The 72,089-nt window shown below is 37.7% G+C and overlaps 4 protein-coding genes and 3 long non-coding RNA genes across 8 annotated transcripts in view; 6 read left to right on the top strand and 1 right to left on the bottom strand.

The window, feature by feature from the left end:
* Window positions 1-3,221, top strand: part of LOC310725859 — a 6,017-nt gene extending 2,796 nt beyond the window's left edge. The window contains exons 2-3 of the long non-coding RNA XR_014533531.1: window positions 2,426-2,521; window positions 3,091-3,221. This is a non-coding gene — a long non-coding RNA (uncharacterized lncRNA). The remainder of the gene's footprint in view (window positions 1-2,425; window positions 2,522-3,090) is intronic.
* The window catches only part of tnn (tenascin N), an 18,471-nt gene extending 11,749 nt beyond the window's left edge, over window positions 1-6,722 (bottom strand). Inside the window, exons 1-4 of the mRNA XM_083540947.1 lie at window positions 6,586-6,722; window positions 3,657-4,029; window positions 2,987-3,361; window positions 475-738 (exon numbers count right to left, since the gene is read on the bottom strand). Coding sequence (XP_083397073.1) covers window positions 475-738; window positions 2,987-3,361; window positions 3,657-4,029; window positions 6,586-6,588 — 1,015 coding nt within the window. The 5' untranslated portion in view covers window positions 6,589-6,722. The remainder of the gene's footprint in view (window positions 1-474; window positions 739-2,986; window positions 3,362-3,656; window positions 4,030-6,585) is intronic.
* LOC310725858 lies at window positions 3,232-3,967 on the top strand. Its single transcript, XR_014533530.1, has 3 exons — window positions 3,232-3,364; window positions 3,574-3,699; window positions 3,835-3,967. It is a non-coding gene; the product is annotated as an uncharacterized lncRNA (long non-coding RNA).
* A 27,405-nt stretch (window positions 6,723-34,127) lies between the features above and the next one.
* mrps14 (mitochondrial ribosomal protein S14) lies at window positions 34,128-39,494 on the top strand. The gene is made up of 3 exons (XM_083541308.1): window positions 34,128-34,282; window positions 36,855-37,019; window positions 39,091-39,494. The coding sequence occupies exons 1-3, from the start codon at window positions 34,217-34,219 to the stop codon at window positions 39,271-39,273; spliced, it is 414 nt and encodes a 137-aa protein (XP_083397434.1). The 5' UTR covers window positions 34,128-34,216; the 3' UTR covers window positions 39,274-39,494.
* A 961-nt stretch (window positions 39,495-40,455) lies between these two features.
* Window positions 40,456-48,304, top strand: cacybp (calcyclin binding protein). Its single transcript, XM_083541884.1, has 6 exons — window positions 40,456-40,640; window positions 42,914-43,127; window positions 43,240-43,336; window positions 44,436-44,535; window positions 44,662-44,756; window positions 47,692-48,304. The coding sequence occupies exons 1-6, from the start codon at window positions 40,623-40,625 to the stop codon at window positions 47,849-47,851; spliced, it is 684 nt and encodes a 227-aa protein (XP_083398010.1). The 5' UTR covers window positions 40,456-40,622; the 3' UTR covers window positions 47,852-48,304.
* A 1,748-nt stretch (window positions 48,305-50,052) lies between these two features.
* Window positions 50,053-55,581, top strand: plk3 (polo-like kinase 3). 2 transcript variants are annotated; one of them, XM_083541740.1, is made up of 15 exons: window positions 50,053-50,359; window positions 50,926-51,033; window positions 51,121-51,237; window positions 51,336-51,465; window positions 51,581-51,668; window positions 51,758-51,853; window positions 51,981-52,179; window positions 52,302-52,428; window positions 52,538-52,644; window positions 53,093-53,210; window positions 53,397-53,480; window positions 53,586-53,748; window positions 53,909-54,038; window positions 54,167-54,280; window positions 54,482-55,581. In XM_083541740.1, exons 1-15 carry the CDS (start codon window positions 50,150-50,152, stop codon window positions 54,674-54,676), a joined length of 1,986 nt encoding a protein of 661 aa, XP_083397866.1. In that variant the 5' UTR covers window positions 50,053-50,149; the 3' UTR covers window positions 54,677-55,581. The 2 variants fall into 2 exon arrangements, with proteins under 2 accessions (XP_083397866.1, XP_083397865.1); XM_083541739.1 differs by having other exon boundaries at window positions 52,535-52,644.
* Window positions 55,582-63,927: 8,346 nt separating this feature from the next.
* LOC310727019 lies at window positions 63,928-65,259 on the top strand. Its single transcript, XR_014533914.1, has 2 exons — window positions 63,928-64,030; window positions 64,225-65,259. It is a non-coding gene; the product is annotated as an uncharacterized lncRNA (long non-coding RNA).
* Window positions 65,260-72,089: the final 6,830 nt, after the last annotated feature.

The following is a 72,089-nucleotide window of genomic DNA, read 5'->3' as shown; positions in this document are numbered from 1 at the left end:
CAATCCATTCAAAACACATAAAACACTCAAATATCCATATTTATTGTACATACACAGTACATTGTATACATGCAGTATTAAATAAAAAATGCTAGCATATGTGATATTACTCTATCATTAACAGAATAGAGACCACCTCTGTTGGATTTTGAGATATGTTTGTTCTTGTTGCAAACCTTTTGTAAATGTGGCCATAGAGTAAAATATTTTCTTCATCTGTCCACAGTATGTGTTTCCCAAAAGCCTCTGACTTATCTAAATATTTTGCAGACATTAGATGTGGTTGTAGATAACCATGAAACTCACGCACAGGCAGTTTGTGCAGGCAGTGCTGCAGAACTGAACAATGCACCATCACTCCTGTGTCAGCTAATCCTTTCTACAGTTTGCATTTTATTTTCATAAATTTTGCATACAGCTGTATGACACTAAACGCAAAAACATCAGAGTAAACAAGTTTTAAGCACTCTTTACCTGTTGTGGCGTTGATGTGGTCTGATTCACTCCTGATGCCCTTGATGACAGCCAAAACTTGCACGATATATTTAACCCCTGGTTTGAGTCTGGTGATCAGGTAGGAATTTTCAGTGTTTGGAAGACGGATCTCCTGAATTGCCCCCTCATTTCCATAAGGATAGTAGGAGAGCAGGTAATACTCGACTTTCTTTACATGTTCCCACTCCACAAGCAGAGACACATCAGTCACTGTGATCACACGCAGTCCTTTTGTGCCCAGTACTGTGGATACACACAGTTTTTCATATTTAATGTTAGTTTTACTAGTATGTTATATCAATGATGCAAATTAAACTCCCTTAGGGTTCATTTAAAAAAGCCATTAAGAAAAAATAATATAATAAATTACTTATTAATCTGGTAATATATCAGAAAATGTGAAGGGGCAGAAAATTCCAGAAAATTCAATAATGCTTATTGAATACATGAAGAGGGAATGAGAGAGGATTATATAGATGCTCAAAAGACCACATTAACCGGAAAAGAATTTATGGCAGGTTGGGACATTGTTCCACATGGTAAAAGGTCAGGGAGTCAATGTTTTCCTTTGGTTTAGCAAGAGCCTTTCATTTTGTGGCAGTTAATACTCCTGCCTCATTCCAGAGTCTGCCAGAAACAATTTCACCTTTAAATAATAACCCACAAACTGCCGCTGGGATAAAGAAATTACCATCTAATGACTTTGGAAGAAGCATGATGCAAGAAATTGTGCAGCACATTCTTACAAATGAATAACGAAGCATAAAAATAATTATCTAAGGTACTTAAAATTTAATTAAACAAAACCAAAAGAAATATAAATGATATTCAGAATGATTTCTGATCACTGCAAAAGATTCTCTAATTCTGATCACTTTTTGAAAAGAAGACACATCATTCTTATTATGGTACCCCTAGTGCTCTTCCTTACAAAAAAAAATGTCACTCTTTGAAGTAAGGACTTTTTTACACAGCCACAGTATGTATGAGTTGAAAGTGATCTAAAGTCTGCACATCTGTACACTTCTGATCTAGCACAAATAAATGCCAGCATGACTTCCAAATAAAGCTCCTATCTCATTCCTCTTTTGGTGAAGAATACAAATTTAATTTAATTTATTTCCACCCCCAGGGCATGTTTGCATTAAGGGATTTAAATTCCATGCAGATCTGAAATTGTTAGTGCCTTTAGCTGGCTTGAGTGCTGCTGCAGAATTTTAACAATTTGGTAAAAATTAATTTTAATCTACAAAATAATTTAGCATGAAACAGATAATTTATAAATACTAAAATTATCAAAGTGATTTATGCCATGTATATAGTGTGCTACTATGCTGCAGTACTGAAAGATAAAAACGACTGACAAATGATTGACAGGTTTTACCATCACATACCATTCTAGCTCCATTAGTGTCATGTGCTTGAAGTTATAATTCGTCTAGCAGCTCAGCTGGTGCCGCATTGCTTCAGGGTATGCTTGCTCTTCACTCATATGGACTCAATTATGATGTCTTACACCCAAAAGTGTTAACATGGACAGTATATCCTTTTCTAAGATTCATGCCATTCCCAATATAATTTTTTGAGGCTCACATATCAATGCATTCCTACCCTGAGTCACTCTATCCTTGTGAAGGTAAATGTTGTAACCATAGAGCAGGAGGACAATCCAGACCTGCTACTGAAAGCTGCGTTTAATATTCATGAAGGTACTGGAAATCAATAATACTGCAGAATTACCTCAACATCAATAGGATGACAGGGGTCCATAATTCAACACTGGCAATTGTGGTGTACCATGAGCACACGTTTTATCACTGATTCCACAACATCCATGATAGATTACCTTTTCATCAAAATTTCTGTCAAGCTGCTTTGTGACTATTTATTATTAAAAATTATATAAATGAATGAATTTATTTATCTTCAGTAACTGATATATCCTGGTCAGGAGAACATTGGGTGCAATGAGGGAAAATTCATCCCAGATGGGAAACCAGTCCATCAAAAGTCATCACAACACAGTGTATGTATTGTCTTTTGACAGTTTTTTCTTTTCAGGTAGTAAAAATCTATGCATTTATTATGTTTTCCAATGTAAAATATCACTTTTTCTAACAAAATCTATGTTTTATAGCAGTTTCATTTTATTGTTATTGAGAATTTTGTTTTCTCACCCATGATCCAAATGTTTTTTTCATTTTTTTATATTAAAAGTGTTTGTACAGTACAAAATAAAATCCTTACTGAGTGATTTCATGTTATGCTCTCATGCTATGCTATGACATACATTTGTATTATGTATTATGTATTATTGCTTATTTTGTCCTAAATCTACTCATTCTACTTTTGTTACATTTCAAAGTATTAGCATTATTGACTTCTACATTTAAAATACATACATGCTTCTAATAACAGATACAACATTATTAGGTAAGATTTATTTGATATGTTAAATTCCCACCTTAAAGTATTCTTGAAAAAATCTTACCTGTAGAGCAGTCATTTCCGAAAAAGCCCTCATCACAGACACATTGTCCATTGATGCAGCGTCCATTATCTTTGCAATCATTTAAGCATTTCTGCATGCTACAGGTATCTCCAGAGAAGCCCTCAAAGCACATACACTTGCCATCCACACAGTGGCCCTTGTCATTGCATTCATCAGGACATGTGAGCAGGCCACAGTCATGGCCAGTGTAACCAGCATGACAATTGCATTGTCCATCTACACAGTATCCATTATCATTACAATTATCCGGACAGGTGGACATGGAGCAGTCTGGACCCTCCCAGCCTGCATCACATTTACAGCTGCAGGTGTTGTGCTGGTATACACCATGGCCACTACAGCTTGTGTCCACATCTAGTAAGGGCAGATCACTTGCATGAAATCTGGACATTAGCTAGCACAATATAAAATGTTAGTGAATATTAATTATATTTAATTGCAGTGTCAAATGTATTATATATACTCCCTTAATAGCAATGATAAACATGTTTATTTAATAAAATAGAAAAGTAGAATAAACACCAAATACTTAATAAAAAAGTAACACAACAATTTTGTCTTTTCAGGTGCTTGTAAAAGTAAATCTCCTGAATCAGCAGAACATTTGGCAAACTAAATACCTGAACAAGGGACCATTTGAAACTAATACCTGAACTTCCTCTGCAGCAGCCTTGAGCACACTGGGACTTCAGGTAGGTGACCTCTTCTTCCAAACCATTGACACGGTATAACAGGGCCTTAAATTCTTCTGAATCAGCACAGTTGCAGGTAGATAATGGAAGCTTAATGTTGTGCTTGAATACAATGTCTTTCTCCCCATCCACCAGCATGGCCTGACCCTCTGTTGCTTGGTCCTTTGAAGGTAAAACTGCCTGCAAGTCCTGCTTACAACCAGAGTCAATTCTGTACACATGGCTAAATGTGACTGCTTTCTCAGACTCTTCTGCCTGTGTAGCAAGTGTGACCAAGCCCAGCATCCCAAAAAGGAGCAAAGAAAGCCAATTTAGCCTGGGAATCATGGCCTGTAAATAAAACACATGAACAATTTTCAATGCACATCCATGTGGAAATTCACATGGACGTCTCACTTGGCTAGCATATTCCATCTTAAACTTTAATTATACAATGCATCTGCATGGAACCTTTTCTAATTTATTCTAATGATTTCATAAAAAAATAGTTTTTTTTGCATAGTGCTGCATTAACTGCTCACCACAGAATAACATTATGTAATTATGAACAGTAGTAGTCCAGTTTGCCAGTAAAACTACAGAACATGTCCTTGAGAGCCTATGGGACCCTGTTGCAAGAGTATATAAGTAAATGCCAATGAGAAACAAATTTTACAAGTATAATAATAACAAAGACTTGTATTAGTATTAGTATTATAGCAGTGTACAGCATACAACTCAACAGCAAATAACCTTTCCATTAATAATTGCACAACTTGTTTTAATCATTATAAATGTTTTGGGAAATATTTGCATCAAAATGTGGTGCAAAAAGCTGAAAACATTTGCCATTGAATTTGCTATAGACAGACGAAACATCAGCACTGGCTTTAAATAGGTAAGATCAAATTTAAAATGGAAATTGATATTAATAATATTATATATATATATATATATATATATATATATATATATATATATATATATATATATATATATATATATATATATATATATATATAATGATTTTCAAAAAGATTTCACTGTAATTTCTAGCATATTTTCCTTAATTTTTCTCAGGATTAATGAATATTCAAACTATTTGGAGACAATGTTCACCAATATGACAATTCCACATCAAACATTAAATCTCTCTGTATTTGAAATAAAGAAAGGTCTCTAGTACTGTTTCAAATTACTACAGCTGGAATTGAGAATGGAGTGGAGGTGTACACAACTGAGTAGATTGAATTGCATAGAGTGTAGTCTGGAGTTTTTGCATCCTCATCTGCACAACGGAACTCACAAAGTCCAATCAACATAATTGCTTTTTGTTTACTCTCTGTAGCAAACCAGCCCACCTTAAAAAAAATTCTACAAAAGGACCACAGAAGATCTACCAGTTTCTCTCAGTCTCCACTGATCGACAAAAGATTAGCTGAGATTCATTGGCAACGACTAGCCCAAAAGCTGTTCATGATCTTTCTAAAAATAGTCTTAAAATGGTCTAAAAATCATAATAGAAACAGTTGCCTATACTCAGGTCACTATACTGGCACCCTCAGTTGTAATTTACTTATTTTGTCTTCTACGCTGACTGAGGGCACTAAGGACACAGAGCATGAGTTCAGCAAAGCTGGATACATTTCTTTTGAGAAAGGTTGCTTTGTTGGTGCCTGCACTTTTAATTTGCCCACAATGGTCTTAGGCTTCTTTCAGGGCCAGAGCCACTGGAGAGCTGCATATAGACCACATTCCGGCCCTGAATAATTACACTTCAGTCTCACACATGTCAACAAGCTGTGAAATATGAAACCCTATGTAAGACAAAGTCAGTGTGCAAGTTAACACCTACTAGACAAGGTCAGTGGTGATATCAGATAATTAAATGTCCAGAGACTCTATTTTGATGTGACTCTACACAGCACAAACTCTCATAGAATAAAAGATTAAAATCACCACCAGAGTAGACTTTGATAAGTCTAAGGGTGGATCAAGAGCAATAATCAGCAGAAGAGATGAGAGTCGGAAACCTATTATGTGTCCCTTGTCCCTTGTCACTTGAAATATGTAAAGCATCAAACAGACTTTTGCTTTTTAAACAGACCTAGTCCTACAAACAGTCCTTCTGTTCAGCAAGATAGGGGTCTTGGTGGTCTGGGAAAATGCTGCTTGGCCTTTTAAAAGCAGCAGAAACTTTTTTACACTGGTGCATTTCCTCTCCGGTCTGTGGCAAGAGCTGAAAGCAATTTTGCTAGTGTATGAGTTGCTACATCATATTCCCTTTAAAGGGACCTAACCACAAAATTCTGTGATGAAGTTACAGAACCCCAAATCATGCAGTTAGCTTAACACTATAGTGCTCTATTAGAATTTCCTCAGAGCTGAGAATATGATATTGCATTCTTGATTCTTACCACAATTAGATTTAGCCTTTTTATTTATTTGTTTGTTTATTTATTTAGCAACCAGAAAGGAAATTAACTGGTGTAAACTCAGACCGCCTCATGCTAAACCAACAAGCTAATATTCTGCATCTAGCAGAATATTCTACAGAACAAAAAAAAAAAAAAAAGATTTAAGTGAAAGTTTCTTTAGTTGGTGTTAAAAAATCTTTTAAATACAGCATAACTATAAAATGATTTGGGTCATATTTAAATGTAGTACAAATTATTTTAGATGGAATCTAATTTAGCAAAAGAACATAAATTAGCTTTCAACAAATCACAATGTCATATACATTTTGATAAATAGCATGTAAACAGTGTAAAGCATATAAAGCATATTATTCATGCATTCACATTTGTACTGAAAATTTTGGCTGGTGCCAAAATAATTGCATCATTAATAAAGTAATTTCCCCATGCACTGTAGCAAAAATCTATTGTAAAAAAAAAAATGCCATACCATTGTAGTTATTTCTCTAAATCTGAATGTCCTTTCAGTCTGCTTGAGTACAAGAATCACTTACTGTCACTCAAAGTGCCTTGCAGTGAGCACCTGTCAAGCAGCTCTGACTTGGTGCTCCTGAGCAGTGCTGCAGTGAGCCCTCCAACTCCAAAAAACCTTCACACAGTATAAATGAGCAGCCCAGAGCCAATAGGCATGCTGGGCGTTCCTCTCTGAGTAGCTCAGGGATCAGAGATGAAGATAATGGGAGGCATTCCACAACTCAACATTGTCTGGAACGAATCGTTTCTTCAAACAGTACTTTACTCTTCTACCTGCAGGTCATTTTTCATACACATCATTTTTCGAGTTGGTTGATGTACAGTAGCCGCAAACTATAATCTTCTTCATTCCAGACACTGCAGTATGTAAGGAAACCCAAAAGAAACACAGCCAAAATCAACAGCACCTTAAGTTGAAGTCTGAACTCACCACTGAGTTAAGCATTAATTAGAAGGTGGCTATATTTCTACACATCATGCAGAAAAAGTACATGTAATGTTAGTCACCTTTCTAAATGTGTTTATGTGCAGTGGTTATAGTAGTTCTGTGGTCTTTAAGGGCTAATCCTCAAAAGGCTGCTCAAAATCATCTTCAATAAATGACAAATTCACAATGCATGGTGAAACACTAAAGTGTATTTCAGATCATGCAGAACATCACAGCATTAAAAGACAATCTTAATCAATGAAATGTCAATCAAATATAAAAAATGTATTAAATATTTTGTTTATTAATATTGTCAAATCTAAAAAATGTATATATATATATATATATATATATATATATATATATATATATATATATATATATATATATATATATATATATATATATATATATATATTTTTTTTTTTTTTTTTTTTTTTTTTTTTTTGTAAATGTTATGTCCATGTGTTGTTTTTATGCTCATTTATGGTGTTTGTCTCTAGAAACCCTAGGTGTTAAGTTACACAGACCAAGGTCACAGATGGAATTGTTGTAACCTGAGAGCAGACAAGGTGTGAGGGTTTATCATGTTTAAAAGGAAAATCAGTCACATTCACAAAAAGATTTCTCTGATGAAATTATTATCAAGTATAAATATAGATTCATATTGCTTTCTATACTTTTTTCAATGTTTTAATGCTTCATTACTAAAGAATAAAAACATAAGAAGAGAAGAAAGAATAAAATTACTGATGCTGAAAAAAAGAATGGAATAAAACAGCTATTCTCTCATAAAAAAAATTTAATACAACCTTAACTGCAGAAGCTCAGTTTAGGTCTTCAAGGCTCTTGCTAGTTTCAATGCTACTTACTCTGCCAATCCACAGTCAGACGGTGTTCCACTCACACTTAACTGACTGACATCTGCAAAAAAAATAGGTGTTAAAGTTCATTCTAAAAAATTTGTTTTTTTATGCACAATATTTATATAAAATTTATATAACTCTTAATATAAATCCTCTTCCACGCCTCCATAATGACATCACAGAGCTGCTGAATGTTAGACACATGGCACTTCTCCACCTTTTGCTTATGGATGCCCCACAGGTGCTTAATAGGGTTCAGGTCTGGAGACATACCTGGCCACTTTATCACCTTCAGCTTTCTCGAGGTAGTTGTCAATTTGGCCGTTCGGTCCAGTTTCTGAAGGTAGGGCATCATGTTCTGCTTCAGAATGTCACAGTACACGTTGCAATCAATACATGTACAGTACATGTTTCCCTCAATGAACCACAGCTCCCAGTACCAGCAGCACTTATGCAGCCCCAGACCATGATGCTACCACCACCATGCTTGACTGTAGAGGCAAGGTGCAATTTTCTTAGTACTTCTCACTAGGGCATCACTACACATGCTGGACAACAGGACATTGTTCCGGTAAGTCATGCACTTGGACAGGTTGTCTTCAGCAAACTGTTTTTGAGCTTTCTTCTGGGACGATGGACATGAAAACCAACTTGTTGCAGTGTGCGTATTGCCTGAGCTCTGACAAGTGAACTTTCTGCTTCTGGTATACACAAATACACAAAAGATACACGAATTTGTATGGTCCTTTCAAGTAGACAAAAAAATAAACCTCATAAATAAGACATGTGGCTTTGCATGGTTAAGCGACATACAGCTGTTATCACTTAGGGTGTACTCACTTTGTTGCCAGCTATTTAGACAATAGTGGCTGTATGTTGACTTTCAGAGGACAGTAAATCTGTACTGCTATACAAGCTGCACACTGACTACTCTAAAATATATATCCAAGTTTCATTTCTATAGTATTGTCCCTTCAGAAGATACTGTATATTCTAAAATGGATGCTGAAATATGAGGGGTGTACTCACTTTTGTAAGACACTCTATATGTAAATATAAAAAAAATATATAAGAGAGGCAAAACCTTCAAAGCACACACATTTATTCACAATGTCCAATGCACCAAAATTCGACATGATGTACACACCCGGCAATTAAAGCCATCTGTGTGGAAACATAGCAAAAGTTATTTTTTGTGTCCTGATGATTTACGTAATTTTAAACACCATAATTACTTTAAAACATTTACAAGAATATTTTCTCATCATGCACTCAACATAAATGCTGACTATTGTTTCACTAATAATAAATATAGATAGCATCCATATTTTTCCATGCCCATGTTGATTAGATTATTACAAACTTGAAAATAGTATAAGTTGCCAGTATCAGCGTGACACTAAAACAGGTAGTGATGGCTAGTTCTTAATTAAGTACCTGGCAGAGACCAAACTTCTTTACTTTAACTCAAGTTAAAAGGTATAGTCAGTACTTCAACTTTTACTAGAGTATTTTAAAACATGATTTTCTATACTTCTAATTAATGCGCATGCAATGTACGCATGTGTGTACTTTTGCCACCTCTGGCCAAGGCTCATTAATGTACGTGGAGTCATTGGCCCGTGTGAAAAAGGTGCCAACACAATATTAGGTGTTATACAGGTGATCGTAATGTTATGCCTGATCGGTGTGTTTTTCAATTAAATATGATTCAGGTAAAAATTACTAAATGGAAAGATGTACATTTGCAAAAATCTCAATTTTAGAAGTAGTATTTTTACTACACTCTAACTGCTTCTACAAAAAGTACACCACATATTTATTAAATCACATATATATTACAAGTATGTGGGGATCATGAAGCAGAAATGTATCATAGCATAAACCAGACTTGTGACTTCTTTAACTGGTTCTTAGGTCGAAGGCTCAGCTTGCACTTGCAGAGTAAATAGTATATTGAAAAAATGAACCTGCAGGAAATCCCAACCAGAGGGGGTGTGAGGGACTTTTTTTATATTTGCAGAACTGATACCATCTTTAAAACATTTCTTTGAGCTGCTGTTTACCACAAACTTCAAAAGTCCCTGAAACTTCAAAGTGCTGTTTCCAGTCTGATGGAAATGAAACACAGAAACTCTACTTCCAAAGCCCCTTTTTCGTGAAGAAAAAACACACAGTATACTGTTAGTGTGAAGTTCTTTCATCAGCAGACTCATTTGATTTCGTCCTAAGATAAACACTACTACAGAACATTATATGGAAAGATACCAGACTTGATTAGTCCTGTATCAGAGGTCAAGCCCTCAGCATGGAGCAAAGACAGGCATTATATTTTCAAGGTGCTATCAAAACCCCAGTTTTCTATCAGATATTCTGTTCAGTTATCTATATAGATGATTCCAGAGCACTATTTACAATGGACATTGTCTCAAAGCAGCTATACAAAATGTATGAATTATAGAACAAAATATGTTAATATAAGGGAATTAAGTGTGTCAATCTCTGATGAGCAGCCTGTGGCAAGGAAAAACTGGTATGAGAAAAAAACCTTGAGGAATCAGACTCAAATGGGGAACCCATCCTCATTTGGGTGATAGCAAGAGTGTGATTATGAACTTATATAGGGATATGTATCCAGTGTGATGGTTAAAAGCAAAAAAAAGAAACTTGTGCTATGACTGGATCGGTATGGGGTAATTTTTACATTCAGAATAAAAACATTCCACACATTCATGCCATCCGAGCCACTCAGGCTTCTAAGGCTCCACTGACTATTCATTTCTGCATGGGACTGGGATAGTGTTTTCTGTTGTATATGACTGTATTTGTTTTATTTACTAAGATACTTAAAACATTAAATGAAAAAATAATCGATCATATATAACGTTCTTTCTTTCGGCTCCCATTAGAGGTCGCCACAGCAAATCATCCGTATTCATGATCCGCATGTTTGATTTGGCACATGTTTTTATGCAACCCTCCCCATTTATCCGGGCTTGGGACCGGCACTAAGGCTAAGTTTGATTCCGTTTGTGCAACTCTAATGGCTGGGATCATATATCAGGCTAAAAATCAAGACCTTTAATTAAAAAGTCAGACAGTTTAATATTAACCCTGTGGATACAACTGTCAGATCAGCAATTTTTTCCCCTCCCATTCAAGAAATGACCTGCTACTGGCCTCCTTACTTGTGTTCTTTGACCTTAAAGCAGCCTTTGTCACCACTGTTCATATTATTGTCTTTGAAAGGCTAGATTAGCCCAGAATGCAGCAAAAAGAGTGCTTACGAGAACAAGAAGACATGACCACATTATACCCATTTTATCCTCTACACATTGGCTCACAATCCAATGTCACATTGATTATTAAATATTCCTGCTGACAGATAAAGCACTGCAGGAGGAGGCAGCACTTTCTCTTACAGGACACAGTTATAGCACTTTTAACAATAAACATTGTCTTAAAGCAGCTTTACACAGATAATGTGGTGATTAAAAGTAAATATGTTCTTTGTAAGTAAGTTTGTCCCTGATAAGCAACTGTGGCGAGGAAAAACTCCCCGAGATGGCATAAGGAAGAAACCTTGAGAGGAACCAGACTCAAGAGGGAACCCATCCTCATCTGGGTTGCACCGAATGTCCATTTGAAGCAGATATACGATGTTGCAGTGTACAGTGATGATGATCAGAAGCGAACTGCATTCCTGAGTCAGTGTAGGAGACTGTTGACATTAACTACAGTCCAATCCATCCTCAAAGCGGCAGTTCATTTCATGGAACCACCCAAGGCGTTGATGAGAAACCGTCCCAAGCTGCACACAGTGGCCTCCAGTCGAAGAGAACACTATCCAGAGGCAGGCCTGGACGAAGTGGGAAGATCCACGGAGGGGAGAGGGACAGGAACAGTAGTCACTGGAGCCTCAGGAGCATGTTTAACTCGACCGAGAGAAGAGAGAGAGAGAGAGAGAGAGAGAGAGAGAGAGAGAGAGAGAGAGAGAGAGAGAGAGAGAGAGAGAGAGAGAAGAGGGTTGACAGGAAGAGAAGGATATTGTTGTGTATCTGTTTTATATACCTCGTTTATCTTATTAACTTAGTCACTCACACACCAATCGGGATTCTGAACATCATCTTTACTCGTGTTCTCCAGCACACTACACATATTTAACATCCCGCTCCCAGTATGCATTGCACTTTCATTTCTTAAAGATACAAAACATCATTCCAGTACATGACATCCCCCCCAAAGTCGGATATAGACTTATAACACTTTAACCTTAACACTTTAAGACAAACTGTTGTCTCTATATCGGCAAACAAACAACATACCATTTTTAAACTTTCACATATAACATTTTTTTTAGCCTGTTTTAAACTTGCTTACTAATTCTCAAACCATGAACATGTAAATAGCATTATTTGCATTTACCCGTTTAAGAAAATCAACCAATTACAAAGTCAGCAAATTTCTGAGGCAATTTCTTTTGTCTCTGGGGCTTAGCATATGCCACATTTTGGTTACACACAGTATTAGGTGCAAGCCTCTCTGAGTCCTCTGACATTGTCTGTTGCTCTGCATTCAAAGCACCATCATCACAATCCACTTTCTTACTGTCCTGCTTGTTTTCTGCTTCTCTCTCTACATATTTTTTTAAGAATGTTGTGTTGCGAGTATATTGGGCTCCAGTAGGTGATTCAACAGTTATTTGGTTTCTAGCTTTTCTGACCACTGTGTGAGGTGTTGCATTAAATGGAGTGGTAAACTTGTCAATCTTGTCCTGTCTCAGAAGAACTCGGTCTCCAACTGCTACATTTGAGTATTCTGCCTTGCGACGTTCATCCGCATACAGCTTATATTTCCCCTTTTTCTCTGCATCGTAGTCGTGAACTTCAAGATCAGTATCCACAGATGTAGGATCAGGTAGCTTGCCTCTCATCTTTCTTTTAAACAGAAGCTCAGCTGGACTTTTGCCGGTGGTAGTATGCACAATTCCTCTGTACACTGTGACATACTTCCTGAGTTCTTTTTGCCAGTCAAGTCCTTCTGACTGCTTTCATGATTGAAGCATTTTGGCGCTCAACTTCGCCATTTGCTTGTGCCCATTTAGGCGTCGTTTTCAGGTGTTTGATTCTGTTTGCCACACAGAATTCCTTGAATTCATCTGATCTGAATTGAGGTCCGTTGTCGGACTTTAGTGTGAGTGGAAGTCCATGTCGGCTCAATATATCCTCAAGATATATTTTTTTGCGGTGGTTCAGAGTTAGCCCACTCTCTCTTAAACGCTTCATGACGGCATGTAGACGTTGCATATGTGCTTCCTGGTCAGCTGCATGAACAATCACATCGTCTGAGATGTTTTCAACTCCCTCTATTCCAGCAAGGGCAGACGATATCTCATGTTGGTATTGTTAACTTGCAGACAATACTCCAAAGATGAGCCGTTTGTATCTGTATACCCCATTGTGGACTGCAAATGTTGTAATCTGACGAGACTGTGGTGTCAACTACAGTTGGTGGTATCCCCATTTGAGATCTAGCTTGCTAAAGAACATGGATCCGTTCATGCTTTGTAAGAGCTCATCGACAGTGGGGATGGGGTATCGCTCTATGATGATTGCTCGATTAGCTTGCTGATGTCAAGACATAGTCTGATTTCAGAATTGGCTTTTGGCACTATTACAACTGGATTAACCCATGGTGTAGGTCCGTTCACTTCTTCTATGATGTCCATTTTTAAAACTTCTTTGATCTTCTTTCAGGACCCCTCAAATTAAATGGTATTCCTCTTAGAGGCTGTGCCACTGGCTGAACATTTTGGTCAATATAAGCTGATTTGTTTGGTTTTCATCTTACCAACTCCTTGGAAAACATCTGGGTATTGTGAATGAAGTATTTGTTTGAGGTCCGTTATTGCTGCAATGTTTGTGCCTATCTTCAGCACTCCAAGTCTCATAGCAGTATCTCTCCCCAGTAACGGTTCTCCAGTCCCTTTGATGACAATGAACTCTGCAGATACCATCCGGTTGTCTATTCTAGCTTCACACTCAAAAGCTCCCTTTATTGGCAAAGGTTTATCAGATGAGTAAGAGAACAATTTCCTCTCTGTTTCTGGTATGTATGAATGGCATTTGATATTCATTGATTATTGACAGTCTTTCCCACGTACTTTCGTCAATGATATTGCTGGTTGCACCTGAGTCTACAAGCATTTTTAAATTGACGTTTCCCAAGCAAACATTTAGTCTATCGTCCATGTTATTATCTTGGATGACAAATGCATATTCAGGTTGACCTTCAATTTGGTTTACGGTTTGCTGTTTCACATTTTTAGTCTTGCACATTTTTGAGAAATGGTCTCGTCCTTTACATTTATGGCATCTCTGACCTCTCGTGGGACATTTTAAATCTCTCCCTAAGTGATCAGAATTACCACATTGATAGGACGGTTTATTCACCTTACTGCATTCTGCACATTGTTTTCCCTTGAATTTCCCTTTCATTTGCTTTCCTCCTTTGTTCCAGACGCGATTCACAGACTCTTTATCAGGTGTAGATGTCTCACTAATCGATGATGCACCCATCTGTTCCTCTTTCCGTTCACAGAGCGCAGCAACCTCAAATGCGCAATCTAGTGTAAGGTTAGGTCCCTCCTCCAAAAGTTTGCGACGCACATATGTTGACGCACATTTGCCTACTATGGCATCCCGAATCTGATTATTCATGTCATCCGCAAATGCACAGTCTCTTGCTGCCTGTCTGAGATGCGTTGTAAACTGCTGAACAGTCTCTCCGGAGTTTTGGGAAAGTTTATAAAATGATTGCCTTGCATACGCATTATTTACGCGTGGAACGAAGTATGCATTCAAAGCTGTAACGGCCTCGTTATAATCAACAGCCTCTCCAGTGTTCGGCAAGGTTGAGAAAATATCCTGAACATCAGGTCCAGCATGATGCAGAAGTGCTCTGCGTCTCTGACGAACTGCCGCTGTTGCGTCCTCAGCGATTATCAGCCCTTTTCCGTCCGCGTAAAGTTCAAATGATGTCAGCCACCTTGTCCATCTTGGACCAAGAGTTGCGGGACCTTTGTAGAACTCAAACGTAGGAATACCTGACTTTTCCATCGTGTATAATCAGTACTAATATCCACACGGCTGCATCCTCGTCGCCAATGTTGTGTATCTGTTTTATATACCTTGTTTATCTTATTAACTTAGTCACTCACACACCAATCGGGATTCTGAACATCATCTTTACTCGTGTTCTCCAGCACACTACACATATTTAACATCCCGCTCCCAGTATGCATTGCACTTTTATTTCTTAAAGATACAGAGTATCATTCCAGTACATGACAGATATGGATTATTAAGTGTCCTTATTATTGTATGAAAGTTAATGTCACTGTGCAGTTTGGACTCCGGCAAGACTCGCTATGGCAGCATAACTAAAAGGGAAAACCAGAAGGTAACACAGACATGAGGGATCTCTGGGATAAGAGACGACCCACCACACCACCTTCAACAAACCTGAGTGAACATGTGAGAGTGAGGGGACGACAGCATACAAATATCCCAGTTCACCAAACAGTCTATATCCATGTTCCCTCCAGATCTGAGCCTTTACCTAAGAAGAAAATCTACTGATCAAGGGCTTGACTGAATAAATACGTTTTCAACCTCAACTTGAACACTGAGACTGTGTCTGAGTCCCGAACACTGGTTGGAAGGCTGTTCCATAATTGTGGGGCTTTATAAGAGAAAGATCTGCCCCCTGCTGTAGTCTTCATTATTTGAGGAACCAACAGATAGCCTGCACCTTTTGATCTAAGTAGGCGTGGAGGATCATACTGGTACAGAAGTTCACTCAGATACTGCGGTGCGAGACCGTTAAGTGCTTTATACGTCTGTAGTAGCATTTTATAATCAATGCGAGATTTAATTGGGAGACAGTGTAGACTGATTAAAACAGGGGTGATGTGGTCATATTTCCTAGATCTAGTGAGGACTCTTGCTGCTGCATTCTGAACTAACTGAAGCTTATTGATGCACTTATTTGCACACCCAGACAGTAAAGCGTAAAACAGTGTAATCTAGATTTAACACATGCATGAATCGGAAAGTTTACTTCTAACTGCATGTGGTCCTAGTAAAAGTACTTCCGTCTTATCTTAGTTGAGCAGAAGAAAGTTATCAAACATCCACTGTCTAATGTCCTTTACACACTTCTCAACATTGTTAAGCTGATCTCTCTCATCTGGCTTTGCTGAAATATACAGCTGTGTATCATCAGCATAGCAATGGAAGCGAATTCCATGTTTATGAATAATTTCACCAAGAGGCAGCATATGTAAAGAGAAAAGCAGAGGGCCTAAGACAGATCTTTGAGGAACACCAAACTTTACCTCATAGAGTGTGGAGAACTCACCATTTACATCAACAAACTGATAGCGATCAGCCAAATAAGACCTGAGCCAAGAGAGAGCTGTTCCCTTTATTCCAACAACGTTCTCAAGTCTAGCAAGTAGTATAGTGTGATCAATGGTGTCAAAAGCTGCACTAAGGTCGAGCAAAACAAGTAAGGAGACATAACCCTGATCAGAGGCCAATAACAGGTCATTTACCACCTTAACTAGCACCGTCTCTGTGCTATGATGAGGCCGAAATCCTGACTGATACATTTCAAAAATGTTATTTATAAGTAGGTGTGAGCATAACTGCTGTGCTACAACCTTTTCTAAAATTTTGGATATAAAGGGGAAATTTGATATTGGTCTGTAGTCGGACAGCTGACATGGGTCAAGGTCAGGTTTCTTAATAAGGGGGTGGATAACTGCCAGTTTAAAGGATTTTGGTACATAACCAGTGCTAATGGAAGAGTTTATTATTTTTAAAACAGGTTCAATTACCTCGGGAGTTATCTTTTTAAAGAAACTTGTAGGCAAGGGGTCGAGGTTGCAGGTTGATGATTTTGATGAGGAAATAATGAAATTAAGTCATTCTCATGAATAGGAGTGAAGCTTTGTAGTTGATTGTCTGCTATAATTAAGCTGCTGTCTACAGGGTTACTTGTAAAATAATTTGGATTTATAATAACCGTCTGTATTTCTTGCCTGATGTTTTCAATTTTATTATTAAAAAAGTTCATGAAATCATTAGTACCTAATGATGGTGTGCATGTGAGTGCAGTGCTTTTATTCCCTGTTAATTTTGCTACCATGCTGAATAAAAATCTAGGATTATGCTTGTTATTTTCTATGAGGGAGGAGAAATATGCTGATCTAGCAGCACTAAGAGATTTTCTATAAATTAGGAGGCTCTCCTTCCATGCTATTTGAAATACTGTTAATTTTGTTTGACGCCATTTACGTTCTAATTTCTGAGTGGTCTGTTTTAAGGTGCGTGTATGATCATTATACCACTGTGCAAATTTTTTCTCCCTGATCATTTTGGTCTTAAGGGGAGCTCCATCATCTAGAGTGTAACGTAACATGGATTCTAGGTATTCAGTTGCCCAGTCGAGCTCTGCGGGGTCAGACAGAGATCTATCTAATATCATAATTTCTGGAAGATTATTGATAAAACGTGCTGCTGTAGCTGACATGAAAGTACGCTTAACACGGTAACGTGGTGAGGTAAGCAATGACTAAGGCAGATTTTAAAAGAGATATACTAGTTATTGTAAATACTAGTAAATACTAGTTAGTTAAGGAGAGTATATATTTAACCAATAATAAATAAGATTTTTGTTACATATGTTTTAATTATTATCATTGTTTAAATTTTTATGATATATTACTCATAGCCTAATAGAGGTTTTATACTTAAAATTTATATGTTCCACCGAATTGTTTTCTTATAACAATGACTTTTTTCCAAAAAAAAAATTTACTTCTCTATAAGTTTAAACATGGTCCTAGGCAGTTGAGCCCATGTGAAATACAGATGATAAACATAGGCCTTACATTTTCAACACTGTTTAGAGACAGTTGCATTGGCAAAAAGACAGGAGGTGGAGCTGGAGGTGGCAAAGTTGAAGATGCTGAGATTTTAATTGGGAGTGACAAGGATGAACAGAATTAGAAATTTGTATTTTGGAGGGACGTTTTGTAGGACGTGTAGGATGTTTTGAAGACAAGGTGAGGGAGGCGAGATTGAGATGGTTTGGACATGTGCAGAGGAGGGACATGGGGTATATCAGTAGGAGAATGCTGAGGATGGAGCCACCAGGAAGGAGGAAAAGAGGAAGTCCAAGGAGGAGGGTTATGGATATGGTGAGGGAAGACATGCAGATTGTTGGTTTGAAAGAGGCAGATGAAGAGGACAGGCAGGTATGGAGATGAATGATGCGCTGTGGGGACTCATAAAGGGAGCAGTCGAAAAAAAAGAAGAAGACATTAGGTAGTATGTGCACTCTACCTTACTTCTTCTTCTTCCTCTTCTTTCGGTTTCTCCTGTTAGGGGTCGCCACAGCGAATCATCCACTAATCATAGTTATTTCAGTCATAAAAAAATACAAATATAAAGGTATTCAAAGAGAAAGAATAGAGTGGAGCACCATAATATCATTAATATTAGAGACTACAATAATCTAGAGTAATTTAATGAATTCTAGTGCTACAATTAGAAAGGTTGATGCTATGCTACTATGTGCCATATCCGATCTACACATTTACAAAGAGATTACTTTCAGTTGCAAATGTTCAACCAATCTAGATGCGGTTTCATTGATGGACTCTAATGAATGAAAATTTTCTAGAAACTCAATAAAGATCTAAATTGTTAGAGGCAAACTTAATTTAGAGTTGGACTGAAGTGATGATTAGGCAGTATGTGGGTGAGGCTTGAGCATGAGTTTTACTACTGTTTAGAAAGTTGATTATATACCAAACATATGTCATATAATTACAGCATAGTAGCAGTCTGTATTAGGAATATTTTATTGTTATTTGAAAATAGGAATCACATTTTCTTTATCTTTACAACAATCCACATAATATTACATTATCATGATAAATGTAACCGATAAGTCACTGGTATTCAGTTGCATCTCAAGTCAAGTCAAGAAGCTTTTATTGTCATTTCCACCATATATAGCTGATGCAGAACACAGTGAAATAGGTCTTTACAAATAATATAGTTTTATGTAAGTAAAACCAATGCTTATGTCAAGTCATCAAATTAGTATCCCCAATCACCTGCCTACCTGCTGAGTCATTGCTCCAAATTCGCTGTTAGAGATTTCCTTCTGTACATTTATTTTTTGCTCATGTTTTGTGGTGTGCATTATATTTATGACCAAATTTACATTTATGCCATTTCGCAGACGCGTTTATCCAGACCAACTTACAAACGTGTCACATACATATAAGTTATATTGGGCATCATAAATAGGGAAAGAAAGTTTGTACTGTACAGTACTGTACATTGATCTGTTTTGCTAAATTATGCACTCTAATTAGTTAGATTATTAACAAATTGCAGTATACTACCAAATGCTGATCACCATTCTTTAAAACTCTTTTAATTGTCTTAAAGAAGGCCCTTTTAAGACTCCTTTTTTAAGACTCATAAGTCGAGGACTACCTGTATATAAATGAAGTTTCATTTATGTACATCTGGAAGTAGTCGGCCTTTAGATGTGGTCTGAAGTCATCTGTTTGGACATTGGGTAAATGTTAATTCCACCATCTACTGTAGGAACCAGAACAGAAAAGAGTTTTGAAGCTGGGCTGTTAGACAGTGAGACCAGTTGAGCAGTGTTTGAGGATCGGAGGGAGCAAAGCAAATAAGTGTCATAGAAGGAATTATAATGGTTTCAAAGAACTTTATGTGGTCATTTTATAGAGAACATTTTATTTGACTGCATAAATTTAATTAATCACTGAAAATTTGTGGTTCTCGGGTATACAGAAATTGTTTGCCAAACAATTACACTAAATTGCATGATGTATTATTGAGATTTCTTTCACAGGAATGCAGGAGCCAAAAACCTCACAGTACCTCTGTACACAAAGCAAGGAACATGGAGGCTTGCATAAATGTTTGGAAAATCTCAAGTGACTTGCAAAGAACGCTGAACTCCACTGAACAAAACATTTAGAATGAACAGGAACACTAACACAGGCCTTTCTGCTCATGCTCTTGTGTTTCAAGGATCACAAAAAGATAGCAAACTGATGTCATATTCACATTTAAGAAATTCCAGTTCACAGCACCACAAGTTTAAATATAAGAAATATGCAAATGCATAAAATATGATCATCTATGCTGATGATACACATATCTCAGCATAGATGACAGAAATCAGTTAAAAAATGTTGGGGAGTGTGTAAAGGACATGAGACAGTGGATCAGAAGTAAACTCCAATTACGTAGCATCTCTGGATGTTGTTTCTGTCTTAGTGTGTACAGAAGTCAAAGACCTTGGTGTGATTATTGACCTGAGTCTTTCCTCTGAGACTCATGTGAATAACATTACCAGTATAGTCTTCTTTCACCTTCGAAAAGTTGCTAAAATAAGAAATATGATGTCATTTCAGGATGCATTTTCCATTAACGTTTGTAACTTTCGTTACATCGAGATAAGAATACTGTAATGATTGATTATCTTGATGTTTTAGTAAGTGCATAAATAAGCTTCAGTTTGTGGAGAATGCAGCAGCAAGGGTCCTTGCTAGAGCTAGAAAATATGACCACATCATCAGAGAGAGAGAGAGAGAGAGAGAGAGAGAGAGAGAGAGAGAGAGAGAGAGAGAGAGAGAGAGAGAGAGAGAGAGAGAGAGAGAGAGAGAGAGAGAGAGAGAGAGAGAGAGAGAGAGAAAGAGAGAGAGAGAGAGAGATCTTTATTGTCATTGCATAGTACAGATATACAGCAACTAAATACAGTTTAGCATTTTAGCTATTTTATTTTGCACAATATAAGTATATGTACATCATGTAAATATATATGTAAATATATGTACAGTGTACAGTGAATAAATATAAAGACTATAGCAGTAAAGAGATGCATAGACATTGTTGAAAAGTAAATGGTTATAAGGCTGTGGCAGTGAAACTTTTGCATATAGACACACACAAATAAAATTGAAGTGCAGGTGTATGTGTCACAATATGTGTAGAGAATGAGCCGTATAAAAATTACAATATGTATATTGTATGTATAATTGTACAGAAGTTAAATACAGTGTTTATACAGTAATCTAAAGGTGTAGTGTAGAGTTCAGTAGGGTGATGGTGGATGGACAAATGCTGTCCCTGAACCTGACTGGCAACTACTTGCCTCAATGACAAGTAGTTGGGTGCCAGTGATGCGTTGGGCGGTTTTGACACTGGTTCATCACTGCTCCTTCCTTCGACCACTTTTGATAGATACTTTGGCCCTTGTCAAACTCGCTCAAAGTGCTGCCATGTCAATCTAATCTGCCCAGGGCCTTCAAAGTCTGTACTGCTGGTGTTTTTAACTTATTATCAATGTAGAATATTATCAATGAGCCTGTTTTTTTACCCTAACAGATTTCCAGCTAACTGGCCCAGAAGCGTCAGCATTTTTCCGTCTACTGATTGTTTGGTCACAGGGAAACTGTTACAGCAAAGTTCAAGGGCAAAACACATCTGAAGCTCTACACACATTAATACATCTGAGTAAGATTTTTTTACACCTACAAAGGAAGAGAAATTTATTTGGTCGCGGACATACTTAAAAAAAAATGTTCATGAAAAGCTTAACATCGAAAGGAGGTCAGCCATTCCTGAAGCTAGCTAGCTTGTCTCAGCCCGGGAAAGGGTTTGTTCACCACTTCCAGACCAGTGAATATGAGCGGTACCACGGGATTACAGCCTCTGAGGAGTGGTGAAATTATAAGTAGGCATCTCTGGTGAGTAGGTTGTATTTTTACATTTTAATGTTTTTGTCATGTTATTAGACAAATATTGATTCTGAACTGCTCCAGATGATGTAGGTGCACAGTTGCGGTTGTAGTGTAGAGGTTTGGAGTCTTCTTAACTGAGTTTCTTGCTTTAGTAAAAATGCATCTGCATCTGCAATGCTACGTGTTGTTATATTGCGTTTTTGTATAGTATTGATGGTTTCTATAATTCCGATGTGATAGTGGTAGTATTAAGTCCTCACTGAAGGCCCAGGTACCAAATGCACAGCCCACCACTGATATATACAAAAAAAAGTAAATATATATATATATATATATATATATATATATATATATATATATATATATATATATATATATATATATATATATTATATATATATATATATATATATATATATATATATATATATATATATATATATATATATATATATATATATATATATATATATATATATATATATATATATATATATATATATATATATATACAGTGAGGAAATTAAGTATTTGAACACCCTGCTATTTTGCAAGTTCTCCCACTTAGAAATCATTGAGGGGTCTGAAATTGTCATCGCAGATGCATGTCCACTGTGAGAGACATTATCTAAAAAAAAAATCCAGAAATCACAATGTATGATTTTTTAACTATTTATTTGTATGATACAGCTGCAAATAAGTATTTGAACACCCGAGAAAGTCAATGTTAATATTTGGTACAGTAGCCTTTGTTTGCAATTACAGAGGTCAAACATTTTCTGTAGTTTTTCACCAGGTTCCCATGTGCAGAAAAACACCCCCAAAGCATGATGCTACCACCCCCATGTTTCACAGTAGGGATGGTGTTCTTGGGAAGGTACTCATCATTCTACTTCCTCCAAACATGTTTAGTGGAATTATGACCCAAAAGTTCTATTTTGGTCTCATCTGACCACATGACTTTCTCCCATGACTCCTCTGTATATGTATATATATAACACACACACACACACACACACTGGCGATCAAAATTAGAGAACAATTTATATTTATATTAATATACTATAATTTAAATTTATTTTTCTGAAATAATGTCATCTTTACTGCTCAACAGTTGAAGGAGTTTTTGTCCTGTCTATACCATGCTACCAGAACACCTTTTCCACAAAATAACTAAGGCATTTAAAAAAAAAACATTATTTTGCAGAAAACACACTGATCAAAATTAGAGAACACTTTCAGATACCTCCCAGTTATTGGTGTTAATCTGGTTAATCTGGTGCTAATTTCCTTGATTTTCTGTCAACCCTTATTTAACTGGCAGCTTAACTTCCAGTTTCACTGACTCTGCAAGGTGGTGGGCCTTTCTAAAGTGACTGAAAGCCGCCAGCAGCAGGTTGTCCAGATGAAGGCCAAAAGGATGACCCTATTAGCCATAGCAAGACAAGTTGGTCATTCTGTGATTTCAAGAAAATTTAATCTTTACAACATCACAAACTCATTTAAGTCTGCCAAGAAGGCTGGTCGTCCACAGAAAACAAATACAAGAGAGGACAGGATACTGCGGAGGATCTTAATGGGCAGTCGTTTCCACACTGCAGCTGGACTTGCTCACCAGTTCAGCGCTGAACAGTGTAAGGATCTGTCTCGTCATACAGTGTCTCGACGTTTAAGACCATTAGGACTGAAAGCCCACTCTGCAGTGACCAAACCTTTAATTAGCAGAAAGAATCAAAAGGCTAGACTAAGAGGAGAACTGGTCCAAAGTTCACTTCAGTGATAAAAGCAAGTTTAATTTATTTGGGTCTGATGGGAAACATTATGTTCGGTGACAAACTGGAGAAAGAGTGAACCCAAAGTGTGTAAAGAAGTCAGTGAAAAGTGGAGGAGGAAGTGTGATGGTTTGGGGCATGTTTTCCGCAGCAGGAGTTGGGCCTCTTATACAGCTACATGGCAGAGTGAATGAAAATGTTTATCAGAACCTTCTTCAACAACATATGGTTCCTTCCCGGCATTCATCACCCAATCAGCCTGCAGTGTTTATGCAGGACAACGCTCCATGTCACACAGCAAAACAGGTAAAACATTGAAATAATGACATGGCCTGCCCAGAGTCCTGATCTCAACCCAATAGAGAACCTCTGGAAAATCCTTGGCGACAAAGTTATGGCCAAGAAACCCACTACAGTCACCGATCTGTGGAGGAGACTGGAAGAAGAGTGGACAAAAATCACACCAGAGCAGTGTGAGAGACTAGTGCTGTCCTGTGGCCACAGATGTGCTGAAGTCATTCAGAGCAGAGGCCTGTACACGTCATACTAATTGCTGACTGTTGTAACCTTCAGAAAATTTTGTTGTAAACTTTTTCCATGCTACAGTCATTGTTGTGCTCTAATTTTGATCAGTGTGTTTTCTGCAAAAATAATGTTTTTTTTTTTTTTGGAAATGCCTTAGTTAATTTGTGGAAAAGGTGTTCTGGTAGCATGGTATAGACAGGACAAAAAACTCCTTCAACACTGTTGAGCAGTGAAGATGAGATTATTTCAGAATTGTTCAATTGTTTATAAATTTTGATTTTTATATATATATATATATATATATATATATATATATATATATATATATATATATATATATATATATATATATATATATATATATATATAACCCAGCCATTATGGATGCACAAGCCAGTGCACTCTTAGTGCCGGTCCCAAGCCCGGGTAAATGGGGAGGGTTGCGTTAGGAAGGGCATCCAGCGTAAAATATGCGCCAAATCAAATATGCGGATCACAAATGAGAATTTCATACCGGATCGGTCGAGGCCCGGGTTAACAACGACTGCCACAGGTATCGTTAGCCAACAGGGTACCGGTGGAAATTGGGCTACTGTTGGCCGAAGGAGGAGAAGGAGAGGAGGAAGACGTCTACAGAGACGGCAGGAAAAGGAGCAGTGTAGGAGAGTGGAGGTTCGGGTTGGTACTTTAAATGTTGGTACTATGACGGGTAAAGGGAGAGAGGTAGCTGATATGATGGAGAGGAGAAAGGTAGATATGCTGTGTGTTCAGGAGACCAAGTGGAAAGGGAGTAAGGCCAGGAACATTGGAGGTGGATTTAAACTGTTTTATCATGGTGTGGATGGAAAGAGGAATGGTGTAGGGGTGATTCTGAAGGAAGAGTACAGTAAGAGTGTAGTGGAGGTGAAGAGAGTTTCTGATAGGGTGATGATCGTGAAGGTGGAAGTTGAAGGGATGATGATAAATGTCATCAGTGCCTATGCTCCACAAGTTGGCTGTGAGATGGAGGAGAAGGAAAGATTCTGGAGTGAATTAGATGAAGTGGTAGATTGTGTACCTAAGAAAGAACGATTGGTGATTGGGGCAGACTTTAATGGGCATGTAGGTGAAGGGAACAAAGGTGATGAGGAGGTGATGGGTAGGTATGGTTTTAAGGAGAGGAATGTGGAAGGGCAGATGGTGGTGGATTTTGCTAAAAGGATGGAAATGGCAGTGGTGAACACTTATTTTAAGAAGAAGGAGGATCATAGGGTGACGTATAAGAGTGGAGGAAGGTGCACACAGGTGGACTATGTGCTATGCAGGAGATGCAACCTAAAGGAGATTGGAGACTGTAAGGTGTTGGCAGGGGACAGTGTAGCTAGACAGCATCGGATGGTGGTCTGTAGGATGGTTTTGGAGGCGAAGAAGAAGAGGAGGAGAGTGAGGACTGAAAGAAGAATAAGATGGTGGAAACTGAAGGAGGAAGAGTGTAGTGTGAGGTTCAGGGAAGAGGTCAGACAGAGGCTCAGTGGTGTTAAGGAGGTGTTGGATGATTGGGCAACTACTGCAGGAGTGATGAGGGAGGCAGCTAGAAAAGTACTTGGTGTGACATCTGGAAATAGAAAGCAAGACAAGGAGACGTGGTGGTGGAATGAGGAAGTGCAGGAGAGCATAAGGAGAAAGAGGTTGGCAAAACAGAAGTGGGATAGACAGAGTGATGAGAAAAGTAGGCAGGAGTACAAGGAGATGCGGCAGCAGGTTAAGAGGGATGTGGCGAGAGCCAAGGAAAAGGCATATGAGGAGCTGTATGAGAGGTTGGACACTAAGGAAGTAGAAAAGGATTTGTACCGATTGGCCAGGCAGAGGGACCGAGCTGGGAAGGATGTGCTGCAAGTTAGAGCAGTAAAGGATGGAGAGGGAAATGTGTTGACTAGTGAGGAGAGTGTGTTGAGGAGGTGGAGGGAGTATTTTGAGCAGCTGATGAATGAGGAAAATCAGAGAGAGAGAAGGTTGGATGATGTGGAGTTGGTGAAGCAGGATGTGGATAGGATTAGTAAGGAGGAAGTGAGAGCAGCGATTAAGAGGATGAAGAGTGGAAAGTCGGTTGGACCAGATGACATACCGGTAGAAGCGTGGAGATGTTTAGGAGAGATGGCAGTGGAGTTTTTGACCAGATTGTTTAACAGGATTTTGAAAGGTAAGAAGATGCCTGAGGAATGGAGAAGAAGTGTGCTGGTACCGATCTTTAAGCATAAAGGAGATGTGCAGTGTTGCAGTAACTACAGGGGAATTAAGTTGATCAGTCACACCATGAAGTTATGGGAAAGAGTAGTGGAAGCCAGGCTGAGAGAAGAGGTGACCATCTGTGAGCAACAGTATGGTTTCATGCCGAGGAAGAGCACCACAGATGCCTTATTTGCATTAAGAATGTTGATGGAGAAGTGTAGAGAAGGACAGAAGGAATTGCATTGTGTATTTGTGGATTTGGAGAAGGCGTACGACAGAGTGCCAAGAGAGGAGTTGTGGTATTGTATGAGGAAGTCAGGTGTGTCAGAGAAGTATGTGAGAGTGGTGCAGGACATGTATGAAGACAGTGTGACGGCAGTAAAGTGTGCAGTAGGAACGACAGACTGGTTCAGGGTGAAGGTTGGACTGCATCAAGGATCGGCCCTGAGCCCCTTCCTGTTTGCAGTGGTGATGGACAGGTTGACGGACGAGGTCAGACAGGAGTCTCCCTGGACTATGATGTTTGCGGATGATATTGTGATTTGTTGTGAGAGTAGGGAGCAGGTTGAGAAGAGCCTGGAGAGGTGGAGATATGCGCTGGAGAGAAGGGGAATGAAACTCAGTAGGAGTAAGACAGAGTACATGTGTGTGAATGAGAGGGAGGGCAGTGGAGTTGTGCGGTTGCAGGGAGAAGAGCTGGAGAAGGTGGAGGAATTCAGGTACCTGGGTTCAACAGTGCAAAGTAATGGAGAGTGTGTTAGAGAAGTGAAGAAAAGAGTGCAGGCAGGGTGAAGTGGGTGGAGAAGAGTGACAGGAGTGATTTGTGATAGTAGGGTATCTGCAAAAATGAAAGGGAAAGTTTATAGGTCTGTGGTGAGACCAGCGATGTTGTATGGATTAGAGACAGTGGCATTGAGTAAAAGACAGGAGGTGGAGCTGGAGGTAGCAGAGCTGAAGATGTTGAGGTTTTCGTTGGGAGTGACGAGGATGGATAAGATCAGAAATAAGTTTATTAGAGGGACAGCGCATGTAGGATGTTTTGGTGACAAGGTGAGGGAGGCGAGATTAAGATGGTTTGGACATGTGCAGAGAAGGGTCATGAATTATATTGGTAGAAGAATGCTGAGGATGGAGCCACCAAGTAGGAGGAAAAGAGGAAGGCCAAGGAGGAGGTTCATGGATGTGGTGAGGGAAAACATGCAGGTAGTTGGTGTGAAAGAGGCAGATATAGAGGACAGGGTGGTATGGAGACGGATGATCCGCTATGGCGACCCCTAATTGGAGCAGCCAAAAGAAGAAGAAGAAGATATATATATATATATATATATATATATATATATATATATATATATATATATATATATATATATATATATATATATATATATATATATATATACCATATTTATATAAATTATATAAAGATATTGAGCATAAAAAGCAGAACACAGCCTGACTGTGGATTGGCAGAGTAAGTAGCGTTCAAACTAGCAACAACTGAGCTTCTGCAGTTAAGGTTCGCTATTCTTCAAATCTACTGTAGATGATGAATGCCATTTTCACCATTTTATTTTCATATCTAGTTGGGTACAACTTTGGAACATTACATTTTTATAATCGTATACCTGTTAGCTTATTGATCTGTTTGCCTGCTATAAAGGACAGAAAGCAGATGGTATAACTAGGTCTTAGAGTCCCAATGTCCTAATGTCTCAATGCTTGGACTCACCTTTGTACCAGTTTTTCCCATGTGCTAATAACAAAGTTTATTTAGGGAATTGTTTTAGGAGACCCTGCAGTGAATCTGTTTTTCCCATTTACTGCATGAATAACTTTTAAAATTACAAGAATTTATAAGAAAAAAACCAACAGATATTAAGAACAAATCATGAATTAACAAAATACATTTAAAATATATTTATATAAGTACAATGTAAATTTTAAGATGTGCTTTGACCTCTAACCCCTATTGTAAATGTTAAAAACTTTCATGGTAGATGACTAAGGGGGAATTTTAGATCAAATGAATTTTAGTGATGAATCATAAATTTTTAAGCAAATACTGAACATTTAAAATGTATATTTTTAATTCTATTATATAAAATTCTGCATGCATAAACTTAATAAACCTAGTAGAGTAAAAAGGTTTTGTGAAAATAAATAACCATTATAAAAGATCTTAATAGTACTTCTTTGAGGGCAAATGTATACAGTGCCTGAAATGTGCACTTCCTCTAACCTTGGTGGTCCTACTGATTGATTTCACAGATGCTGCTTAAAAATGCACAGAAGCCCAGTGTTGCCCTTATCATACTGTCTTTTTATTTTTGGATCTGACGTTGTTTCTCCAGTTTTGATAGGATTAACAGTTATTGTTGGAAAATACAACTGGCTGAGATGCATAGCTGTGAAAAGATCACTTCCTCAAATATTTCTTGATTCAATAGCAAAAAAAAACAGATGTTTAAGAAGGCACAGTCTATTATTCAGATGATGATTTTTTGTTCTTTGCTGTTAATAATTAAATCTGAGGGAAAATATAGTCAAAGCATTTAGTTTTTTTTCATCAAAGAACTTAAGGTAAACTATAAGGTCCAGAGATTGTTGTCAGTCTGAGAAGGTGGAATGTAAAGTATAGATAGCCTAGGTGTCTCCTGACCTATACAGGGTGATTATCCTCAAGGGAAGGCTAGGCATCCAGGTTTTAAAACATTACACAGGTCAGTAAGTCTTTGACCTAAGGTCGAAACAGACACAAAACCTTTAATAGCCTGAAGCCTAAATTGAACTTAATAAGACACCAAAAAACCCAAGTTTTATAATCTGATTATAATAATCACAAAAAATATTTTTTTTTTACTAAAATTGCTTGTATATGGCAAATGCTGGAAATAGTATTTTTTATATAAAAATGTATATAATGTAGGCTTTTTTTTTAATGTAGGCCATATTTTTGATAAATATCAATTATTTTCCATTCTGTGAAATAATAAAATGATCACAAAATCTAACATGGACAAAAAATATAATTCAAAATTAATTGCTGCAAAGGAGTGATCGTATCAGGTTGACTCTACTCACCCTATAGAGGAAGGGTGAGATTTTCAGCTATGTGGACACAGAAACTTGAAGCTGGCATGCACTCTAAAGTCAATAATTAGTTCCTTGAGATTAAATTAAGTGAGAGGTTGTAGTCACAAAACCATTCAGTGAAGAGTTTACTTCCCCCCCATCTTCTAATGATGGTTTCTAATCATTGTCAACTTTCTGTTGGTTGATGGAGCTCAGTTTGCTGATGCAGTCATATGTGTTAAAGTGTAGAGCATGTGTGATAGGACAGAGCCCTATGGACATCCAATGTTTTAGGGAAAAATGAAATTCCTCTCAGGTGATCAATTTAGCCCTCAGCCTTTTTCAAGCAGGGCAGATCAGTCTGCAGAATCCAGAAGCGGTGTGTTGATAGCAACTGAGCTAGATTTGCATAGGAAGAGAAAGGGCTTCTCAGCAGCTGTTTGCTATTAGCAGATACACACCTGAGGGCTCTTCAGAATAAGTCCAAGTTAAAATGATGCAGACAACAAGCTTGATATTTTTTTAGTACCAAAATGAAGTTGAGATGTCACGGTGGTCACTGGAAGCTAATTGAGATAAGGTAAATGTAGAGGTTATAATACTTTAAAATTAGCTACAATATGGAATAAAATCAATCCCAAATAAAGAAATGCAAACAAACACATTTGCAAACAAAGACACATGCAAATGAGTGTGTTTACCCTTACCAGATATAGGCTATATACAGTCGAACCCACTTATCGCGACCTCAGTTAACTCGCCAACCCTATTAAGTCAGCGTTTTTGAAGTGGAACCGCCAAATTCTCGCCTTGTCTTAGCATTTTCTCATCGGTTATGTCGATTCTTTTATGTTGCCGAACCCTAATATCTCGAGCACAAGGGGAAGCAAATATGCCACTTAACGTCGGTTATGTCAGGAATCCCCCTGCCAAAAAGCCCAACTTTTTTGATTGACCCTTCCAAAGCCTGTTTTGAGTGGAACACGTCTTTGAAAACCTCTGTATGACCCTGGCCACTGTACTGCAACTCAGTTTCAGGGTGTCTCCAATCTTCTTATAGCCCAGAACAACAATTCTAATTCTCAAATCTTTAAAGAGTTCTTTATCATGAGGTGCCATGTTGAACATCCAGTGGTCAGTATGGGAGAATTGTACACAAAGCACCAAATTTTAACTGCTTTAATACAAGATAAAAAAAATGTGTATGGTCCTGTCAAGCAAACAAAAACATATTATAACATGTGACTTTGCATAATTAAAAACATACAGCTGTTATCACCTGTTGTCTTAAGGTGTACTCACTATAACAGTAAACAGTAAATCTGTGCTGCTACACAAGCTGCACACTGACTATTGTCCTTCGAGAAGATATTAAAATGGTTGCTGAATTGTGAGGGGTGTTCTTACTTTTAAGAAACTGTGTGTGTGCGTGTGTGTGTGTGTGTGTGTGTGTGTGTGTGTGTGTGTGTGTGTGTGTGTGTGTGTGTGTGTGTGTGTGTGTGTGTGTGTGTGTGTGTGTAATATATATTGTTTTATTTATTTATAAAGGTGAAGCACCAGGGAGTGGTAATGTGACTTGTAAAGCCAAAGTGGAGAGAGATGCTCAATATGAGAAAAAGGTGAGAAGTAACTTTCCCAGGCAACATTCTCATCATACTGATATATTGAGATGATAATCCTTCCCCAAGACACACAGAACAGTTCATATCTGGTTATTAGATGAAGTAAATACTTGTTTTTAAAAATAGCTCACCTTTTCCCATAACCACTTAAAAACCAGAAATCCAATTATACATGTCACTGAGATATTTAATAGTATGTGTGATTTCGAAATATCCATTTGAAAATACTTTTTATCTGTGTGAAGCTGCATTGAGACAATGTTCATTGGTAAAAGTGCTAAACAAATAAAAATTAATTGAATTGAATTGAATTGTACTTTGAAAATGCAAGCAGCATTTGAATGAAAGTAATCCAGGATTGATGAGAATGAGGCTATGAGTGATGAGGCTATGGTTTTAAATGCTTGAGATTAGCAAACAAATAAATCAATTTGCAATGTTTTTAAATAACCTGAACTGAACTTCTTGAGATTGTGACCAGAGCGAATAGAGTATGATAAGAACTATAAGAAATCCTATTATAATAACAAAATCTTTTTTAGCTGGGCATATATCAAATCAAATCAAATTTTATTCATCACATACACATACATACAGGGTACGACATGCAGTGAAATGCTTATTACGACGGTCCGGCATGAGGTAATAGGATGGGGAAAAAGAAAAAGAAGGCAGATCAAAGAAATAGTATAAAAATAGTATAAAAAAAACTAAGAAGAATTTAAAAACTTTATAAGAATATAAAGATATAAAAGATATATAAAGATATATGAATGTGAGACAAATATATATAATATTTGGGTACAGTACATATGGTTTGTTGGCAGTTTACCCAGCCTGCTCAATAGGGTGACCTTGTCTGGAGTAAAATGTACCTCCACACTTCACATACTTTGTTCCTGAAGTATTTGTGGCATTATTGTATAAGGGGACTGGCACATAGACATGTGGACATATTTAAAGCCAGGTAAAGGCTCAGTGTGTGAATGAGTATCTCGGTGGTCAACAGTAATTTATAGAACTTTACAATAACCATGACCACCCTAAATCTTACATAAACAAATGATTGACTGCTTAAAAGCTTTCAGTAAAAGTGGGAGGGGAAAATCAAGAAAGACACTAACTATTATGTTACATAGAGCCACAGCTCTGCCACGTCTCCGAACAGACCAACATAAGGTTTAAATAAACCTAAACTCAATATCATATAGGAACTCCTGTAGTGTGCCTGCTATAGATTTAAAGCTGTTATGATGTGAGTTTCTTTACATTTTTCAAAATAAATTTTTGATGACATTGATGATGAATGGCTCTTGGCACATGCCTTTACAAATATTACATTTTATCATAAAATAATACACCATATTAGAAGGGTAATGTATTCGGTTTAAATTAAATATTTTTGTATCGACACATTTAACAGACATAGCGATTTATAACTGCTGAACAGAATCTTAAATGGTAAACCACCTCAAACATTTACCTCATTTGACTGATGTTTTTACTCAAAGCAACTTACAATTGAGACAGTATAAATATAACACAATTTTTAAGGTTCTTGCTTGAAAGTCCAAAATTGGCAGAGGGGATAAATAACTTTTTTATTACATTTCCACACACTTTCACTTCCTGTGTAGGTGGACTATTATTGCAATAATCTCGAAAATGTGAAGATTTTGTTTCTCTGACTTTGGCAGCAAAAGTATATGAGTGGTGCTTTTCAACTGTATAGTATTATAGGCACTGTATTAGCATCAAATGTCAGTTTCAAACGTTTATTACTACAACAAACAAATCATGACAGGGTGTCTCACTATTTCAGAACAATCTGCTCCAGAATGATTTCAGAAGGTTTCAGCAGTCCTTCTTCATCACTTTTAGCTGTTCCTTATTAGTCATTAAAAGCCTGGTATATATCAGAGAGTGGGAGAAGTGAATCCAGTGGGTAAAATGAGTCGCTCTTTGTATATAGGCAACTAAACACTGATTTAAGCATGTGAGCACAGATTAAGAAACAAAGGGTCCTTTCAGACTGTAATAAATACAAAGAATACAGAGCTGCAGGAAATTGCTTACAGACCCAAAGCCAAGTGAATTCATCTTTTTTCTTTTTAACTTACTGATAAAGTGTTTGAGACATGACTGCAATTTGCATAGAATGTAAATTGTTTTATTAAAACTGTGAGTAAGAGTTATGCTAAGGCTTTTTCTTTTGGTGGGTGGGGGCAGTGTGCCACATGTTTTGGAGCAGGTCAAGTCAATGTTTCAGCTACAACAATGAAATGAATGAGTGTGAAAATAATATTCACCTAAGTTTAAATGTGGTGTCAAAGGATATAGTGTACTACTCTGACCTAAAGATTTTCTAGTTGCATAAAATGTATTATTAACTCCTAATAATATTATAATCATATTATAACCACGTGTTGTTAATTCAGTTTATTGTTGGACAAGCAGCCATAACACTAAAACCAATGGGAGGTGAAATGAATAACATTATTTCTTTTGGTACAGTGGCACATGTTGCAGGGTGGGAAATATTAGGCACCAAGTGAGCAATCAATCCTCAAAGTGTTTTTTGATGTGTTGGAAGCTGGAAAATGGGTAAAGGTCTGAATCTCACCAACTTTTGCAATAAGCAAATTGTGCTGTCTAAATTGCTGGGTCAGAAGATAAGCAAAACTGCAGGTTCTGTGAGGTGTTCCTGATGTGCGGTGGTTAGTTACTAGTAGTCCAAGTAAGGAGAATCGTTGACAGGGTCATGGACACCCATGATGCATTTGTGGGGCAAAGGCAAACCCATCTGGTCCATTCCCATAGTAACAAAATTCCCTACTGTAACAAAAATTGCAGAACAAATTGCTGACTGAGATGCTGGCTATTATACTTAGATGTCGGAATGCATAGTATGGGGTAACTTTTTGCAAAGCAGTCAGTGTGCCACGTCCACTCCTGTCCATGCTTGAAAGCACCTATAAAGGGAACAATAATCATAGATCTCGACCATTGTAATAAGCTGATCATGATCTGATAAGTCACAATTGTTTTTACATTTACACACACACACACACACACACACACAGACACACACACACACAGACACACACACACACACACACACACACACACACACACACACACACACACACACACACACACACGAGCGAGCCACTAGATGGCGGTAGTGGGGTTCAGGTCGAGATGAGCGGCGGATAAACGAGGAAGCTGAAGATGGCGTGCAGAATGCTCCTCTCTGGTTTAGGGTTTCTTCACTCATCATTCCAGTTCACTAAACAGGTAACGTCGTCATGTGTGTGATTAGGAGCTGTTGTGTAATCTTCACTACAATTTTTTTTTAAAAGATACAATTATCTCCACGTTAAAAGCTCTGTAATGTATGTACGATGAAGCTAAGACTTCAGACCGAGTCCTAAATAGCTGTGTGAGATGCATATAGTGCACTACATAGGGTGCACTTCATTCTTTAGGTAGGGCACTATTATATAGAGTAAGACGCTATTTGGGATTCTGCTTTATCACATGTCAATGTCAAAAAGACACTTGAAGAAATCTCTGAATGGTGATTATTTTATTATTATTATTTTAGATTAATTTGAAGAAAGTTGAAGACACAGTAAGGTGTGTAGTTATAACTTAGATGTCGCTGCTGGTGGTATTTCACCGTGTTGTTGTATTGTTCACTCCATAGACTGTGTAGTGCACAGTGAGCGGCCCAGCATCTGTCATTCATTTGGTTTTGCACCTGTGTAATGAAGTTACACCAGAAAACTCAAATACAACGAAAAAAAATACGTTTCTGCACAAGCTATAATTACACAGAATTAGTGGCCATGCATTTCGCATCTACATCTTTAGTGGTGTCCTACACGAATCAAAACATCTCTTAATATCTTCATTATGACACCACGTGTATAGAAACCATCAAATTTTATACAGAAACGCAGTAGAACAGAGCGCTGCATCACAGATCGGTATCTCACACAGCAAGAACGAACGGTACTAAAGCAAAAAAAAAACAATAAACCCAATTCTCCTTTCACTGTAGCCACAGCCGCATCATCTCTAGCAGAATCTTTGCTTTTAACGTCATGCAATGACCACAGGTTTCCAGTGCATTAAATTTTCCAGGGGATTTTTTGTGCAAATTTTGTGATATTGTGAAATTCTAGAGAAAAGACAATCAGAAGTATAAATTGTTCATGAAAATGCTTACAACCTGTTTTGAACTGTTTTGACAGTCTGTCTTGTAAATGTCCTTGTAACTATATCTGTGACCAAGTCAATTTCTTCTCCTCTGTTGGCTATTGTGGAATAAAAAAAACAGCTATTAAATCCACACAAATATGTTTGTGGCTGTGCAGTTTGCAACAGATGCGGTTTGTGAGCTTAACTAGTGCGCTCTTTGACCATCCAAACAAAGGACATGAAAATTATTTTCAAAAATTACGTTGATAATATTGAATGCCTTCTGGATGTCTTTAGAGTATCCAAATCTAAACCTTATCTATTGACACATTTCTATAGATGCTGCTTTATGCTGAGATTGAAACATGGATTTAGTTATAAATTGCCTGGTACTAGGGATCTAATGGTACACAAAATTGACGATTAGATACGTACCTCCGTTTTTAAATCACAGTTTGGTTAGATTTTGGTGTGGTTAGGGGAAAAAATGCAAAACATTACATTTCTTGTTTTTTATTAACCAAATCTATTATTATTAACATTTGTGAACATCAACAGTTTACAATTTAAAATAAAATTCCCCCTTGGATATATAATATCTAAAATAATATTTTATAAAAAAGAAAAGATATAAATAGAGTCACCTTTTTATTCTATTTATTAACTTCACTGATTTGTGAATTGATTAAGTTTTACTGATTAAATAAAATCAAATAAATGGAAAAATCGAATTAAATAGGTTACGTTTGTTAGACCCCATCTGGTTAATACAGGTGTGTGTGTGGGTTTTTTGCATTTAATATTTAATTCTCTATAGATATGATCTACTTAACTGTTCTTCAAATTTCAGCAAACTTTATTAAATGTCTTTATTCCTTCTATCCTTCATTCATTCACTTCCTCGCTAAGCAGAATTGTCAGGATTTTCTCCTTTTAAAATAAATTCTTAAAGCGGGACATAACACACTAAAGAATCCACATTGCTAGCGTTGGCGATGACCAGGGAGCGGCAGCGATTTTGCGTGTGTGCAAAACAACACACTACAAATCTTATTTCCAGTACGGAGTGAGTGGCTACAGTGATGCTGCTCTAACTCTAGTTTCTTTTTATACCCCTGACATTGTTGTGTATGTTTGCAATGTTTTTTATTTTTTTTATGCGCTCATAGTGCGAGGCAGAGACTAAACAAACTTGCGGTCCACCACTTTATACATTTGTGAGGGATTTTAACTATGTTCTGCAAGTAAAAAGGATTGTATTCTGCAGACATGTGCACCAGACCGAAAGCCTTGTACTGAAAAGGTTTGGTACGAATACCTGTATTACTGTATTAACTTATAAATTCTACCTATTGTGAAGCTTGTATAAGAAAAAGGATAAAATATGTTCATTAGCGAAGTTTTTTTATATCGTTTTTATGTTAACATACAATTTACATACGATTTTACTGCATATATCCACATCTGCACAGCTTGTTATATGCACTCACGACTGTTATTGTATACCTTATATGAAGTATGTGTGTTTATATTCCTCAAATATTTCTCATTTTATTTTAAGCACAACCAATAAGCTGCAAATGTTTTGGTAACAGCGATAAAAATACTTGTCTGCTGCACTCTGGCCTCAGTGTTCATATTGTGCTACTGAATGTGTTTTCAGGCATGCAGAAGTTCACTGGGAATCACTGAGCAGGTCCGAGGTTATTATGTTAACTGGAGAATGTTGCGAGATGTGAAAAGAAGACAGATGGCATATGAGTACGCAGACACCAGACTTCGGATCAATGCCATCAGAAAGAATACACTCTTACCTAAAGAGTTACAGGTGCCTTTCCATTAGCTAAATTCTGTGTGTGTGTGTGTGTGTGTGTGTGTGTGTGTGTGTGTGTGTGTGTGTGTGTGTGTGTGTGTGTGTGTGTGTGTGTGTGTGTGTGTGTGTGTATAGAGGAAGTGAACACAACATACTTTATATTCCAACCTTTCACATTGCTCAGTTTTTTTACCCATGATTAGGAAGGTGATTATGTTTAATGTTTTTTAGCTGTCTGAATATGGAAAGTAAGTATAAAAGTTAATTTCATGTATAAAAGCTAATTATACAAAATCTGTAAACACAAAATATTTGGAAACACCGTCTTTTATGGTTTTTGAGCAACACATGCATGTTCCTTTTCTTTATATGCCACAAACTAGAACACTTCACAGTATGAAGATTACTTTGACCAAACAAATACATAAGTGTACAAATGTTTTACTTTATTATCTTTGAGAAATCCTCCCTTAAAATGAAGAACAGTTTTACACACTTTTGGCATCTGAACAGCTTCTCTAAACCTTAAATACTTTGCTATGCCTCTTGTAAAACATCTTCCCTATTTGGATATTTATTTCTAACTTTTTGTTCATTTCCTCCCAGAGCAGTTCAATAAGATTTAGATCTAATGACTTGGTAGGCCAAGTGTCCACATCCAGGTTTGACTGTGGGTGTGAGGCAGTCTGGTAGCATCTTCTCTCCTGTTTTCTATCTTAGATAAATTCTTCTGTTAGAGCCAAAAATGTAAAATTTGAACCCATGTCTCCACAGAACTTTCTTCCAGTCATTAGCCAGTGTGGCCAACTCAATAAAAGCCTTACATTTTAGCAGTCTGCTGGTCATCAGCAATGATCTGAGAGAAGCAGTTTTTGCTGGCCATTAATCTGGGAGGGGTTTTATGGCAATTTCTATACAATTTAAATTCTGTAATTTAGTGGGAAGATATATTTACAAGTGGAAAACTTTCAAGATAGCTGAAATCTTGAAAGTTGATAATCTTCCCATGTGTAAAAGTCTGCAGCAAATTCACCCCAAGGTCAGACAGGGAAATGTTTAAAGAAACTGCAACAAAACCCAGTAGTTACACCTCAGACTTTACATGCCTCAGTTAGCATGTGAAATGTAAAAGTTCATGACGGTACTAAATTGTAAGAAAAAGACAAGTATGAACAAGTATGGTTTGATGGGTTGCCAGGGAACGCTTTAAAGTTGTATCTAAACAACCCACATGAGATTTGGAACATTTTTCTTTGGATTGACAAGACCAAAGTGGAGATGGTTTGCCCTAATGCATAGCACCATGAAACACAGCCTATCAGTACAAACATCTCATATCAGCTGCCAAGCACAGTGGTGGAGGGGTGATGATTTGGGCACCTTGGTGTCATTAAGTTGGTCATGAACTTTTCTGTATAGCAAAGTATTGTATATCATCTGTTAACAGCTAAACCTTGGCTGAAACTGGGTCATGCAACAGGCCAATGATCCCAAATCTACAAGATAATGGCTAAAAAAAAAAGAATAGACTCAAGGTATTGCAATGGTCCAGTCAAAGTTCAGACCTCAACTCAATTAAAAATCTGTGGCAGGACCTTAAGAAAGCTGTGCTTTAATAAATGCAGACAAACCTCAATGAACTGAAGCAACACTATAAAGAAGTGTGAGCCCAGATTCCTCCACAATGATGTAAGACACTAATAGTCATAGAGAATATGACTTCTAAAGGTGGTTCTACAGTCTATCGCATCATTAGGTGTACTTAGATTTCACACATGGTTTCTCCATTTCAACTTGGATTTTGTAAAAATAAATAATGACACTGTGTAAAGTCATATCCTGGTGTTCATCTGAGGTTGTATTTACCTAATTATAAGACCTGATTAAGCGCTGATGATTTTTATGTCCTGATACCTAAAAGCATAGAATTCAAAGAGAGTGAATTTTAGTCACAAGTTTTTATAAATAAATAAATAAATAAAATTTTCCACCATAGGTGTTTTTACTTTCATCCTTTCCCATTAACTCTCTGTGTTTGTTTTGTGAGACTCTAACTTATTTTTATTACCCTACTTTGTTCCTGCAGGAGGTAGCTGATAAAGAAATTGCAGCATTGCCCCGAGACAGCTGCCCGGTGCGTATACGCAACAGATGTGTCATCACGTCACGACCCCGTGGCGTGAAACGCAGGTGGCGTCTAAGCCGCATCATCTTTAGACAACTAGCAGACCACAACCAGATGCCGGGAATACAAAGAGCGATGTGGTGAAAACCTAAAAGTGGACAAATCAGCATTAATGGCTTTTACAGCTCCAGTACTGAGAAGCCTGAGATGTTCAACATGTTTAAAATCCCAACAGAAATGTTCTTCACATGTGCACATAAAGTGCTGTTTGTAAAGATCAAGTGTAAAGTTCAAGTGTCCTACTTATTTTGGGAAATATTTTGTTGCTTTGAAAATAATAAAGTTTTTTCACTATGATGCTTTCAGGTTTCTGTCTCTTGAACATTATTTAGGTTTTACATTATAATAATAAGAGACAAAATAAAGACAATAACACTGGCATTCTTTATCATACCTAACATTACTGTAACCGGTGACATGAAGATTTATTTGCAATTTTTCCACTGTCTGCTTTAATTGGTCAGAAAATACTGAAAGAAATACTTTTCATGTCGCCGTACAGGTGATTCCATACACAATTCTTATTATTTGTAGATCTTGTAATCACACAGCGTCTGATGGAGGTGTTCCAGCTGATGTCATCAGGTTTTACTTTGGAATTATAAACTTTGGGTATCACATAAATGTTTTAATCAAGCTGAACACTGTTCAGTAACACTTGTCAGGATTCTAACCGGCCTCATTTGCTTATTAGTGTCAAGTGTCTACTTCATTGTTTAATGCAATATTAATAAATAGTGTAGCTACTGGAAAATATTACTTTATAGGTAAAAAAAAAAAAAAAAAAAGCTTTTAACAGTGTCAAATCTGGTGTATACAGCTTACAGTAATGAGCTGAACTTAAATGAGTTTTATTTTTGTTTGTTTTGTTTAATTTTATGAAAAGGTGACTAACACTTTTACCCTTGTAGATTTAGGGGTCATTAAATGATTAATGAAGCGTTTTAATCTTGTGTAAAAGTACAAATTTTATGAAATTATAACAAAAGAGTAAAAAAAGCAGTCAATGTTGGCAAAATGTTTTCATGTACTAATTTCATGTATTTACTTTTCGTCTATTGGCAAAGGGCTTTTATTTTAAAATTAGGTGCGTGCGTGCGTAATTTATAAAACCACTATTTTTTTTATATAATTATTTTAGTAAGGTTGTTTATTTTTTATTATTCATTATTATTTTAGTAAAGTTGTACGGACTTGTACTCTGGTAAACCGATGTATTAATCAGTGTATGAAATAAAAAAAAAAATGCAGCTTCTATTTTGTTTTATGGAACCGGAAGAATCGCTGCAGTGCAGAATCTTTCTAGAAAAGCGTTTTCACACGCGTGTAGAGTGAAGAACAGAAGGTGTTACTGTGTTTGAATTTTAGTATCTTATTTGTGTTTATCCAATAAAAATACACTGAAGTAAACGACAGTGAAAGCAGTGACAGTGATGGACCTCAGTGAACAGGTATGACCTTTATTTCAGCTATGAACAGTGCAGTACACATTACATGTGTGTGATGGTAATACAGCTGTCAGTGTGTGTGTGATGGTAAGAAACCTGTTATGAACTGTGATCAGCTAATTATATTCGTTCAGTTCTTTATAGGCTGGTTATAGTGCTGCAAATTGTGTGAAATAAAATTGGGGAATTAGATTTATCCTGCTTAAAGTACATGCACACGTTGTATAATTTTGGCTTTTTATTTAATTACTTGCTGAATAATTGAAAGAGTGGCACAGATATGAGTCATGATGTGATGCACAAAATGGATAAAAATGAAAAATCTTTAAGTAAATGAATAATAAGGGAGGTGTAATCTGTAATCCTGTACCTGGTATTTCAGCGTTATTGTAAATTGCACTCCAATAACGCAGTCAGATTTCAATTTTAAATGTACAGTGAGGAAAAAAAGTATTTGAACACCCTGCTATTTTGCAAGTTCTCCCACTTTGAAATCATGTAGGGGTCTGAAATTGTCATCGTAGGTGCATGTCCACTGTGAAAAAAAAATCCAGAAATCACAATATATGATTTTTAAACTATTTATTTGTATGATACAGCTGCAAATAAGTATTTGAACACCTGAGAAAGTCAATGTTAATATTTGGTACAGTAGCCTTTGTTTGCAATTACAGAGATCAAACGTTTCCTGGAGTTTTTCACCAGGTTTGCACACACTGCAGGAGGGATTTTGGCCCACTCCTCCACACAAATCTTCTCTAGATCAGTCAGGTTTCTGGCCTGTCGCTGAGAAACACGGAGTTTGAGCTCCCTCTAAAGATTCTCTATTGGGTTTAGGTCTGGAGACTGGCTAGGCCACGCCAGAACCTTGATATGCTTCTTACAGAGCCACTCCTTGGTTATCCTGGCTGTGTGCTTCGGGTCATTGTCATGTTGAAAGACCCAGCCTCGACCCATCTTCAATGCTCTAACTGAGGGAAGGAGGTTGTTCCCCAAAATCTCGCAATACATGGCCCTGGTCATCCTCTCCTTAATACAGTGCAGTCGCCCTGTCCTATGTGCAGAAAAACACCCCCAAAGCATGATGCTACCACCCCCATGCTTCACAGTAGGGATGGTGTTCTTGGGATGGTACTCATCATTCTTCTTCCTCCAAACACGTTTAGTGGAATTATGACCCAAAAGTTCTATTTTGGTCTAAATCTGACCACATGACTTTCTCCCATGACTCCTCTGGATCATCCAAATGGTCATTGGCAAACTTAAGATGTGCCTGGACATGTGCTGGTTTAAGCAGGGGAACCTTCCGTGCCATGCATGATTTCAAACCATGACGTCTTAGTGTATTACCAACAGTAACCTTGGAAACTGTGGTCCCAGCTCTTTTCAGGTCATAGACCAGCTCCTCCCGTGTAGTTCTGGGCTGATTTCTTACCTTCCTTAGGATCATTGAGACCCCATGAGGTGAGATCTTGCATGGAGTCCCAGTCCGAGGGAGATTGACAGTCATGTTTAGCTTCTTCCATTTTCTAATGATTGCTCCAACTGTGGACCTTTTTTCACCAAGCTGCTTGGCAATTTCCCCGTAGCCCTTTCCAGCCTTGTGGAGGTGTACAATTTTGTCTCTAGTGTCTTTGGACAGCTCTTTGGTCTTGGCCATGTTAGTAGTTGGATTCTTACTGATTGTATGGGGTGGACAGGTGTCTTTATGCAGCTAACGACCTCAAACAGGTGCATCTAATTTAGGATAATAAATTTAGTGGAGGTGGACATTTTAAAGGCAGACTAACAGGTCTTTGAGGGTCAGAATTCTAGCTGATAGACAGGTGTTCAAATACTTATTTGCAGCTGTATCATACAAATAAATAGTTTAAAAATCATATATTGTGATTTCTGGATTTTTTTTTTTTCTAGATTATGTCTCTCAAAGTGGACATTCATTTACGATGACAATTTCAGACCCCTCCATGATTTCTAAGTGGGAGAATTTGCAAAATAACAGGGTGTTCAAATACTTATTTTCCTCACTGTAAATCATATCCTTGATTTAGTGACCCTCACCTCTTCAACAAACAATCCAGATAAGACACAAGCAATTTATGTAAATAAAATATGCCTTATTTGATTTATCCAGAAACACTTCCAAGTCTTTATTACATATGGAGATTTTTCTGTGCGTAACCCAACACCCTGTAGGTCAGTTTGTGAACTTGACACTGGTTGCAGGTAATTTGTGGATTTCATGCAGTTGACACTTTATTAATTAACTTGTTCAGATTGCAGGACTTGAGTGTGACTTGAAAGAAGTGACACGACTCCTGGAGATGTGTGAAAGGAAGAATGTGTGGGATGTCCTCTCACAGGAGCAGCAGAAGATCGAGAAAGTGCTGGCACAGAAACAGCAACAGAGGGAACAGCAAGCAAACAGAGACTCTGCAGATCAAGTAGATACAACAGTCAAGCTATACACAGTCAAAATTAACAATTATGGTGTGTATAATTCACTTACTGTTGTGCTGTTGCTTGGCCTCCAATGCCTGGTACATTACACAAATCTGAATGCCTTTGTGAATCACATGTTTATAAATATATATGTGTATAGGTTGGGACCAGTCAGAAAAATTTGTAAAAGTCTACATCACAGTACCAGGAGTGCATAAAGTCCCTGCTGACAATGTGCAGGTCAGCTTTACAGACAGGTAGGTTGTATGTATTTGTATAGTCGGTTGTATGTTTTATGTATAGCTGTATGTTTTCATAGTATCAAGTGCTTGTTATGAGCCACCTTATTTATTAGTACACGATTTCCTATAGTTTTCAGTTTTTTTTTTTTACCTCACACAATTTAAAAAGGTAATTTAGCGTGTTTACTGTTACAGTGTAAATCCATGCTGGGTACTGACACTAGTTCTAAAGTAATATTCAATAATATTCAGTTCAGATTAATTTTTATTGCTCTTACAGCAGTTGACAGTGATTGTATCTCAAGGTAGCTGTGTGTTATTTTATAACATAATTTTGTGTATAATTCCTGTGGTTACTTTCTATTGGCTCAAATCAGTCTGGCCGTTTATCCAGGATGTCAGCAGGTGCAGACAAATAATCAAAACAGTCCATCTGGCACCAACAATCACTGAAATCCCAATACGCCCTCCAACTGATCAGTACCTGATGCTAGTAGCCTGCATCTGGATTTTTACTTTTTAGTTTGTTTGTTTGTTTTTAATACTGCCACACGATTGGTTGATTATTAAAGGGCATTAATGTAGGTGATAAAGTTTTTACAAAAGTATTTTACAAAATACTTTTGTCAGTGTGGTGCTAATTTGTTGGTTGATGCTGTATTTGCTGTGAGAATCTAGTCGTTCTCTTGCTTGTTGATGTGACGGATGTCTAATTACAGTAAAAAATTGTAAAATTCAGTCACCTCAAATGCTGTTTGTTAGTAAAATGCAGCTATACAACAATGAGTGTTCAGGGTGAATCTTTCTTTTAAGTAATTAAACTTTTTTGGCCAAATTACTTTTGTGCCACTTGATGTAGGAAAAAGCTTTGATAAAATAGTTTTTTTTTTGTTTTTTTTGTTTTTTTTTTAGCATACTTCATTTTCACTTTATTTTCAAAAGTCATTCTTAACAGGTGCTATGTTGTAAAAATGATTTTACCAGTAAACACTTAACAAGCATGATTTTTATTTTAATATTTAATTATTATTTAAAAAAATACCAGTAATTTCTAAGTTGAGTGTCTCCATCCAAAGTGTGTCTTCTTTGATTGAACATTTTCTGTGTTTTACAGGTCTTTCAATCTGCTTGTTAAAGATTTGGAGGGAAAAAACTATCAAATGACAGTCAACAACCTCTTGTTTCCCATTGTAGTTGAGGAGAGCATGAGAAAGGTTTGGAAGTCTGTCCAATACTGAGGGGCTTAAAGTTATTAAAAGACTCTGTCTCTTTGGCCATTTCTAATGTTTTCTTTTTTTTTTTTTTTTTTTTTTTTTTTTTTTTTTTTTTTTTACATGCAGGTGAAAACAGACATGGTACTCATCATGTGCAAAAAGAAGGCAGCAAAGAAATGGGAGTGTTTTACACAAGTGGAGAAACAGTGTAAAGAGAAAGAGTGAGTATTATACTAGAGTACTGTGGTAACATACTTCACACATTCTGGTATTCAATTCAATTATATTTATATAGTGCTTTTAACAGTCGACATTGTCCTAAAAGCAGCTTTACAAAAATAAATGGATCACAAATATACATTTTAATATCCATCTGAGTAAGTTTATCCCTAATGAGCAAGCCAGTGGTGACAGTGTTAAGGAAAAAACTGCCTGAGATGGTATGAGGAAGAAACGTGGAGAAGACAGGTGTCATGGACAGGTGAAATATGGCCTCTATTCTTGCATTCAATTCAGGACAACCCTTTTCAGTGTTGTATTGTTTTTGTAGATGCAGTATGCTTTAGTAAACACTGATAACTTTTATAGTTCAGCTCAGTGTGGAGTAACTCTGACTACATTTGGGAAATTCACAAAATTGTATTTGTGAAATTGTCACTAGAGAGCATAGTTGTTATGCAAAGAATGTGCTTTTTGTTAAAATATACAGTATCTCTCAAATGTGAGTACACCCCTCACATTTCAGGAAACATTTTATTATATCTTCTCAAGGGACAATACAGTAGAAATTAAACTTGGATATATTTTAAAGTAGTCAGTGTGCAGTTTGTATAGTGTGCAGTATTTGATCACAAATGTTGAGCTATTTTATGAGTTGCTCAGTAGCTCCTAGTTTTATAACCATAATGACTGTATAAGACTGTAGAAAGAAGATTACTTATAATCACACACTCCAGTGCTCATGTTAGTTCTCACTCTCCAGTGTTCTGTATTGTTGAAAGATTTATGATCAAACTCTTGATGTCACCCAAATGAGGATGGGTTCCCCTTTTGAGTCTGGTTTCTCTCAAGGTTTCTTCCTCATAACATCTAAGGGAGTTTTTCCGTGCCACAGGCTGCTTATCAGGGATAAATGCACACCATTTACCTTGACTGTTGATTTCTGTAAAGCTGCTTTGAGACAATGTCTGTTGTGAAAAGCGCTATAGAAATAAACTTGACTTGACTTGACTATAGCAGTACAGATTTACTGTCCTCTGAAAATAATACAAAATACATCATGCAGATGCACTGGGACACATCATCAGTGATGTATCCTGGGGTCATTGGGTGTTTGGGTCTTTCAACATCAGACACCCTCGTCCAGGCGACCCAGCCGGGGTTGATCAGACTCCGGCCTGTGTCTCAGTAGCAATTGCCCACGGTTCTGCCCTCTTAATCCAAAGCCATCTATTGGCTTTCTCTCCGGCTTCAGTTGCGGTTCTAATCGCCTTCCTCTTTGCCTCCCCAGTGATTCCTAGTAGAGTAAGTACTTTGCAGAGTGAACAGCCTGCAAAACCTCTACAGCCCACCTCCAACGGCTCACAACGAATTTTCCAGCCCTGCCTTTTTCTACACTCTAACTAACTCTTGGTACTTAACCCGCTTCCTCTCATCGGCCTCTTCCATGCACTCTTCCCAGGGCACAGTGAGCTCCAATAATAATTGTATAGCAGTATAGATTTACTGTCCTCTGAAAATAACTCAACATACATCCATTATTGTCTAAATATCTGGCAACAAAAGTGAGTGCACCCTAAGTGAACGTGTCAAAACTGTGTCCAAAGTGGGAATATTTTGTGTGAACACCATTGTTATCCAGCACTGCCTTAATCTTCCTGGGCATGGAATTTACCAGAGTTGCACAGGTTGTTGCTGGGATCCTCCTCCCCTCCTACATAATGACTTCCTGAGCTACTGGATGTTAGACACATGGCGCTTCTCCACCTTTCGCTTGAAGATGCTCCACAGGTGCTCAATAGAGTTCCGGTCTGGAGACATACTTGGCCACTCCATTACCTTCAGCAAGGCAGTTGTCATCTTGGCGGGGTGTTTGGGGGTGTTATTATGCTGGAAAACTGTGGTTCGGCCCAGTTTCTAAAGGGAGGGCATCATGTTCTGCTTCAGAATGTCACAGTACATGTTGAAATCCATGTTTCCCTCATTGAACCACCGATCCCCAGCACTTATGCAGCCCCAGACCATGATGCTACCACCACCATGCTTTAGGCAAAACACAATTTTCTTGGTTCTCCTCACTAGGGCATCACCACACATGCTGGACACTATCTGAGCTAAACAAATGCATCTTAGTCAGACCACAGGACATGGTTCCAGGAATTCATGCAAACTGACTTCATGCAGTGTGTGGCATATGGTCTGAGCACTGACAAGTGAACCTTCAGCTTCTGCAACCTCTACAGCAATGCTGGCAGCACTCATACATCTGTTATTTTTAGCAAGCTTCTGCACCCAAAGCACAGCACGGGAACTTTTTTGATGGACCCTTGCAAGGCCTGTTCCGAGTGAAACCGTCTTGGAAAACCTCTGTATGATCCTGGCCACTGTACTGTAACTCACTTTCAGTGTGTTACTGATCTTCTTAGAGCCTTGGCATCTTTGTGGAGAGCAACAATTCTAATTCTCAAGTCCTCAGAGTCTTTACCATGAGGTGCCATGTTGAAAATCCAGTGGTCAGTATGAGAGAATTGTACTCAAAGCACAAAATCTTAACTGCTCTAATACAAGATACACAAATATGTTTGGTAATGTCAAGTAGACAAAAACATGAGTAGGACATGTGGCTTTGCATGGTTACATGACATACAGCTGTTATTACTTAGGGTGTACTTACTTTTGTTGCCAGCTATTTTGACAGTAACGGCTGTTTGTTGAGGTATTTTCAAAGGACAGTAAATCTATACTGCTATACAAGCTGCACACTGACTACTGTAAAATATTTGTTTCATTTCTATAGTATTGTCGGACTTAAATTCAAACTTAACTTTTGATTTGTTGTTTATTTATTATTCATTTGTAAGTTGAATTCCTATTAAAATATTAATAAGAGCCCATGTAACCTGATGATCATACAAACTTGTCATGTGTTCTCTTCAGCAAACCCAGCTATGATGAGATTGGAGATCCTGGAGAGGGGCTGATGAATATGCTGAAGAAGATTTATTCAGAGGGTGATGATGAAATGAAGCGCACAATCAACAAGGCCTGGGCAGAGTCCCAGGAGAAGAAAGCCAAAGGAGATCAGTTTGACTTCTGAGTCTTTTTACTACCACTGTACTACAAGTCCTTACCTACAGTGCATCCCTGTATAATTGCCTTTTTTTTTATTTAACACTTGTTTATTGACAGACACTGTGTTTAAAATTACTTATTGGAACACAGCTATACATTTGTTTTACTATTTTTTGCTGTTATTTCCCCAATAGTGTTAGAAATGTTTAAAGACATCAGTTTCTAACATGCTACACACTTAATTGGGCTTTCAAGATGCATAAACTGTTCATCGAAAATAAAATGTCAAAAGAAAGTGGCTGTTCATAAGTGTAAATTGTTCTGGGGTTGTGTTTCTACCATGTATACACAGTGCTGTTCAAAGGTTTTAAAAATGTAACAAAATGCTGTGAAGTAAGAATGCATTCAACGATATTTGTCAATTGTTTATGAACTTACAAAATGAAAAGTAAGCCAATAAAAGAAAATTCTATCAATACTTGGTATGAATACCTCTTGGCTTTCAACCCAGCCTCAGTTTTTACACTTGCACACTGTACACAAAGTCAGGAATTTTGTGGAATTAGAGTCTGGTTTTATATTAATTATACCGAGCAGATGCTAATGATCATCAGTTTCATACGATGTTTGAAGTATAGTCATTAATAGACACGGAAAACTGTGTAGAGGCTTAAAACTGGGTGAGGAACAACCAAACTCTTAAGGTGAGGTTGTGGAAGAAAATTTTATTTCACAGGTCATACACCATGGCAAGATTCAGCACAGCAACAAGACATTATAAATACTGCATGAGCAAGGTCTCTCCCAGGCAAAAACTGCTTTCAATGCAGACTGGAGTTTTATGTGCTGTTCACGATATTTTAAAAAAGTGCAAAGAAACAAGCAGTGTTAAGGACTGTAAATTCAGTGGTCAGCCAAGGAAACTTAAAAAGTACACTTCTGTTTGACATTGAAAGATGTTTTTAGTGTCATCAGTAATGAACTGGCAAAAACCAGTGAGACTTGGGTACATCCATTTACTGTTAGGAGAAGTCTGGCCATGGTTAATGGTGTCCTCAAAGCTGTATAATGCAGGCAGATACTTATCGACCATGCAGTATCATCAGGTAGGCATTTGATTGCTCCTAAATGTATTTTGCAGCAGGACAACGACCCCAAAAAGCCAATGTCATTAAGATCTACTGTATCTTCAGCATAGGGAAGAACAGGGAGTTCCTGAAGTAAAGGTTTTGACCTGACCTTAACATCATCATGTTTGTCTGGGATTACATAAAAAGATTTAAGGAAGCCTACATCTCCAAGATGTTTGGAACCAACCCACTAAGTTCCTTCAAAAACTGAAGCTGTTTTGCAGGCAAAAAGTGGTCACAGAAAATATTAATTTGATTTGGGTTTCTCTTCTGTTAATTTACTCTATATTTTTTCATTGATAAAAAATAAACTAAAACTTCTTGAATTATTCTTACTTTACAGTATGCTTTTCACACCTGCCTAAAACTTTTGCACAATAGTATGTGTGTGTGTGTGTGTGTGTGTGTGTGTGTGTGTGTGTGTGTGTGTGTGTGTGTGTGTGTAGATGAATGAATGAATGAATGAATATTAATGATGTCTAACAAATTAGACAATGGTTGAACTGTTTCATTCAAAATGGCATCAGTGTAAAAAATTAATCCACCAGGGGGCAGTATACGCTTTTTTATTGAAATTTTTTATTTCTATTTTTTTTATTTATTTATTTACAGCATTGAACATGACACACGTTATTGATTCATTCATTATTTATTTTGTGTCCAGGCATTTAAAACTAATTTTTAAATAGGATTTACTGTTTACAGAGAAGATCAATCACACAATAATTCAGGCTGGATTGGGCCACAATCCGGGGTTGGAAAAAGGTGTAAATCTTTTAATTTCGGAAAACTGACAAAGGGAATACAAATACAAATGAGGTCTTGATTAAAGAAGATGAGACGAGGCAGGCTGACACTCAGCTTCAGACAATCCTGTATTGGGCGGCCATTGATATTCATTCGCTCCAAACACACAGATCCATGATTGGATCAATGCGGATTCATTCACATTTTTCCACTCGTGTTCACTCCGCTTCCTCCACACTTTGATAGACGGCTGATATTAACAAATCACATCATCGGTTTTAACATCGATTCTTACATTAGACCCTGCCCTCGCCGTGACGTCACACTCGGGGTATATACTCGGAGCGCGTGTCTAGGCGTGTTAATGAGGAGTTAGCCGGTTTGGTGTGGTGGACTGCAGGGCCGAGCTTGTTTTTGGAGGGGAAGAGAGACTTAAGTGTTAATGAATGGACCCGGCTTGTTTCAGCACAGTACACCGCCGTTCTAGTCAAATGATGGACCCGGATTTGTTGAAGGCGTCCCCGGAGCTCTCTTCTCCCTCAACAACACAAAAACCGAGCCGGAGCAAATGTGAACAAACCAAAGTGGAGCTGGCGCAGATGGTGGTCGATCCGAAAACTGGACGTTCATACTCCAAAGGAAAGCTTTTGGGAAAGGTACCTCAGTCTGAATCCTTTCATAATAAGACAGTTTATTGATATTCAAGTAACCCAGCTTCGTCTATTCGTTTTCTTGTCGAAAATACGGTCTGTCTTTCGGCTCGTGTGTTCACGAGAGGCTTTATTCTGTGGTGTGTCCATGTCTTCTACAATAGTAGGATTTTATTATATACACACTTCATGTGTTTACATTGTTTGTGGAACCATGTAGTGAACGCGGGGTGAGTGTCTCAGCATCATACCTCCGGATTGTGTTTCACTGCGGATCTTTTCTTCATCTTAAGTAACAAACGGGTTTTTAAATTGTTGCGGATGTTTGCTGGCGCTTTTGGCTGCAGTCCCGCGGTGTAAAAGCTGATTTCTTCATCACTGGGGTGTGTGTAAGACCGCAACGAGCGACGTCATTTACATTCCAACAGGATTTAGAGGGTGGTGGGCGCTGCGGAAGTGCCATGTCATCCTCACTTATTTTCGGTGATGCTGACGAATAAACGACCACACGACAATTTAATCAGGCGCATTTGCTTCAAATCAAATAAAAGACCAGCCATGTTGTGTTGCAGGGAGGATTTGCTCGGTGTTATGAGATGACCGATCTTTCCAGCAACAAGATGTACGCTGTGAAGGTGATTCCACAAAGCAGAGTATCCAAACCACATCAGAGAAACAAGGTAAACAAGAGTCTGCTGATTTACCTTCATACTAATGGCAACATAATTTTGTTCATTCTAACCAGTGCCATTTTGTGCTTCTGTCAGATAACAAATGAAATTGAGCTGCACAAAACCCTCCAGCACAAACATGTTGTCAAGTTTTCTCATCATTTTGAAGATCAGGATAACATCTACATCTTCCTTGAACTCTGCAGCAGAAGGGTGAGCTGCTTTACCACTAGCTGTACTGTGTTTGGTAATGATGAAGGTCTTTTGACTGTGACTGCACAAGATTGACTGTCTGCTTTTTTTCGCTGCAGTCCTTGGCACATATTTGGAAAGCACGACACACCCTGACAGACCCTGAAGTACGGTACTACCTCAGGCAAATCATTTCTGGCCTCAAATACCTCCATAATAAAGGAATCCTCCACCGTGACCTCAAACTCGGTAATGCATTTTTCATTTTTAACGTTTCACAGACTTCTTGTGTAATGGAATCGATTGACCTTCCTTGCATAGTTAAATGAACTGCTGTAACTGAGCACAATTTCTCTTTGAATAGGTAATTTCTTTGTGAATGAGAATATGGAATTAAGATTGGGAGACTTTGGACTTGCAGCAAAGCTGGAGACTGTGGAGCAGAGAAAAAAGTGTGTGGTTTTTTTTTTTCTTCCCAAGTGAAAGCAGTTCTTACCAAAACCTTCATTTTGTTAAATAGGCACTTGCCTGTTTTTTGTAGAACCATCTGTGGAACACCAAACTACCTGGCACCAGAAGTATTAAATCGTCAAGGACATGGGACTGAGTCAGATGTTTGGTCACTGGGTTGTGTGATGTAAGTGAATGGCACGTTCAGTTTTATTTGATTAAATATTATATCAATTTAAAAGGAAACTTCCACAGTGGAAAATACTGGAACTATTCAGTTTATTGACCATGTATTATTTCTCTGGATTGGCCAGGTATACACTTCTCTGTGGGAACCCTCCATTTGAAACCTTAGACTTGAAAGAAACATACAAATGCATCAAAGAAGTGAAGTATACACTTCCACGGTCGCTCTCTGCAGCAGCGCAGAAGTTAATCTCTGCAATTCTGCAAAAGAACCCCAGTGATCGCCTTACACTTGACCAGATTCTGGCTCACGAATATTTCAGTAAGGTTAGTTATTGCAGCACAATGCTTAATCTTATTAGTTCTCCTGGGTATTTTTTAGATAACGTATTCAATATCTGAAATACATGACATTAAATCTTTTTTTTTCCCTTAAAATCTTCTTCCAGGGCTTTGCTCCAGACAAACTTCCACCCAGCGCATGCACAGTGGTGCCAGAGCTCAACCCACCCAGCCCTGCCAAGAAGTTCTTCACCAAGATGGCAAAGAGCCTTTTTGGCAAGAAGAAATCCAAAGGTAAGGCTTGCATTCAGTAAGCTTTTTATTACATCTGGGATGTATTTCAATTGAACACTGTATAGATATGAACATAGTATTTTATTTTTTAACTTTCGTCCTTCAGCAGAGAAGATCCCTAGTGAAGACAAGGAGGATATCTCCAAGCTTGTCTCAGGCATGATGAAGCATTCCATTAGCCGGCAAATCAGTCACAAGACGGTGGGAGTAAATGAGGTATGTGATAAGTCTTAATACTGCATAAGCATTGTTATACATTTATTCAAATGGCTTTAGCCAAATTTCTCTCAGAATATAATGTGATGCACTTAAACATCTTTAAGATTTATAAAGGCATTTTACTTAAGGTGTAATGGCAAAAGTATACTGCTGTATAGGGTGCTTCTCTAGATCCTTTTTTTTTTTTTTAACTGTAAAATGTCGGCTCTTGGAAAAATAAAAAATAACTTGCATTACAGGGGATAGACAAAGGATTTAATCCTGAACTGCAAACTAATAACACATGCCATACCTTAAAAAAAAGTTCTGAAATTGAAGAACATGCCAATACTATGCTTGATTGCTTTTGAAGACATAAAGAAACAAAAATCCATTTCTGTTTTGTGATTTCAACTTGACACTGTTTGAAAGCTCATTGCTGTGACATTTCTCATCTTTTCACAAGGTTGCCTCTCCAGCAGGTCAGTTGGCTATTTCTGGGCCTTTAGACACACCAGCTGAGGATGAGTCTAGAAAGTCAACATCCCGTTCTTTCAAACGCAGGCTAGCCAGCAGTACTGATGGTGTGTGCCATGTTAATTTAATTCAGTGGAACTATTTTGTTGTTGATCTGTTTTAGGTTTCACCTGAGACTTTTTATAGTTTAGTCTGTATTTTCAAATTATAGTGACTAGATTAGTTTTCTTTTCTTTATACTGTGGTGTGCATTTTGCTTTGAGTCTTCACATTTGACATGTATCTATGTGCAGGATGTGAAGACTCCCTGACCCCAGCAGCTGTGGCTGATGCCACCATGAAGGTCCTTATTAATTGCTTGTCTACCATGCCTGCAGGTTAGTTATGTACCATGCAATAGCAAATAGAAGCTTTTAAATACACATCTACTACTCAGTATAATGGTCAGGAAATTAATATTAGATTTTTTTTTTATTCTCTAGCATCTACAAATACTTCATGCGTCTCCAAGCCTACACCTTTCGTCTGGGTGACTAAGTGGGTGGATTACTCCAACAAATATGGCTTTGGTTACCAGCTCTCCAATCAAAATGTCGGTGTCCTATTCAATGAAGGCACTCATCTGAGTCTCTGTGATCAGCGAAGGTAACTTTATAACTAATATTTGATGCTTTACTTAAAACTAAAATTGGTCTGTGTAAACTTCACAAATGTGTTGAATCAAAGTGACTGGATTTTGGTGAAGCCTAATTATGTTTTAGCCTTGTGTTAATTCATGTATTTATTTATTCCCCTCTTTCAACAGGGTGGTTCATTATTGTTTGACCAACAATAAACATTTCACCTTTCAAGTGGATGCTCTACCAGAACAGCTCCAAAGCCAGAAACACATTGTGGAGCTGATGGCCAACTACATGGATCAGAATCTCATGGAAGTTAGTGCTTTCTTTTAAGATTTCTGAAAGGGATTTTTTTTATTGCTTATGATTCTTGTCCTTTTACTGTAAGTAAATAAATAAACCCTTGGAGCACTAAGAGGTAAAGGTTTTATTTGACTCAACAGGGTGGAGATCTGGGTTGTGATGACCAGCCATCACCTACTGATTGTCCCCTTCTCCTGCAGTGGATGAAGACCGATCATGCTTTAGTTATGCTTTTTAACAATGGTTCACTTCAGGTTAGCTTTGTTTCTTATATGTATTATTTGTTTTAATACACATTCTAGTTTAGCATGTAGCCTGCTGTGCTTATTTATTGATTGCAGAAAAAATATTGGAATAATCAGGTGAAGGATGGGAAAATACCAAATGGTTAGAGTCAGAAATATAATTTCAAATTTTCTTCTAATTTCAAAAACATTGTTTGTTCTTTCTCCCAGGTGAACTTCTACACTGATCACACCAAGGTGATATTGTCCAAGTCAGCAGAGTCGTACTTGTTGACCTATATTAGTCGTGAGCGGATCTCTTCCTCATATTCTCTAAACACACTTTGTGACCATGGCTGCTCCTCTGAACTGCGCCACAGGCTCCATTACGTGGTGCAGCTACTGCAGCACTACACCAAAACATAAATCAACCACAAAAAAAGGATTGAATCCTCAAGGTCTAGTACTGACTCCACTTCTGGAGAAGCTTGCATCTTGCCTCAAAAGTTCTCTTAACCTATATTCTGCCCTCTTTGGATTTATGGTGCACTGTTTTGGATATTGTTTTTCTTTCATGTGTTGCACTGACACTTAACAACTTGACTTCATGATGTACACAACAAAGTGACAAGGAGTTAAAGAGAACTTGCGTGACATGACTGAGGCTTTTTGTTTGGATCACCTGCCTTCCCCTTTATTATTTCACATCATGGTACACATCAAACATGGAAAGTTGGTGATTCTAAACATTTTAGTTATAAACCTGGAAGGGCTAGTAGAACTCTGCACCTTGAGGTGTGAAGGGAGAGTCAAGTGCCTTTCTAAAGGGGTGTCTTCTGGGTTGTGCAATAATGGCCCTTCTGTATCTTTAAGCTCAAATAACAAAAAGGTAACAGAAAGGGCTTATCTGGTGGAGCCTTTTATTTTTGAGTTGAATTCAGTTGTCTAAGTGGATGGTAGTAAGCACTACAAACACCTACTGTAAGCTTTTTTGCCTGGTACAAGATATTAGTCATATAATATCCTATCAGATAAGACTATATATTCTTTATTTGTGCCTCTACTTACTGTTTACATCATTAACTCCACCATGTGGCATTGTCCTTAATACTGTGACACTGACTGTAGTGTTAAAAGAAATAAGTATGGATTCTTTCATCCCATCTTTGTGAGTAATTTTCAGGCAAAATCTTGGCACAATTATTTATGTTTTTATTTATTTTTTTTATTTATTTATGTAACCTTATGGTGTTTATCACTGTGTAAATGTTCAATATCACTTTTTATGTATTGGAATCTTGAAATGGGGAATAAAGTTTGTTGAAATGCAATTTTGTGTTTTAGTTTATTAAATTACTCCATTATTTATTAAGAGGACAAAAGGCATCATAGATTATGTCTAAATCCATATTAAAGTGACCAGTGCCAAAAACCTGTTTATGAATCAAACACAGTAATAATATTGACAGAAAAGATTGCTCACTGCATATTTTGAATGAAAAATATATATTTTATTTTTTTCAAAATACTCGCACTAGACATCTGTAATACCATTGTATAACACTTTCTTTTGTACTTCAGATCATGTGTGACCTGATCACCAGATTATACAGTACAATCCTTCTTCTTTCCACAGCCAGCTCAGCGTCCCGTTTACGGAATCGCTAGAGTTGCTGGAAGGTTTCAATCAGCCTGCTCACACTAAAGCAGTAGTCACTTTTACTGTGTGTTCTCCAAATGGATAGCCAAGCTGAGCTAGTTCAATGGTAAGCCAGAAAAACTAAATATTCCTTCTAGTGGCCTAGAAAAACTGCTAGTCTCCCATCTCTGGGCTACAGAGGCTCATGACAGTCTGGAGCTGCAGCTGATAGAATCATTATTCAAATGCAGAGGGGGGGGAGACAAAATCCTGATTCTAAAGTTTTCTAGTGCCTCAAAAAATGTAAGTAGTCATGAGCAAGCAGCCAAAAAACAATACCTACTGCCAGTTCAAGCTTGAATTTTGTTTGTTGAGTTTTTAATTAGATTGTTCCCCCTACAAGTCAATGTACTATAGAAACAACAATAATGTATTGTAATGTTCGCATTCTTTTAATATCATTTAATTAAAGCCTGGAATAAAATGTATACTGGAAGACAAAAAATACAGTAGAACCAGAAAATCTGCTAATATCTCATTAATATCACTTAAATTAAGTGCATGCAGCGACAAGCTTTGTGTAAAATTATATTAAGCCCCAATTTTTGTTTTATCAATTTGCTGCTGCTGACTCTGTTGCAGCTTTACCCATACGTAAATCTGATATATGGCCATATATGAACATATATTAAATAATAGTAAATATATTTGAAGATATATTAACATAGTTGTAGTTCTATTAATTGCTTAAAACATACAGTGAGGAAAATAAGTATTTGAACACCCTGCTATTTTGCAAGTTCTCCCACTTAGAAATCATGGAGGGGTCTGAAATTGTCATCGTAGGTGCATGTCCACTGTGAGTGACATAATCTAAAAAAAAAAAATCCAAAAATCACAATATATGATTTTTAAACTATTTATTTGTATGATACAGCTGCAAATAAGTATTTAAACACCTGTCTATCAGCTTGAATTCTGACCCTCAAAGACCTGTTAGTCTGCCTTTAAAATGTCCACCTCCACTACATTTATTATCCTAAATTAGATGCACCTGTTTGAGGTCGTTAGCTGCATAAAGACACCTGTCCACCCCATACAATCAGTAAGAATCCAACTACTAACATGGCCAAGACCAAAGAGCTGTCCAAAGACACTAGAGACAAAATTTTACACCTCCACAAGGCTGGAAAGGGCTATGGGGAAATTGCCAAGCAGCTTGGTGAAAAAAGGTCCACTGTTGGAGCAATCATTAGAAAATGGAAGAAGCTAAACATGACTGTCAATCTCCCTTGGACTGGGGCTCCATGCAAGATCTCACCTCATGGGATCTCAATGATCCTAAGGAAGGTGAGAAATCAGCCCAGGACTACACGGGAGGAGCTGGTCAATGACCTGAAAAGAGCTGGGACCACCGTTTCCAAGGTTACTGTTGGTAATACACTAAGACGTCATGGTTTGAAATCATGCATGGCACTGAAGGTTCCCCTGCTCAAACCAGCACATGTCCAGGCACATCTTAAGTTTGCCAATGACCATTTGGATGATCCAGAGGAGTCATGGGAGAAAGTCATGTGGTCAGATGAGACCAAAATAGAACTTTTGGGTCATAATTCCACTAAACGTGTTTGGAGGAAGAAGAATGATGAGTACCATCCCAAGAACACCATCCCTACTGTGAAGCATGGGGGTGGGAGCATCATGCTTTGGGTGTGTTTTTCTGCACATGGGACAGGGTGACTGCACTGTATTAAGGAGAGGATGACCAGGGCCATGTATTGCGAGATTTTGGGGAACAACCTCCTTCCCTCAGTTAGAGCATTGAAGATGGGTCGAGGCTGGGTCTTCCAACATGACAATGACCCGAAGCACACAGCCAGGTTAACCAAGGAGTGGCTCTGTAAGAAGCATATCAAGGTTCTGGCGTGGCCTAGCCAGTCTCCAGACCTAAACCCAATAGAGAATCTTTGGAGGGAGCTCAAACTCCTTGTTTCTCAGTGACAGGCCAGAAACCTGACTGATCTAGAGAAGATCTGTGTGGAGGAGTGGGCCAAAATCCCCCCTGCAGTGTGTGCAAACCTGGTGAAAAACTACAGGAAACGTTTGACCTCTGTAATTGCAAACAAAGGCTACTGTACCAAATATTAACATTGACTTTCTCAGGTGTTCAAATACTTATTTGCAGCTGTATCATACAAATAAATAGTGAAAAAATCATATATTGTGATTTCTGGATTTTTTTTTTTAGATTATGTCTCTCACAGTGGACATGCACCTACGATGACAATTTCAGACCCCTACATGATTTCTAAGTGGGAGAACTTGCAAAATAGCAGGGTGTTCAAATAATTATTTTCCTCACTGTATATATATATATATATATATATATATATATATATATATATATATATATATATATATATATATATATATATATATATATATAATGTGTATGTCCAAATATCTGGCATATATTTCTAAACCTGTGAAATCCAATATATGCTTTGCATATATTGCCCTATATCAGATTTCCGTATGGGTATGATCAGGCATTTACTTCTTCAAATCATTAATGAAGGAAAAATGTGTTGAAACAAAAAGCAAATGGGTACTTGGAAAATGATCTGGTGTTTGAATTTAGGAATTCAAGCTAATGAAATTATTTTTTTTTAAGACTACCTAGGACTAAGGAATAAGGCCTTTTGTTTTAATCTAGTGAAATTGTTTTGTTCTAATTTACGGTTTAAAGGTTAATGTCCTCTCCTCCTTTGTAATAACCTTGTCCATTGAACCCAGCCATTAGGGGGGCACAAGCCAGTGTACTCTTAGTGCCGGTCCCAAGCCCGGGTAAATGGGGAGGGTTGCGTTAGGAAGGGCATCCAGCGTAAAACATGTGCCAAATCAAATATGCGGATCACAAATGAGAATTTCATACCGGATCGGTCGAGGCCCGGGTTAACAACGACCGCCAAAGGTATCGTTAGCCGACAGGGTACCGGTGGAAATTGGGCTACTGTTGGCCGAAGGAGGAGAAGGAGAGGAGGAAGGCGTCTACAGAGACGGCAGGAAAAGGAGCAGTGTAGGAGAGTAGAGGTTCGGGTTGGTACTTTAAATGTTGGTACTATGACGGGTAAAGGGAGAGAGATAGCTGATATGATGGAGAGGAGAAAGGTAGATGTGTTGTGTGTTCAGGAGACCAAGTGGAAAGGGAGTAAGGCCAGGAACATTGGAGGTGGGTTTAAACTGTTTTATCATGGTGTGGATGGGAAGAGAAATGGTGTAGGGGTGATTCTGAAGGAAGCGTACAGTAAGAGTGTAGTGGAGGTGAAGAGAGTTTCTGATAGGGTGATGATCGTGAAGGTGGAAGTTGAAGGGATGATGATAAATGTCATCAGTGCCTATGCTCCACAAGTTGGCTGTGAGATGGAGGAGAAAGAAAGATTCTGGAGTGAATTAGATGAAGTGGTAGATGGTGTACCTAGGAAAGAACGATTGGTGATTGGGGCAGACTTTAATGGGCATGTAGGTGAAGGGAACAGAGGTGATGAGGAGGTGATGGGTAGGTATGGTTTTAAGGAGAGGAATGTGGAAGGGCAGATGGTGGTAGATTTTGCTAAAAGGATGGAAATGGCAGTGGTGAACACGTATTTTAAGAAGAAGGAGGATCATAGGGTGACGTATAAGAGTGGAGGAAGGTGCACACAGGTGGATTATCTTCTGTGTAGGAGATGCAACCTGAAGGAGATTGGAGACTGTAAGGTGTTGGCGGGGGACAGTGTAGCTAGACAGCATCGGATGGTGGTCTGTAGGATGGTTTTGGAGGCGAAGAAGAAGAGGAGGAAAGTAAGGTTTGAAACAAGAATAAGATGGTGGAAACTGAAGGAGGAAGAGTGTAGTGTGAGGTTTAGGGAAGAGGTCAGACAGGGGCTTGGTGGAGGTAAAGAGGTGCCGGATGATTGGGCAACTACTGCAGGAGTGATGAGGGAGGCAGCTAGAAAAGTACTTGGTGTGACATCTGGAAATAGAAAGCAAGACAAGGAGACTAGTGGTGGAATGAGGAAGTGCAGGAGAGCATTAGGGGAAAGAGATTGGCAAAACAGAAGTGGGATCGACAGAGTGATGAGAAGAGTAGGCAGGAGTACAAGGAGATGCGGCAGCAGGTTAAAAGGGATGTGGCGAAAGCCAAGGAACTGTATAAGAGGTTGGACACTAAGGAAGGAGAAAAGGATTTATACCGATTGGCCAAGCAGAGGGACCGAGCTGGGAAGGATGTACTGCAAGTTAGAGCAATAAAGGATGGAGAGGGAAATGTGTTGACTAGTGAGGAGAGTGTGTTGAGAAGATGGAGGGAGTATTTTGAGCAGCTGATGAATGAGGAAAATCAGAGAGAGAGAAGGTTGGAGGATGTGAAGTTGGTGAAGCAGGATGTAGATAGGATTAGTAAGGAGGAAGTGAGAGCAGCGATTAAGAGGATGAAGAATGGAAAGTCGGTTGGACCAGATGACATACCGGTAGAAGCGTGGAGATGTTTAGGAGAGATGGCAGTGGAGTTTTTAACCAGATTGTTTAACAGGATTCTGGAAGGGGAGAGGATGCCTGAGGAATGGAGAAGGAGTGTGCTGGTACCGATCTTTAAGCATAAGGGAGATGTGCAGACCTGCAGTAACTACAGGGGAATTAAGTTGATCAGTCACACCATGAAGTTATGGGAAAGAGTAGTGGAAGCCAGGCTGAGAGAAGAGGTGACCATCTGTGAGCAACAGTATGGTTTCATGCCGAGGAAGAGCACCACAGATGCCTTATTTGCTTTGAGGATGTTGATGGAGAAGTATAGAGAAGGACAGAAGGAGCTGCATTGTGTATTTGTGGATTTAGAGAAAGCGTACGACAGGGTGCCGAGAGAGGAGTTGTGGTATTGTATGAGGAAGTCAGGTGTGTCAGAGAAGTATGTGAGGGTGGTGCAGGACATGTATGAGGACAGTGTGACGGCAGTAAAGTGTGCAGTAGGTACGACAGACTGGTTCAGGGTTAAGGTTGGACTGCATCAAGGATCGGCCCTGACCCCTTTCCTGTTTGCAGTGGTGATGGACAGGTTGACGGACGAGGTCAGACAGGAGTCTCCCTGGACTATGATGTTTGCAGATGATATTGTGATTTGTGGTGAGAGTAGAGAGCAGGTTGAGAAGAGCCTGGAGAGGTGGAGATATGCGCTGGAGAGAAAGGGAATGAAAGTCAGTAGGAGTAAGACAGAGTACATGTGTGTGAATGAGAGGGAGGGCAGTGGAGTGATGCGGTTGCAGGGAGAAGAGGTGGAGAAGGTGGAGGAGTTCAGGTACCTGGGGTCAACAGTGCAAAGTAATGGAGAGTGTGTTAGGGAAGTAAAGAAAAGAGTGCAGGCAGGGTGGAGTGGGTGGAGAAGAGTGACAGGAGTGATTTGTGATAGAAGAGTATTTGCAAGAATGAAAGGGAAAGTTTATAGGACTGTGGTGAGACCTGTGATGTTGTATGGATTAGAGACAGTGGCATTGAGTAAAAAACAGGAGGTGGAGCTGGAGGTAGCGGAGCTGAAGATGTTGAGGTTTTCGTTGGGAGTGACGAGGACGGACAAGATTAGAAATGAGTTTATTAGAGGGACAGCACATGTAGGATGTTTTGGTGACAAGGTGAGGGAGGCGAGATTGAGATGGTTTGGACATGTGCAGAGAAGGGACATGAATTATATTGGTAGAAAAATGCTGAAGATAGAGCCACCAGGTAGGAGGAAAAGAAGAAGGCCAAGGAGGAGGTTCATGGATGTGGTGAGGGAAGACATGCAGGTAGTTGGTGTAAAAGAGGCAGATATAGAGGACAGGGTGGTATGGAGACGGATGATCCGCTGTGGCGACCCCTAATGGGAGCAGCCGAAAGAAGAAGAAGAAGAAGAAGAAGAAGATTGAATTGTTTACTTTTGTTGACTGAATATTATGGTCATGAACTTAGTTACAGCCATTTTGTAGTGCAGCAAAGGGCAATACTGGTAAAGTAATCCTACAAATGTTGTGATAATATCCTTGATGTATACTATTTTATGGGGGGAAATCCCACCTGTTGTTACTCTGAATGTCACCAGTACAGAATAATTCTAATTTAATTCTCTGGTCTTCCCCCTACTTACACCCACATAATAAACAAGAACACACAGTCTGTCTGTTTACCACACATTCACCTTGTACTTCTCATTTCTAGTAAAAGCAGTAAAAGAAAGTGAAGAGTTCACAATAAATGACTGTTGAGAAAGCAGCTTAATACAGTTCTTTTGGAATGAGTTTGTAAATATTTAAATGCATATCTCCTAACTTAGATTTTAATCCCATCTTTTATCAAACTCATGTCATACTATTTTATATGCAAATTCCACTTAATCATTTTTATTATTATTTTATTCATTTATTATTTTACTTTCTCCACCCTGTCATAGATCCTGGACATTAGATCAACAAATCTGGTTCTCGTCTAGTGGCTTCTCTCTTTTGAGAGGCATATAGAAAAAAATGTTGAGGTTGTATTCACATTAGGCATACTGATTATGTTGAACTTCAGGTAAACATAATCAGTATGCCTAATGTGAATACAACCCCAACATTTTTTTCTATATGCCTCCCAAAAGAGAGAAGCCACTAGACGAGAACCAAATTAGATGGGATTAAAATCTAAGTTAGGAGATATGCATTTACATATTTACAAACTCATTCCAAAAGAACTGTATTAAGCTGCTTTCTCAACAGTCATTTATTGTAAACTCTTCACTTTCTTTTACTGCTTTTACTAGAAATGAGAAGAACAAGGTCCAGATCGAGGGCCTCCTCTAGCTAGCTGCTCTTTTTCTATGAACACAGTCAACTTGGCAAGATACATTAATAATTATTGTCTTTACGTGGGTGCTGCTAGATCAGCAAAATCACAGTTGCTCGACTGTTTAAAAAAGTCCATTTTCAAAGATAACACATGCATATAAAAATTCATCCTTGTTATACTGTGACTTTATAGGTGCAGCTTTTTCTCAAATACACAAACGTCAACATGATACTGATTACACACGAAATTTAGCAGGTCCAGACATATCTCTAAAGAGAGACTTACTAACAGATATTTTAACACTTTCTTTTAGGACGTAACCAGAGGAGATGGTGGTGAGTTGGAGTTTAAGGATGAAAGGCTTTAGTTTTTCTGAACATTTTGCACAATACCAATCAAAAAGTATACACAACGTTTTCTATCATAACTAGTAAATAGTAAACTTGAATGAGCTTCTTCTGTAAAAAAAAAAAAAAAAAAAAAAGAAACGGTTTACTTAAAGGGCAGCTACATTACTCTGCTGGAAAATTTGTACTCCTGGCCTAGATTTCCTTAAGGGTATCGCATTGTACTTGACTTCCATTGGTTTGAGATTTATTGACAAACCTTTTCCAATTGGTCACTAATAAAACTGCTTGATTAGCAAAGTAGAAGTAATAGATTATCAATCACAATATTTAAAGCTTACTTCGCTATGAAATTGAAAGTCTGTCTATGCACATTTGTAATGCTGCAGGTTGGTCCACCCCGCTGACCTTTGTCAGTTTCTACGACCTCGACATCAGAGCCACTCCTGGCTCCTCTGTCCTGCATGCAGGTTGTGCTCTGACACACTAGGCAGGGACTGGTCAGTATGGCGTGATTAGACACTCGTTCCCAAAGCGTTTTTGAACGCAGCTCAAGTTCCTGAAAGGGAATGTCACTAGATTACGTAGGTAACCCTAGTTCCCTGAGGGAACGAGAGCTGCGTCAACATGCCACACTCCCTGCATCCCTGCAGCGCTTTCCTTCTCCTTTTCCAGAAGCTAATGTCGCTTCCATCGCTCTTATATTTTGTAGCTTCCTGGTTTGCACAACGTGGCCAGATTATACACGTGATTCAGAGCATGAACAACGCGAGGCATTCTCAAATCGTTTTCGACGCAGCTCTCTTTCCCTCAGGGAACTAGGGTTACCTACATAACCCAGTAAAGATTTAAGTCAAGACTGCATCATGTAGGTAACCATGAAAGTTATCAATTTTCAGTGTAGTCAAGTCAAGTACCCGTCTTCTCAAATCTCAGTGATACAAGTCTTAGATAAACAAGGTAAATTGCAATTTTGGCATATTAGTGATGCTTAAAGTTTACCTCTTTTAACAGTGTCGAAGGGTTAAAGAAAAGCTTCTAGCTCTTTTCTCAACAAACTGGCGGTGTGAGACCAAACGAGTGAGTCATGCTTTGAGGAAAGACGTCATGAAAAAGGAAAGGGGGGTTGAAAGGATGTGTGTTTTCTATTTTAGACTCCTCTGTTTCCTTGTGACGGGTCCCCCACTCCTGAAAAACCTGTGTGGTGAGCTGGAAGCTGAGAAGTCACTGCAGAGTGATATTAGAGGAGATCCAAGTAGGTCTTTCACAGAAATCAAATTTTCTACACAAACAATTAATCTCATTATAAACAATTTTTGATTTGTTTTGTTGTTTTGTTTTTTAAATGTATGTCTATAGTCTGTTCCCTCTACACATTATACTTTATCTTGCCAACTGATACAGATTTAAATTAGATGTAGTTACTAACAAGCATCACTATTTAAATCACAGTCATCTTTGACAGACACAATTGTTCCCTTTCATAAGTTCTATAGAAAGGTGACTGTTGTGTGGACTAATGCAACAGCTCAGGTTTTCATTATTAGCCTCCACATTCCCAGACACAGAATGACCTCATAGGGCTAAATTGGGTGTAAGACATTTGGGGGTTTCCTAACGAAAACAGGGAATGTGTAGATAGTCTGGTGTGACACTGATCTGGGAAGCTGGTCTTGAATTTTCATAAAACAGAAAAGCAGTGCTTTGTGGATCATGGGAAGCCAGTAAATGTGTGTATGCTGACTTTACATAAATGCAGTGAAAACATCTGTTCATGAAAAGAGTCTGTTTGAATCTTAAAAGAATACTTATAAAATGGTCTGAAAATACTGATTCAGGATTAGAAATTAGTTAATTAGACGGACTGTGCATGTAGGACGTTTTGGGGACAAAGTGAGAAAGGCCCAATTGAGATGGTTTGGACATGTGCAGAAGAGGGACATAGGTTATATCGGTAGGAGAATGAGGATGGATGGAGGATGGAGCCACCAGGAAGGAGCAGAAGAGGAAGACCAAGAAGGAGGTTTATGGATGTGGTGAGGGAAGACATGCAGGTAATTGGTTTAAAAGAGGCAGATGTAGAGGACAGGGGGGTATGGAGACGGATGATCCACTGTGGCAGCCCCTAATGGGAGAAGCCGAAATATGAAGAAGAAGAAGACATGCAATATCTGTTGGACAATGTGTTGTTTCCTTGGCATCCTCATTCATTTGTACATAGTGTAGGAAATCACTTTTGAGACTAGCTTGAAAGCTTCGAGAATTTTATACTCAGACCGCTGGTTTCTGAAAGAGCAGCAATCTTCAGGATGAGAATTGACAAAACCAAGTGTAAATCGCTTAGTGACTTAGTGTAGACGTTTGAAGTGTGTTTCATCTTACTATATTAATTTGTTATTTGAGTTAACATATCTGTTCATGTCAGATTAAATCAGTCCATTATCTTCTGACATCTCATCAACAAAGTGTTTTTTAAAACAATTCTGAGCAAAGTCTAAATATTTTGTGTGAGAAACTCAGAGGAGATCAGCAGTTCCTGAATTACTCTAACCATCCTGTTTGTCAAAATCATGCAACAATTATTTCTGCATCCAAAGTTTTTAACACTAATTTGAACAAGTAAGTATACGCTATTTACTAAATATAATATTGATACCCATTGGCTGTGTTGTGTACATTTTAAAAATGGTTTGTTTTTGTTGTAAACGTATTCATATTTTATTATTTGTGACTGTCACATCTTAGCACCTATTACCTCCAGAGAAACTGTTATTGTGTAATGTAAATTCTGACTTGCTTGAGTTTGGAAATAAGATCTCACTCCTAAAACCAGGAAAAGAGATTAAACTTAACAAAGGACTTCTCTTGGACTGAACCACTCACAATTTTACGTTCACTGGAATTCATTAGCACACCTCTACAAGCAGCAGAAGACATTTATCTATCCAGATGGTAGAGCAGCGCCTCCAAAACAATCAGGGAACCTCCTCACTTTGTACACTACCCTCTGGTAGAATATAATTCACTCAAGATTTAAAAACAGCTTCTACGCCAGAGCTATAAAATAGCAGAACACTGCCTGATTCCACCTTTTCAACACACACACACACACACACACACACACACACACACACACACACACACACACACACACACACACACACACACACACACACAATTGATGTCTAAATTATCTATCAAACATCAAGAAATGCAAGATGTTCATTTGAGTGAACTGAATTTTATTTTATTTGTCTAGTGCATTTAAAAATGGACATTGTACAAAAGTAGCTTTACAGAAGTAAATAGATTATAAATATAAAAGTTCAATTTATTTGAATTCATAAATCGATTTATATAGGTTTATCCATAATGAACAAACCAGTGGCAACAGTGGTAAGGACAAAAATCCATAAATTGGTGTGAAGAAGAAAACGTAGAGAAACCAGACTCAAAAAGGGTGACACTAAATATCCATTCATTATAGTTCCATCATTGTTGAGGATATCACTGTTCAATGATGGCCACCTGAATGCAAAACTGCATAGCAACTGTAGTTCCAAGCTACTATTGTAGACAGTTTATATTATTTACAGTCCAAATCCATCTTCATGGTTCTTAAATGTAACCCTGCTCAGTAACATAAAGGATCTTTAGAGTCATAGACATCTTTAGACATTTGGAACCATCTTCAGCAGCACCTAGTTGTCTCCAATTGAAAAGGGCAACAGAAAGAGAGAGAACATGCATTATTAGGTATTTTTATTGTAACGTAATAGATAAGGAAATGTGCAAATGTTTAGGGTGCAAGTAGGGACTCCAGCAAGTCTACCTATGATATCATAATTTCATAACTAAAAGGGAGAGCCAGAAGTTGACACAGAAATGAGGGGCCTCTGTGATATAAGACAGTTTGCCACAACACCATCAATAAACTTCAGTGGGCATGTGAGTATTGGAGAAAACAGCATCCAAGAACCCTCCAGATCTGCTCCTTTACCTAAGAAAACCCTATTCAAAAATTAATTGATTAAACAAATACTTTTTCAGCCTAGACTTGAACACTAAAACTGTGTCTGAGTCCCACACACTAACATGAGGCTGTTAAATAACTGATTACTTAAGAGCTAGTTCTGCCCCCTGCTGTAGTTTTCACTATTCGAGGTACCAACAAATTGCCTGCACCCTTCGCACATGACCATTTAGTCAACATATAGTTCAGAAAGAGTTAGTATGCTGGTGGGTTTGTCACCAGGCAGCATGTTGACAGTTTATACTGTAGTCTACAGATGGCTTGTAGTGTCTTTATTTGACTATTCATCTAAAATGTTATCATGGTTAATTATATACTTAAGGGTTCTTAGATTAATAAAATAAAATAAAAAGAACCATTTGTATTATAGATTAATTGTTTTTTTTTCCTTAAGCAGACTGGCTACTGTGTCTGCTCTAGTACAATATGTCAAAAGCAATAGTAAGTAATAGAGAGTAAGTCTTTTCCTATCTTCATATTATTATTTGTATTAACTGACTTATTGGCTATATGCATTGCAAATGTTTTTCATCTACATGGAAATCATATTGCGTAATTAAACATCATATTTTGTGAGAGATTTTAAATTCTATTCTATTCTATTCTATTCTATTCTATTGAAATCAATTGCTGCATTTTTTTTTCTTTCTCAGTTTTCTCCTTTCATAAAATCTAATCAAATATTTAGCCTCGTAATAGTCTCTAAATTGTAGAACAGTCATTAAGTATGAATCTGTGTTGTCCTTACTTTGATACCATATATTAAATTAACTGGGAAAATCTGTAAAATGTCAATGTAATGTACAAGTCAAAGAACTGGCATAATTTGTTTAGCATAATTTAAGAACTAATAATCTTCAGAAACTTCCACCTTATTTGTAACAAGACTATTAGCATATGTTGTTAATCACTGAATGATAATTTAAAGATTCATTCCCTGGGTTTTTTGTCAGAAGAGTAGGAGGTTTTATTTAAGAAGACCCACTGAGGACCTGGCAATCTAATCAAGAGAGTGGAGCATTTATATATCAAGAAAAAGGGTATCCTTTCTTTTGGATTGTCTTGTGTTTAAGTAGACAGAACAGATGTGCACTTGTTGTGAGGCCTCTACTTTGGAATTTTAAGATGGCAACCAGATGGATTTCTTTATTACAGCCCACAGACCTGTTTTTCCCCTGCTCTGAAAACCCATAACATCACTTTACCGGTACTTCCTTTCAAATACACACATACATCAGCTCTTGGGGAATTTACTGTTGTTTTTCTATTTACATATACCTGTAGCACACAATTACTACTTTGCATGCTTCCCATGTTGCAAGTGGGCTAATGCCAGTCATATTTGCAATGTGTGCTGTGTTTAAACTTCGTCATTTATAAAAGTCTGCTGACAAATGCTATGGTAAAATTGTACAGTTAGTAATTTCCCTTTTCTGCCTATAGTAACACTGTGTAGGTGCACAGAGAAGCTTGGTGTTTCCTATATGGTTGCTTCTCTCGGTTTTTGTGAATGTAAAAAAGACAAAAACAAAAAATTTATTTGGAAATTCTATAGGGCTTACAGATAACCTACAGATAACCTTATAGTAAACCTATAGAATTTCCAAATGAATTTTTTGTTTTTGTCTTTTTTTTTTTTTTTATTAAACCATATGGGCAAATTAGTCTCTCACAGAATTTGTTTTTGTAATTTAATGTAATTAATCCAGTTGGTCCAATTAGTTGCCAGTAACAGATTTTTAAAAAAGGATAAAGGTTCCTGCTTGCTTACTATGATTGGGTTCATCTGAAGTTGCCTAATGACAATTAAATGCATACTTAAATGAAATTAAAAATGCCATCATTAAATGCTTTCTCATCAGAAAAGCTTCTTCTTTAAACTTTGAAGTGTCTGAATCGTTAATGATTAACATAAATGGTTAACATAGAGATTCATTAAATGCCCTAGAGATTTTATTCTGAACTTATTTTGCTTATCATTAAATAGAAAAATAACTACACATGGATGGGTGATTCACTGCCTTATGGCAAAGTTGACCTTGTCTAGTGTAATAAACATAGACTTTATGTAGACTGTGCCAAACACAATTCAGGAATCACTAGCAAGTCAAAGATAGCTTACAGGACAGGCTGGATAACTGCCAAAAATATTCTCTTTGTGTGTCACTTCCCTTTCAGGTTCTTTCCAGTGACCTTTGATTTCCAAGCTATGGCTTGGAAAGTGAGAGTCAGTTTCCATGATGTTCCAAGTTGTTTAAATAAAAAAAACACAAAGATTTTAAAATCATGTTTTTAATTGAATGTGTTGAAAATTTGTTTTGTTGTCTGCAAAATCAGACATTGTGTAATAAAAGTATTCTACTAATTGCCACAATAAAGTTTAGTTTTTTAAGAAGAAAATTACAAACATATATTCAAAGACATATATACCTATAATTTACAGTTTTACCTCTTGGCTCACATTCATTACATATTTTAATATTATATTTCAGCTCTTATTATTAACCAGGTACCTACTGCAATATATGTTTTTATAGACTTTGTTTTTAACAAGCTACTTGTTTCTGTTGTTTGTACAGATGTATTACCCTATTATAATTCCCTCATATATTTGATGAAGTTTAAACACATACATTTTCCATCATGGTTGATTGATACCAGCAAACAATGTCTGTATGACATAGAATGTTGTATACGTTTGCTTTACATAGTAAAGCACATGTTGGAGATTCAACAGCTTTTGCCCCAAACAAAAAAAAATGACATCCACTTTTAGTTTTTGATATGGTCCCTGACCATCCTTTAAAATGACCCAAACACACATCAGCAATTGATAACAGCACAGTCTGGTCTGGCTGCCATAGGACAGAGTGAGAGAGACTGTGTGTGTGAACCAGAAGCAGGCAGAGTGAGAAAGGTCTTTATTAAGTTTCAAGTCACGTATTACTTCCTCAGCTGAGTACCACTCTTAACATTTTCCTCATACCCGAGAACCTATTTCAAGGTGGAGGGATAGACTCTGTACTGAAATGAGCAAGCTTCACGTAAATTAACAGACACATTCTTATATCTGTAATGTTTGCACCCAAAAAAAGACCTTGTACGTTACCAACAGTGACTGTGTGACAGACAATTTGTTGGAAAAGGAAGGACATCATGTCCTGCTTTTCAGAATGTCACTGTACATGTTGGAATCCATGTTTCCCTCAATGAACCACAGCTCCCCAGCCCCAGACCATGATCCTACCACCACCATGCTTGACTGTAGGCAAGACACAATTTTCTTGTCTTATCAGATCACAGGCTATTGTGCCAGGAATTCATGCTTTTGAACATGAACATCTTTATGAATAATTTTTTTGTGTGTTGCAAACTGTTTGTTGCAGTGCACAAACCTTCCGCATCTTCAGTCTCTAAAGCAATGCTGGCAGCACTCATACATATGTTTTTTGGACCTTCCGCTTCTTCACCTGACACACAGCATGAAGACTCATCTTTTTTGATCGACGATTACAATTTCCGTCTTGGAAAACCACTGTATGACCCCGGCCACTGTTATACTGTAACTCACTTTCAGGGCATTACCCATCTACTTGTAGCCTAAGTCATCTTTGTGAAGTGCAACAATTTTTTAAATATAATTTAATTTCTATAGTATTGTGTCGATTGAGAAGATAATACTAAAATGTTTGCTGAAATGTGAGAGATGTACTCACTGAGATACTATATATATATAAAATCACAGTATAAGGCAGGGCAGTCCTTATCTGGGATGTTATTGTTGTTTTGGCAACACACATGCAGAGCAAGGATAATAACCCATGCTGTGTAAGTCATTCTCAGAGTGGGGAATGTAAATGCCAAGCTGTAAAAACTGTCACCCTGGGTGGGTGAGAGTGTTTACCCAACCACCATCTCTCCCAACTTTACAGCTTGTAGGTGTGAGACACTACACAATCAGAGACGTACCCCAAGTGAGATAGCACACCGCAAGGATTGTTCACACAGGCAGCAGACACCTCTCCAAACACAGAAAACCCTTTTATAGATGCTTGTAAATTAGCAGATGTGGGTGGCTAACCTGTTTGAGACTTGAAAGAGTAGAGCAAGAGACAAAGTGTATATGTTCAACAAAGTACATGTAATGACATTAATTGTATGTTGCTGTTACTGGACATACAAAATTAGCAAAGAACAAGAGAAAAAATGGTTAGCAAAGGAGCATGCTGCTGTTAATGTTTAAAGTTTGTCTGTGTGGGTGCAGTACACTGTTACCTACGTTCTAGAGTGATATTTTAATAGAATAACTTTTTATACACTATGTTCTTTTAGCTATTCATTAACTATGCTGCATACAGTGTTGGTGATTTAGTATTTACTGTGCTATCTCATGACGGCTGACAGCTGAATGGTGTGATCACACTTGCAGAATACTTTCTCTGCAAGCTAGGGCAATGGTTTGTGAAACAGGGAAGCTATGTGTCATGACTAATGCTTTAGGTGGCAGTGAGCAATGCTGTAAATCAGTTATACAGTAGAAATCGGGGGTACTTCAGTAGGAAATGTGTGCTCAGAATGATTGTCTACAGTTAAAAGTTTAATCAAATTATAAGTCTAATTACATGTAAAACTTTTATATTTATTATGAGCAAACTATATTTATTATTTATTATTTATTATTATATAAAATGTTAACTGAAAAGCATAGGAAAACTTTTTTGATTAAAATGTTTTTTTTTTAAACAAACGTATTTTAATGCTTTTAACACTGGCTAAATATCCTCCCAGTTAACTAGTAAATATTGGCAACAAATAAAAAGCAGACAATCATGTGGATATCAATAAACCACTAATATTACTTGGTGCATTAATGTTAGTTGGTACACTAAGTCCTCTCTGTTATTTTACCACTAATTGTCAGTATTAATAAAACTTGTAAGCACACTTTGAGATTAGCAACAAGAACCTGGTTGCCATGGCAGCAGC

This window comes from Silurus aristotelis (assembly GCF_946808225.1).
Source record: "Silurus aristotelis genome assembly, chromosome: 5".
Taxonomy (NCBI): Eukaryota; Metazoa; Chordata; class Actinopteri; order Siluriformes; family Siluridae; genus Silurus; species Silurus aristotelis.
This window is presented reverse-complemented; position numbering and strand designations above follow the sequence as displayed.

Bases quoted from the DNA above. Each gene is read 5' to 3' on its own strand.
- cacybp (XM_083541884.1), top strand. The intron at 43,337-44,435 runs GTAGGTTGTATG...TGTGTTTTACAG, and splicing joins CAGGTCAGCTTTACAGACAG to GTCTTTCAATCTGCTTGTTA. The intron at 44,536-44,661 runs GTTTGGAAGTCT...TTTTACATGCAG, and splicing joins TTGAGGAGAGCATGAGAAAG to GTGAAAACAGACATGGTACT.
- mrps14 (XM_083541308.1), top strand. From the start codon at position 34,217: ATGGCGTGCAGAATGCTCCTCTCTGGTTTAGGGTTTCTTCACTCATCA. The intron at 34,283-36,854 runs GTAACGTCGTCA...ATGTGTTTTCAG, and splicing joins CATTCCAGTTCACTAAACAG to GCATGCAGAAGTTCACTGGG. The intron at 37,020-39,090 runs GTGCCTTTCCAT...TTGTTCCTGCAG, and splicing joins TCTTACCTAAAGAGTTACAG to GAGGTAGCTGATAAAGAAAT.
- plk3 (XM_083541739.1), top strand. From the start codon at position 50,150: ATGGACCCGGCTTGTTTCAGCACAGTACACCGCCGTTCTAGTCAAATG. The intron at 51,034-51,120 runs GTAAACAAGAGT...TGCTTCTGTCAG, and splicing joins AACCACATCAGAGAAACAAG to ATAACAAATGAAATTGAGCT. The intron at 54,039-54,166 runs GTTAGTGCTTTC...TTGACTCAACAG, and splicing joins TGGATCAGAATCTCATGGAA to GGTGGAGATCTGGGTTGTGA.